This window comes from Equus asinus, chromosome 3 (genome assembly GCF_041296235.1).
Source record: "Equus asinus isolate D_3611 breed Donkey chromosome 3, EquAss-T2T_v2, whole genome shotgun sequence".
NCBI classification, from domain to species: Eukaryota; Metazoa; Chordata; class Mammalia; order Perissodactyla; family Equidae; genus Equus; species Equus asinus.
This window is the reverse complement of record NC_091792.1, coordinates 71,161,588-71,222,535: the sequence shown is the minus strand read 5'-3', so window position 1 is coordinate 71,222,535 and position 60,948 is coordinate 71,161,588. Positions and strand designations below refer to the sequence as shown.

At 53.9% G+C, this 60,948-nt stretch overlaps 1 protein-coding gene and 1 long non-coding RNA gene across 4 annotated transcripts; one reads left to right on the top strand and one right to left on the bottom strand.

Moving 5' to 3' along the window:
* Positions 1–3,882: 3,882 nt before the first annotated feature.
* Positions 3,883–12,648, bottom strand: LZTS1 (leucine zipper tumor suppressor 1). Of its 2 annotated transcripts, XR_006525353.2 has the most exons (4): positions 12,304–12,648; positions 10,049–10,831; positions 6,224–7,584; positions 3,883–4,733 (listed from the first exon to the last, which is right to left on the bottom strand). XR_006525353.2 is itself a non-coding variant. In XM_014841279.3 (3 exons), the coding sequence occupies exons 1-3, from the start codon at positions 12,646–12,648 to the stop codon at positions 6,910–6,912; spliced, it is 1,803 nt and encodes a 600-aa protein (XP_014696765.3). In that variant the 3' UTR covers positions 3,883–6,909. The 2 variants fall into 2 exon arrangements, 1 of the variants encoding a protein (XP_014696765.3); XM_014841279.3 differs by having other exon boundaries at positions 3,883–7,584.
* Positions 4,602–40,009, top strand: LOC123284431 (uncharacterized). Of its 2 annotated transcripts, XR_011502068.1 has the most exons (5): positions 4,602–4,719; positions 7,396–7,623; positions 8,893–9,350; positions 9,552–22,937; positions 35,088–40,009. It is a non-coding gene; the product is annotated as an uncharacterized lncRNA (long non-coding RNA). The 2 variants fall into 2 exon arrangements; XR_011502067.1 differs by lacking the exons at positions 4,602–4,719; positions 35,088–40,009 and having other exon boundaries at positions 7,484–7,623; positions 8,893–9,687.
* The last annotated feature ends 20,939 nt before the right edge of the window (positions 40,010–60,948 follow it).

The following is a 60,948-nucleotide window of genomic DNA, read 5'->3' as shown; positions in this document are numbered from 1 at the left end:
CCAGCCAGATGCAGCCGGAGCCAGAGTTTCCCTGGAAAGCATTTGCTTTCGGGGCAGAGTCCGGGGAGCTGGAGCCCCAGGCCAGTGGGAGGCCCCTGCCACAGAGGTGCTGAGTCCCTCCTCCTTTCTTCTGGCTGTGGGGCAGGCCTGCTTCCCTCAGCTCCCTGCCGGCACAGGAAGAGCTTGATGGCTGGTCCTGAGGCTCCTCCCAGGCTGACCTCTGGGGGGGGGCGGCACTGTCCCTCCAGTCTGGTGCTGGCAAAGGTTGGGACCAGAGCTCCAAGCTGCTCAGACTGGCATTTTCAGGGGCTGTAGGACAGAGGGCCCTGGAGAGCTTGGGCCACTCTGATGGGCAGTGGGGGAGAAAAGCAAGGTGACCCTGAGCCAGCTGACATTCCTCTGCTCACCCCTGTTCCCTGACTGTGCCCATACCCAGCCCCCTCCCACCTAGAGCCCAGCATTCTCATGTGACCCGGATTTTCTCCAGTTTGGGAAATGCTTCAGAAAGCATTCACTTACTGGGGATCACCTATTCAGGGATATTCACACTCCTGAAAGCTCAGCCCAAAGACATGCATATCTAAGGGTGGAATTTCAGGACTGTGATGGAAAGGGCTTGCTTTGAGGGGAGGGTGGGGCCTCTCTCAGTCTGCGGGAAGGTGGGGGAGAGGAGCTCAGAACACAACCTTTTATGGCTAGTCAGGGACAGCGGAGGGGGCTGTAAGAAGGGCGGAAAGAAGGCAGCCCGGTGTCGGAGCGCGAGCTCGAGCTGTGGCCGCGGCAGGCCCCGCGCGGCTGCGTCTGCACAGCGCAGGGCTCTAGGAGCGCCGCCCTCCAGCCCAGGACACGTGGACTCCTCGCGGCGGCCCGCCCAGGCCCGCTCTGCTGTGCCCACAGCCTCCCGCCTGGAAGAACCGGCGGTCACACGGAGGGAACCCGGCCTCGGATCCTCGGGCCGCCCCCGCTCAGGCCCCGCACCCAGGAGCGGGCCGCAGGCGCCGCATCCCGGCGGGCAAATCGTCCTGTTGTTCTGCTGTGAGGAATTTAATTTGCCTCACCTGTCACTGATTAAAACGCCGTCGTGAGCCTACTTACTGCTCGATCAGCCGTAATTGAGGCAGTAGCCTCAATTAAGGGGGAGTGGTGGGCAGGAGAGCAGCGGGGACTGCGTGTGCACGTGCGTCTGTGAGCTCGGCTGGCACTGGGGGCGGCGCTGAAGGAGGCGGGGCTGGGAGAGCGGAGGCTGCTCTGGGGGCGGTGGGAGCAGGGCTCTAAGTGCCCCTTGCGCCATGGGGTTTGGGTCGTGTCACAGGCTGGCTCCGGCCCAGGCCTGCTCCACCACACCCCCGAACAAATCCCTCTTTGTTCCTTTCTTCCCCCAGCTGCGCCCTCTCTCCAGAGGCTTTCCCCCATGAGCCAGCCTTCTGGAGCTGAGAGCCGGGAGAAAAAGCAGTATGTGCTGGGGTGACAGCTGACGGGGTGAAGTCAGCTGTTCCCGGCGCTGGAGCTTTGCTGAGGCCGCTGGAGCCTGGAACACCACTGCAATTCATTGCATCTTGCAGCAGTGACATTATATTAACAAATAATAGTAATTATAGTAACAACGAATTGTGATAGGAGTAATCAAATAACAGCGACACTAGAGCTAACTTTTATTGGGCATTTTCTCATTTAATTGTCAAAACAACCGTCCGAAGCACAGGGACATGAAGTAACTTACCCAGCGTCACACGCTCGGCAGCGCGGGAGACGGGAGGTGAACCCAGCGGCTCTGCTGGTGCAGCTGGAGCGCTTGACCCCTCACCTCGCTGCCTCCCGCTGAGGAGTCGGCGCAGGCCTCAGGGGAGAACCCAGGGCTGGGCTGCAGAGCAGGGATTGTCATAAGGATTGTGACCCACGGTGTTTACTGAGCTTACCTGAATGGTAGGTGAGCTGTCTTAGGGACTGTGCTTTGACCTGTGGTTAGATTCAGCTTTTCCCAGGTAGGTATTGGAACCATAAAGTGCAGAGACCTGCAGGTTGGGGAGAAACCTGGGGGCAGCCTGACCTCGGGGCTGAGCGCAGGCCCCGCCCCTCCGCCGGCGAGCCTGCCCTGCAGCAGCACGTGGAGACAGCGTCCGCCCGGGATCTGTCTAGGCCCACGCTCTGCGGCTTGTTCTCGGGGAAGGAGGAGCCCCCCTCTCTCATTTCCCTTTTGTTCCCCTTTTTCCTAGAATCATAAGCAGGTCTGGGGGCTCCAGGAAGGCTGTGTCCTGGCCAGCCCTGCAGAGGAAGAGCGGTGGAGGAGGCCTCCCCCAACCCCACCCAGGCTGCGCTCCTGCCGCTGGAGCCGAGGGAGCGTCTGTCCCACGCCGCGCTCTCCCGGGGCTCCGCTTTCCTGGTGTTCCTAGATCTTTGGATCTAGGCAAAGTAAGGGGGCTGGATTTGGCAAGTATTCGGGCTGCTGGTGGTCATCTATTTCTGTGCCACGTAAGAAATCACCCTGGAGTTAGTGCTTGAAAACACTGCCGCTTAATGTGCTCCTGGTTCTGAGGTCAGGACTCTGGAAGGGCAGAATGGGGGAACAAGTCTCTGCTCCCCTGGGTCAGCTGAGTCCTGGGCCACTCGCTCTGCTGCACTCGGCTGGAGCCTAGCTACAACCACTGCACCCCTCCTGTTCCAGGGGGTCTCCAGCAGAGTAGGGGGGCTTCCTACAGGGCAGCTCAGGGCTACCAAGAGCACAAAAGTGCAATCTGCCCAGGCTTCTAAAGTCGGGCTGGACCTGGCGAGCAGCCCTCTGCTGACTTGATTGGCGAGTCCTGGGCCTGCTGAACTGAAGGCGGCTGCACAGGTGTGCGACTCGAGGGGTGCGTATCTCAGGGCAGCACCAGTGCCACAGCCTGCCAGCCTGGGCAGGCCAAGGAGGAAGAGCGGGACGTTACCCCAGGCCGGACACAACCCCTGTGCTCCAGAGCTGGACCTTGGAGCTGGACGGACGTGGGCTCCTGTCCTGGCTCGGGCATTCCCAGCTGCCTGACCATCCTCAGCCTTGGAGGTCCTGGTGCCGTGCCTTCCCGCCTCTCCAACCCCCTGGCTGCGCCTGTCCCTGTGCAGACAGGCAGGGGGCCCTCCGCTGGTGTAGACGCCTACCCTGGATGGATTTCTGGTCTTTCCCTTCCTCTCGACTCATCTCCCACCCTTGCCCCCAAGGTCTCCTCCTGCCTGCCGCCCTGGCCCAGACCCCCCAGCCCATGCTGATCTTTCCCACCGGAGGCATTGTCCTCTGCCCCGCTTGTGCTTCAGAGGCTGCCTCGTGATTTTAATTCCTTCTTTACACATCCCTTCTGTCTCTGGCCACCTGAAGAGCAGCCCTTTGAGCCCAGGCTCTGAGCCCAGAGTGGGAGGGAACACTTGTCGAAGCAAGCGAGGCAGGCTGGCATCAAGCGGGCTGGACAGAGGGCCACTGTGGTGGCAGCACCCTCCCAGCTGGGAGGCCCTGAGGGAGTGGCAACAGCAGCCACTCTGGTCTCCTGCCCAGGAGGCCATATGCAACAGGCCAAGGTGCAGCTGGAGGAGGCGGCAGGGGGCCTGAGGTCGGCCAGGAGGGGCTCTCTTTAGAGAGGACCCTCTGCCTTTGCAGAGGACTCTGCCCCCCGGTCTCCTTTCCCCCTCTTCAGGGTCAGCCCAGGGCCCATTCACAGATACAGGGGTGGCAAGGGGCAGGGACCAGCTTGAAGTCCATCTGATACGGAGGCCCATGCTCTCCTGCCAGCCGACCCCGCCCTCATCAAGGCTGCCCCCTCTGCCACTGGTGGGGAGAGACGCTGTCTTTCTTGTTCCAGGTGGAGTGGCCCCAAGGAGCTGCCACAGCCAGGGGAAGGGTAGATAAAAGTGGTATGGAGGGCATGAGAAATGGCATTCTTTATTCATAAATAAAAACATAAAATTACCAGAAATAGTTTACATGGCCAAAAAGGGGCGTCAAAAATAAAATAAAACAAGGTTGTCAAAAGCAAAGCAAACCAAACAACAAGAAACAACCAAGAGAAGACTATGTACACATTCTTCTAAATGCCAGTCCCTCCAAAGCCTCGACTCGGGGTTCCAGCTCTGCCTGCAGACGCTGACCAACCACCCGAGAGGTGAAGGGAGCATCCAGATGCACAGGGTGTATGTCTCCTGCCATAGCAGCTCAGGCTCAGAACTCAGGACCCACAGCCCAGCCTGGCTTACCCCCGGGCATCCCTCTCATCCAAGAGAAGGTGCAGGACCCAGACGAGCAGGGGCGGGGAGCAGAGGCTCAGGGAGTGCTTCTGGGGAGAGGTGGCTCCCAGTCCCCACATTGCTAGTGCACCTGTGGGGGCGAGCGTGACCAGCAGGAATGACCCGAACAACACAGTGGCCAGAGATCTCCATGGCGGCGCCCTGTGACAGTCTGGTCATTGCAAGGCCCCAAGGCAGAGTCCCATCTGTGGTGAGGTGGTGCTGAGTCCTGCTCTCTCTGTGCGGACAGCTGGACCATTTTCAGGCAAGCATCGTTCAGGGAGCAGAGCAGGTTGGTCTGACTGAGCAAGCAAGCGTGCCAGCAGGCATGTGCAGAGGGCAGGACAGAGAGGTCACGCTGGCGCTGGGCCAGGCCGCCTGCTCTGAGGCCCGTGCCGGCTGATCTCCCGGGTTCCTGCTCAGCTCCTGCTGTTCCGAGCCTGCTGAAGCAGCTGGATTTGGCACAGTCCAGGAACAGTAAGCATATTTTTCTACAGGGAAGGGAAGAAAAACCCCACGGTGGAGAGGTCGCTATGTTCCAGGACAGTGTTGCACTCTGGGGACACCATGGGTCACCCTGGGACCTTGGGCTGGTGGCAGGGAGGACCATCGTGGGTTGGCCTGGGGAGGGCTGCGGGTGCGGGGCACGGTCCCGTGGCAGGGAGCGCAGGCTGTGCCACTCAGCACCTCCTCTCAGGGAGACCTGGAGGCCAGCATGGGGTTTGGGCTGCTCTCGGGAGGCAGAGGGACGGTGTCTCCAGCCTGGGAAGGGGCAGCAGCCCTCTCTCTCTCCTGTGGGGCAGTCTCACTGGGAAGAAGACCTCAAACAAAGGCACAGGCTGGTGGGAGTGGAGGGACTGAGGGCCATGGCACAGGGAGTGGGGCGTCTTTGACTTGGGAGCTGCACTGTGCCCTGCGAGGGCACTGCCAAGGGCAGGGAGGGGCTCTTGGCCTGTTGAGCTCAGGTTTAAATCTAGCCTATGACTAAGAGCAATGGCTTAAAGTTTCAGAAAAGCTCCTGCGTCATGTGAAGGCAGCAGGATTGGCGGCTTAACCCCAGGGACGGAAAGCCTGAGCCAGCCACAGGGAAGGTGGCCCTGCCCTCCGCCCAGACTCAGGGAGGAATGTGCTGGGCCCTGGAGGGGAGAGCCAGGGGCAAGAAGAGAAGCAGCTCCCCTCCCCACCCTGGGGCCTGCAGGGCCCACGGTCTGGGAGGCGGCAGGGGTGTCGGGGTCCGACTGCTGAGGGCTCAGGCCTCCCCGCCCCTCTGTCTCTGGGAGCCCTCAGCAGGCAGGCATGAGGCCCAGGAATCCAGCAAGGGCTGGCTGTCCGACCAGCAGCAGCTGTGGCTAGAGTCAAAAATAGAACATGAAACAGACTGGCTGCCTGCTAGATCTGGCTTGCTTCTGAAAAGACAAGAAAGAAAAAAAAGAAGAAAGAAAGAAAATTCCCTGCAGCAAGCAACAGAGAAAGTGCCCCTTCCGTCTGTCTCTTGCCCCAGCGCTGCCGTCTTCAGAGGAGCCCCGCTCCCGACCGTCAGTCGGGCTCCTGGGGGCTGGAGGCCGACTGCGCCATGGACTCTCCCTGGGGCTCTTGCCTGCAGTCAGGGGCCCCTCCTGACCCCGAGGACTCTGGTCTGAAGCAGCACGGCAGACACCAAGGGGTGGGTGTGCCGCTGAACTGAGGGCAGGCAGAGCCGGGAAGGGCCCGCACCATCTCAGTGGACAGAACTTGTTCTGGATCTGACAAAGCCTTGATTCTTGGGAAGAAAAAGTTCAGAGTTGTTGCTGGCCAGCCTGGACCAGACAGGGAAACCCGGACCTCTAGCCCCATGAGGAAAGATCCAGAGGCGCTTCCTGGGACAACTGGAAAGCCACACCCTCCCTGTGTCACCAGCACCCACCCCAGGGCCTCAGTGTCTATGGCTTTAAGAAAGTGGTCACCGAGGTCAAAGGCCACCAGCCCTCCAGAAGCTGCTCACCTCCAGGCAGTGGGGCCCAGCAGCGTCTGGGCATTACTACCTCGCTTCTCGCTCTGACTCCCATGTGTCCTTGCTGAGTCTAGATGCTCCTGGGCTGCCCCAGCTTTCCCCTCTTCTCTGTGGCTTGCCGGGGTCAGGTCGGCTCTGACGATGCTAAGCCAGCTTCTCTACAGCCCACTCCAGCTCCTACACCCCGCAGCCAGAGGAAGAGCTCCGGTTAGGACCTGGTCTGGTTCCAAGGCTTCTGGTCACAAATGGTTTCTTTCTATCTCCAAGGCATCCCAACGTGTCCGGGGTAGAAAAGAGGTTGTGGGAAGAGAAGCGGAAGGGAACTTCTGTCCTGGGGTGGCCACTGCCTTCACGGCAGTCGCCACCATCCCTGGGTGAGAGTATCTCTAAGTATTTTGAACAAAGGCCAAGGTTTAGGGAGCCCTTAACCAAATGACAGAGATCCCCAGGCCCATCTCTTGGGAAAGCTAGAGGTCTGGCAGGCTGCAGGATGTAGGGGCGGGCAGGTGAGAAAGGGAGGGGAGGCCACATAGCAGCCCTACCCCTCCCGTCCCCTTGAGGGTCTCAGGTCTGTGCCTGGGGAGGCTTCTCTCAGAGAGGCCTGAGTGACTGTGCAGGGGAGATGGGGAGGGGAGCCCTCCTTGGCGGACTCAGCACCCTTGCCTCCAGGAGGCCCCTCAGATCTCGGTGGCTATGATGTCCTCATAGGGGATGTCAGCCCCTTCAAGATCTATCTCAAAAGGCTCGCCTGCGCCGTCGCCGCGGGCCAGCTGCTGCAGGGCCTTCTCCAGGCGCTGGTTCCGCTGGTACATCGCTAGGTAGCTCTGCTGCAGCTGCTTCTGGTACTGGATCACTTTCTCCTTCTCCTCCTTCCACACCAGCCGCTCGTGCTGGAAGCCTGAGGACATCTGGTCGTGGCCGTGCCGCTCCTCCTGCAGCTCTGCCCGCAGCCTTTCCAACTCGCGCTGCAGGGCGGGGATGTCCTCGCAGCAGGCGGGCCCAGCCCCCAGGCCTGGCCCCAGGGGCACACCGTCCCGCTGCAGGGCCTCCCGGGCCCTGAGCGCCCGCAGTGCCCGGAGCTCCTGCTCCAGCAGATTCACCTTCTCCCGCAGGAGCTCGGCCTCGCTCTTCCTGCGCTGAAGCTCATTCTCACACACCTCCAGCTCCAGGCCCTTGGTGCGCAGGGCGCCCTCCAGATCCTGCGTCTTCAGCTCCACGGCCTCCAGCTTGCCCCGGGTATCCTTCAGCTGCGCCTTCAGACTGAGGATCTCACTGGCCTTGGCGTTGACCTCTGTCTGGGACTCCTTCAGCTGCTGCTTCAGGAGAGAGATTTCGCCTGACTTCTGGCACACCTGCCGAGGGTTAGGGTGGGGAGAAGAGAGTGCCAAGAGGTGAGAGGCCTTCACATCTTAACTGCCTAAAAGAGTCAAGCTGGTCCTGACACGGTCCCTGGAGAGAGCCCCCAAGCAGGGTGGTCTGGGTGACCCATGAAGGCCGAGCCCCTCTTTCAAGCTCCTTTTGTTCTGTAGTTGGCTTGGTCTGTCCACATGCCTGCCTCACCCCCAGTTCAGAGTCTGAATCTCCATCTGGGCTCTGTGTAAATCAATGATCAGTGGTTTAACTGCCTACTGCCGGTAGCTCCAGCATCCCACAGTTCACATCAATGATATCGATTTCCATGCTGCCAGATTTCTATCTTCTGTGTTCATGCCCATAGCCTCTGACAGCCGCCATGCACACACCCAGCTCTCCTGTCCTCGCCACAGGGGTAGGGGCCGTATTCACACACTCACTGCTGCACCCCAGTGACTAGCACCAGGCCTGGCTCAGACACAGGCTCTGTCTGCCAAATGAGGAGCTGCTGTCCCCCTGCCACTCCTCCACCATTTCTACTCCTATTCCCCATATAAAAGAAAATACCAAAAGTGCTGAATCAGATCCATGTGTCTCTGGGGTCTTCGCCATTTGGGGTGATCAGAGGCTCGAAAGAAGACCAGGGCCAGTCTGGCTGGCTGTGCCACAAGAGTGTTTCCTGCTGGCCTGTGGGAGGCTGGCCAGACTGAAGGCCAGGCCTGGGCCTCCACAGAACGGACCCTTAGAACAGGCGTGGAGCCACCTTAGTATCTTCTCACTTTCCCTCTCACGGTGGAACCCGCCATGCTCTCACGAACAACCTAGCGAGCATTGCACAGCCCCACCTCGATGCCTGGCTGGGACCAAGAAGGCCTTCCCGAGGCCAAGCCTGCATCTGTTTCATGGAAGGAACAGCACAGTCATGGCTGAGGGCTGGGCCTGGCTTTCAGTCCTGGCCTGACCACTCAGGACCCAGGGGACTTGGGTACAAGGTGGCAAGATGGTGGAGTAAGAATGTGGACTCGGAGACCAAATGGTCAGGATCAAATCCCAGCTCTCACACTTACTATGTGGTGACCTTGGGCAAGTCCTCTAACCAGCTGTTTGCCCTCATAGTCGCCCTGTGCCTCAGGTTTCTTAACTGTAAATGAGGATTAGTAGCCTACATCATAGGGTTGTTATAACCATCAGATGAGAGAAAGTAGGGCCTGGCACTTAAGACACTCTATAAATGATTATAGATATGTTTCTAATATATTTATGTGTTATCATAAGTATTTAATTCAACTTATTGTTTTCCTACATAGCCTGACTGGACAACCTGGGACGAGGTCACAGCAACGTGCAGCTTAGTTCCAGACCAGACACACAAGGACGGATGCCTGGCGCCAGCACTAGCTTATGTCTCTGAGATGGCTGAGTGTCCCCGAGCCCTGGTGGAGAGGCAATTATGGGGGAGGCTCTGCTGTGCCAGCGTCCATGAGGAGGAGGAAAGATCTTCCTCCACAGTGAACATTCTGGGAACCTGGCAAACAGAGTGACTCTCCCTTCTCACCTGTCCAGCCCCACCCTCGCCCCTTCCATACAAAGGATCCTTCTCCTCTACTCCTACTGTCGCTGTCACTCTAATTTCCCGGTCAGGTACGGGAAGCCCCAGAGCAAATGGTGGCTGTGCTGCTGAGGGGTGTCCCGCCACCTGGGTGGTGCTGGTCTAACCGGACTCAGCGAGCCCTCATGCCCTTCCCAGGTCGGAGTCTCTGCCAGGGTGAGTGTCAGAGCTGCCCGCGTGTGCCCTCCCTGCCCCGCACCACCGCCCGGGGCCCCGCAGGGGAGGAAAGCTACTTCCACTGAGCAGGATGTGGGGGTGAAGCAGGTTCTCCAGCAAGGCCAGGTCCAGAAGCCTCCTGTCCACGTGTGTCTGAGTGTGTGTGTGAGCCCTTTTCTTCCTCTTCTGTTTCCATCTCAGCCTACCAAAGAGCCTCATTTACACTTCCGTGAGGAGCCGCCAATTCTGCACTGAGACCCGCCACAAATGGGATCATTCTTACTGGTGGGTGGGTCCCTTTCCTTAAGAGCAACAAATAAATCCTGCACTCTCTTGAGGGCTCTGGGACCAGCATGAACTCCTCGGGCGTGGCTTGCACTTCCTTTGAGCCTCCTGGAAGCAGAGGAAGTGAGTCAGCCCTCACATAGCCCGGGGAGGCCCCGGTGCTCTTGGTTCCAGCTTCCCGGTCAACCATGTGGCTGGTAAATTCAATTCTGGAAGTGAATTCCACTAGGCACAAGGTGGGGAGAGTAGGAAGCTCAGACTGAGGCACCCCAACATGCTCTCCCAGGAGCCCCTTCCCAGCTGGCGCTGTAGCCCAGTCTGCTGGGCAGTTTGGGTTCACACCCCCTTGGCCAGAACGCGGAGGAGAGGAGGGGACCAGCACACCACCTCACCACCCCAGCCCATGCCCTCACCTCCCACTGCGTCTCTTCCAGCGTGGGGGCGAAGCTGGTCTTCTCCTTCTCGTAGGACCTGAGCTTGGTCTCCAGCAGGTCCTGCTCCTTCATGAGGCTCTCAAGCTCCTGCCGAAGCTGCCGCTTCTCCTGCTGGAGCTGGAGCACCTGCAGCTGCAGCACCTGCTGTGTGCGCTGGCTCTTCTGCGAGGCCCGCTTTGCCCTGCTGCCGCCCCTCTGCTCCAGGCCCTCCAGCCGGTCCTCGGAGGTCTGGCTGCAGGCCAGCTCCTTCTCCCCGAAGCTGTGCTGCAGCTTCTGGAGCTCACCCTCCCTCTCCAGCAGCTTCTGCTCGAGCTCCTGGATGGTGCACTCGTCTGTGGCGATGGGGGAGCGGACACACGAGGAGCCCTTGTCCACCTTGCTCGAGTGGGCCAGCTTACTTCCCCCATCGGAGAAAGACAGTGTCTTCAGGCTCACCATGTTGCTGTCCTGGAGGATGACGCCCTGGGTGATGTTGTGGGCTGAGCCCCCAAAACGGCTGGTGGGCCCCATGGGTGTGACCAGCGGGTCCAGCTGGTAACTGCTGCTGGTGCTGTGTGTGGGCAGGCTGGACATGGAGTTCCGGCCGGAGTCAGAGAGCGCCCCAGAGCACAGGCCAGGCTTCAGCTCCTGCTCCTTGGGCTTATCTGGAGGGGTGGGGTGCAGCTGGTGGCTGGCTCCCTCAGGGGAGGAGTGGAGGATGGCTCCTGACCGCGGCAGCACTGGCTTGAATGCCGTGGGCCTTGTCGCACCCTTCTCTGAGCCCTGGGGAGGAAAAGAACCACACTGACCCCGTGTCTCCCCCCACACTCCTCCCGTCTCTCCCTCCCCCACCAGGTAGTAGGTGTGCCTCCACGCGGCACCCTTCTTGGTCAGGGCCACAGGAGAATCTCTCTCTATGCCTGGGGCTGCCCTACTGGTCACCAGGGCACTCTGTTCATGAAACACTGGCCTGTCGCCAGCACGTCCCAGCCCTCACGAGACAGGAGCAGCATGTTTAGGTTCGCTAGCTAAGATCTCAGGCCAGGGCTCTGGCTCTGAGTCTCTGTGTGGGGCAGGCACAGGCAGTAGGCTGGACGAGCGTGGTGTCCTTGTACTTTTTTTTTTGAGGAAGATTAGCCCTGAGCTAACTACTGCCAATCCTCCCCTTTCTGCTGAGGAAGACTGGCCCTGAGCTAACATCCATGCCCATCTTCCTCTATTTTATACGTAGGACGCCTACCACAGCATGGCTTTTGCCAAGCAGTGCCATGTCCATACCCGGGATTTGAACCGGTGAACCCCGGGACACCAAAGCAGAATGTGCACTTAACCGCTGTGCCACCGGGCTGGCCCCATGGTGTCCTTGTAGAAGTCAGTCCCTTCTCCATCTTCACTGCCCCTTCCAGTAGGCCTGACCGTGGCCTCCTCGAAGGGTTGGGCGGATCACTTAAAGTAACAATCCTTTTCTGAAAATTGTTATTTTCATTGGTAGGGCACTTTGCAGTGTACAAGCCCTTACGTTTGAAAAGCCCCAGGCAGACGCCCAGGACCGTTTCCTCATGCACCAAAGCCATGGCTTCATTCCCCGGGGGTGGGCGCAGGGCACTCAACAGGAACATTGTTTTTAGCGTGCGCTGGTGGGACCCATGGGGGCCTGAACGGCATGAGGGCTGGGTTTCTGGCTACGTAGGAATCTTTTCCCTCATTCCTACTACAGTGACAATGATAACAAACTCATAGCCCGCATCCAGCCAAAGACACTTCCAGGCCCAGCTTGAGCGAGGAGTGCGGCACCAGCAGAGCAAGTGAGGGAAGGTGCGCCTCCATGAGTCCACGGCGGGAGGGGCTGTGGCCCGCCCCCAGCAGACTCCACTGCTCTCCCAGACAAGGACGGAGCTGCCTCTTCTTCCCACGGGGCACCATGCGCTTGGAAGTGTGCTGCTGGCCCTGCCACAACCATCCAGAGTCACACCCAGTGAGCTCAGACAGGCTGTCGCTTCCCTTTGCTCCTGGCTGAAGGGCTCACCCAGACTTCTGGGTTAGGGGGCCCACCACGGCTTCAGTCTCCTCCTCCAGCCTTTGGTCTCTTGGTGTGGCTGGGCACCTCTGCCCTCACGCGCCCCTCTGGCCTCTTGGAGATCTAAACATTTAGATCACTGCCACCACAGCCCCAACCCGCCACCCCACTCTCCACTCCCATTTTGCTCTCTCCTGCCTTTCCAACCCACCCACCCTGACCAGAGACCCCCACTTACCATTTCTAGCTGATTGCAGAAGGGCATGAGCTTGGGTGGGGTGGATGGGCCAAAGTCCACCCCAGCCTGGCCCCCTGTGTCCCCACTGGACAGTGCGGTGTAATCTGGGCGGTGTGAGCCCCGGGCCTTCTGGCTGACCTTGATGTAGAAGAAGTCCTCACTCTTCCCCATCTTGGAGCTGGACTTGCCACGACCCGAGTCCTGAGAGAAGCCAAATCTCAGCAGCCCGTCTGAACACCGGTTGAGTTTCTTGAGGTGGGACGACTTACGCAGCTTATACTGTGAAGCCCGGCAGTGCTTGCTGTGGAAGCTGTGCCCGGAGATGAGGCTACTGACGCTGCCCATGGTGACTCAGGGCCAAGGACGGGCAGGGCAGGGCGGGCACCTGGTGTGGCTGTGGCAGCAAGGGGCAGTCCTGGCCCACAAGGAGACTGCAGTCATAGCAAAAGCCTCTCGGAGCCGGGAGGGCCGCAGACCTGGAGGGAGACATGAGGCAGAGGGAGCCGGGGTCGGGGCCAGCCACACACAGCCCTCGGTGGCGACTCCAGCAGGAGTCATTCTGAGGGTTAGGTCTGGGCAGGAGGGAACTAGGTGCTTCTCTCACCGGAAGCTCAGCCGTGTCTTTGTCAGTGGGCTCTCCACATGGTTCCTTCATCTGCCAGTTCAAACCAACACTCCCTGAGCGCCTACTTCGTTCGGGCAAGGCTCTGCTCCGCGCACTGGGAGACAGCCGTGACTACAGCAGGCACAGTCCCCACTTTCACGGGGCTGGTGTTTAGTGTGGTGTGGACAGGCCATACACAGATCGGGGTATACCACCTCAAGTGACACGTGTGCAGTAGGCACAGACAAGGCAGAGTGAGTAGGACAGAATTCTGGAAGGTGGCTATTTTAGACAGAGAGTCCAAGGGAGGCCTCTCTGTGGTGGTATCATTTGAACAGACCCCAGGAAAACGAGGGAGCAAGCCAAGTGGAAATCTGGGGGGAGAGAAGCAGCTCAAAGTGCAAAAGCTCTGAGTCCCTGCTGTGGAGTGTGCTTGGCATGCAGGAGACCGGCAAGCAGACAAGTCTGGCTGGAGAACAGTGAGCAGTGAGGGTGCAGGAGAGACAGGCGCTGGGCAACGCAGAGCCTGGCCAGCCATAAAGGGTTTTGACTTTTACTCTGATTGCGATGAGGAGCCCCCGATGGGTTTAAGCAGCCAACAGCTTGGTCTGACTTAGGCTGTGGAGGGTCACTCTGGCTGTAGGACAGAAGTGGTGGGCCAGTTACGTTAGGTGAATGGCCAGCGTGGCTGGGCCAAGGTAGTAGCTATGGGCGACAGTGTAGATGTAATTTGAAGGTCAAGTTAATAAGACTCATTAAAAGATTGGATGCAGGGAGTGAGAGAAAGAGAGGAGTCAAGGAGGACTCCGATGTTTTTGTCCAAGCAACTAGAAGAAGAAAGTTGTCATCTATTGAGATGCAAAAGACCGCAAAAGGAGGCAGTTTAGGATGAGGGGCTGGAAAATAGGAGTTTGGTTTAAGACATTAAGTCTGCAAAGCCTATTAGACAGTCAATGAGTGATGTGGAGTTGGCAGTTGGAGGCGCAGGGGCTGTAGGAGCCGCAGACCCCAAGTGAAAGTCATCTGTGCAGAGAGACAGCTCTGAGACTGGATGAGGCCACCAGGCAGCAAAAGCAGGAAGACAGAGAATCCTGAAGACTGGCTCCTGGAGGTCAGGAGGGGGAGGAATGAGGAGGGGAAGCTGAGAAGGCTCCGCCAGTGATGTGAGGGACCCGAGAAAGGCACGTTAAGAGACTGCTTCATAAGGATGGTGTCAAGTGCTGCTGAAGTAATATGATGCCTGAGAACTGGCCAACGGATTTGGCCAAGTGGAGGACATCAGTGACCTCGACAAGAGCAGTTTTGGTGGAGTGGTGGGAAGAAAGGCCTGATTGGAGAGGGTTCAAGAGAGAAAGAGGGAGGAAATAACTGTACCCTTGAATGCCAAGAAGTCCATGATAGACTTGGCCTGGATTCCCAGTCACGCCACCTGCCAGCTGTGACATGTGAGGTAAACTCTCACATCTTTAATCTTCAGTTTCACAAACTAATTCTAGGACACACTTAAAATTGTTTTAAAAAGTAATTGGAATGCATCTTATAAGTGACGCTGAAAACACTAATGGCCTTGCCAGTCCCCAGCAAGAGGCATACACAGGATGTCAATGCCCGCACACTCGCAGACACACACAAATCTCTAAGCACAGAGCACATGATGTCCAAAAGCAGGAAGGCTGTGTGCTCATCATGCGCTGTGAAGGAGTGTTTCTCAGTTAGTCAAAAGACAGAGGACCCAATCAAGGATGAAAGAACAAGTTTAATAATGAAAGAGAAAATGCAGAAGGAACCTCGCATTCTTTATTCTGCTTTAAATTACACTGTTGATCCTACAGGGGCCAAAGCAGTTCCAGGTGGGTTATGAAGAGCCGGACGCACACAATGAAGGGAGCCAGAGACTTCAGACTGAACGTTAAGGCTTGGCTTCAAACTGGCATTGTTATCCTGAAGAATATTCTATATTCCATTAATAAAAGCACAATACAACAAAACATCATTGTGCAAGTTTAGTGTATGTTTTTCTATGAAAAGCTGTTTATTAAACTAACTGTTATTTTAGCTGTTTATTTTAACAATTTATTCAACTGATGACCTCTTAGAATCAAGGATGGATATGAGAAGTTCATTAGACACACTGTAAGCTGACAGGGCTGGTACATTTACTGACTGCCTCGTACAAAGGAGGCACTCCGTAAGTGGCAAGGGTTTTTGCTGGTATCTGTATGTTATTGTCACTGTGCTCTCCAGCACTCGTCATCCCTGCTGGCTTCAGTGGTGACGTCTCATGGTCCAGGACTAGCTCTCTCCCCTCCACACGTGCCTTCCCGCCCCCAGCCCTGACAGCACTGCTTCCGAGAGTGGAGCTCCTCTGCTGAGTTGACAGCTGACAATGACAAATGTAGTTTTCATCCCCCAGGTCATCCATCTTTTGCTTAGCTGAGGCCTCCAGGTCCTCTGAGGCAAAATTCTACTCTTGTCCATATGTAGGGAAGCTATTTTTGGCCAAAAGATTCTCCTGCACTCTGCACATTACACCAGTTGGACAAGTGGCAACTTACCTTTTGCCCATCCAGTATAGACAGTGTTGTAGAGACAAGACCATTGGCTATGGCATCAGACAGATTTGGATTTGAACATTAACCTCTCTGGGGTTTCTTTGCTCACAAAATGGAAATAATAACTATTTCTGAGGACCAATGTGAGGATGCAGCAAACTAAAAGAAGTGCAATGCCTGGCACATGCTAGGTGCCCTCCTGACGCGTCGCTGATCAGCAGAAGGACATGAGGAGGGCGGTGCCCTCAAGAAGCGCATCACAGGGTTGGAGTGTAGCTATAATCCAGGGCAGACATGCTAAATGCATCTGTGTGCAGCTCTCCTGCTCAACCACCACCTCCTCTCGCCTGGACCTCGAAACAGCCTCCAAATTTGTTTTTTCCCAATCTGTTCATCCTAAGCATCTGCAGTGCCACACTGGTCATACTGTCTGGCGAAAACCCTTCAAGGCTTCTCACTGTTCTAAAAGCAAAGCAGACTCCTGACCAAGTCCTGCAGGCCCCAGGCAGGCCCTGGCTTTGCCCACTGCTCCAGTCTCCTCTCACCCCATTCTGTCTTTGCTCATAGCCACAATCATAGCCACACTCATTTCTTTTCTGTTGGGTGAACACACCAAGCCTTTCCCACTGAGGAGCCTGGCAGCTGCTGTTGCCTCTGCCCTTAGCCATTCCGCAGATGGCTCCTTCTCACCTCTGAGTTCCCACCTCCACAGCGGCTTTCTCTGGTTCCCCTGGAAAAGTCCACCTCTCCGTCATTCTGTTATTCCAACCTGTTTATTTCCTTCAGAACACTTGCTTTAACCTGTAATAATCTTTTTTAAAACTTTGTCTGTTGTGTGTATCTCCACCAGAATATAAGCTCTTTGAGAGCACAAACTTGGATCTATAGCTCCTAGAACAGAAAGGAAAATGAGGCCTAGACTCAGAGAGGGCAGATGACTTGACCGTTGTCTCTCAACTGGCCAGTGACCAAGGTGGGATCGGAATCCAGACCCAAATGCCATGCTCTCCACGCTGCAGAACGCTGCTGGGGACTGTGCGTGAGGCTCCGAGACGTTACGGGTCCTGTCCCGGATGGCCATGTGAGCTTCCAGGACTGGCAGAGAGAAAGCCTGGAAGAGAGACACAGGGCCAGGGTCTCCAGCCATAGCTTCATTGCCCTTCCCGGAGATGACGACAAGGTTTCAGGAACAGCGGAGCTCCTTTGTTCACCCGAGCAGAGGCTTGGATGACTTGTGATGCACAAAGAAGAGGAGAAATGATACCAGGGAGCAAAGGAAAAGCTGAAGGATGAAGGCTCGGGTCCTCTGAGTGCATTCCTGTCCCCAGGCCCCAGATCCCCTGCTTTCCACTCCCCAGGTCTTGACACAGAGGAGCTCTCAAGTTTGAGATTATCCCCAGATCCACTTGAAGCTACACGAATTACCTGTAAGTGTCTACACTTGTTCCATTTTCAACTTGGAGAGAGCATCACAGAAAACGTGGCTGTGATCCATCCTAGGTCCTAACCCTAGTCTTCCCAGCCACCCCTGAGAGACCTGCGGTCTCTGCCCTCAGGATGGACAAGGGGAAACAAATCCCCACTGGCCCGAGTGCGCACTTAGGGTGGAAATAAGCAGTCACATAGATCTTGGAGATCCTTGGAGGGGGAAAGGAGGATTGGAGAGGAGACAGTAAAGGAACCCTAGGACCTCCGCCGAGTATGTCATAGTAACCTTCTTCTGCATGACCTTTCCCACCAGCTGTCTTCTCTTTCTTCTAGGCTGTTCTTCTCTTTTCCTCTCTTCTCATAGGACCTCCAGTCTAATTCTTGCTGGATTTCTTCTGTAAAGTCAGTAGGAGGTCACGGAGCCCCAAGACAAATAATTCTCTCCCCCAAACTGTCAATAGGGCCGAGGCTGAGAAACCTGGTTTTAGAGGAACAGAAGAGAGTATGAATTTAGGACCTCAGTTCTGCCACTGACTCAGTATGTCTTTGAGCAAATAACTTAAGCTCTCTGTGCCTCAGTTTCCTCACTTGTAAAATGGAGGTGCCCAGGCCTGTCCTGGCACAAGACTCCACTACAAACACGAAAGGAAGTGAGAGTGTAGAAAGTCTGCAGAGAAGCCCGGTGCTGGTTGTCATTAGTGCGTTCCTCATGATTCTCCAGAACCTTCTCTGAGATGCTCAGTCACGCAGCAGATGCTCTATCTGAGAAGCGCCCCAGGCTGCACTCCCAGAACAGAACCCAGCCTCCGAAACGCCGCTCACCCCACAACTCCCCTGAGCCTGGGAGCAGACAGAGACTGGGTGCCAGTCGGAATTCTCCCCTCTGTCGGTGCAGAGCCTCAAGCCCTCTCTGAGCTCAGTTTCCAACCACCACATGAGGGGCTGGACTCATTTCAGTTCTTCTTGAGACCTCTTGAAAATTTAATGAGAGCTATCAACCCCCTCCTCACAAAACTGTCCCATTTTGGCTATGACTTCTCAGGGTTCCTGGACCCTCAGTGCCCCTCTACGGCCCAGTGCACAAAGATTAACATATCCTGCTCTGGAGGATCAAGTGTGAGCTTTGGAGCTCCAGGGAGGAACAAATAATGGTCTTAGATTATTGACAACTAATGACTCCCTACTTCCCTTCAGGGACTGAGGAGGTGGAGCAAGGAGAGGAAGAGAAACTAAAGAAAAGGGATGTGTCACCTCAGTGCAGCCCCTGCCCCTCCCACACTCCGACTCCAGGGTCCTGCAGCCTAATTTCCTAAGACTCAATGGGCTTCAGACCTACTTCAAGAGGTCCTAAGGTAAAAGGAGGGGTCGGGCTCCGAGGGGGCGGCTGCCCTAATCTTGATGAGCAAGGCTCCAGGCAAGGCAGCTCACCAGCGCCCCCGCCCCACACGGCCGCCACTTTTAGGCTTTCTTCTTCTACTTAATTCTAATCCATTTTTAAAATACTGAAATACCAGCAAAATAACCTAAGTAACTCATACAGAATTGACAATTGTTAACACATTGTCCTATTTGTTTCAGAAGTGAAACATCTCAGAGTTGAAATCGCTCTCTCCTCTTCCTTTCTCCTCTCCCCGATCCCTCTCTCCCCAGAGGGTATCCCTATCGTGAACTTTGTGGGTACATTTTTTGATCATTAAATGTCTTTAACACGTATGATACTGTATGCATCGCTTTGTGTTTTCACTTTATCTACATGGTGTGTTGCATTATCACTCTGCAACCTGCATTGTTTTACACATTTCAGATGTTGGGATCCACTCGTGTCCTTCTTGTCCCTGCTGCGTGGTAAGTAGTGTTCCTCCACATGTCCCGCACGTACCAGTCTCTGCTCAGGCGATTCCATTTTGTTGCTAAAAATCTCTTGTATATGATTATTGCTTCCCATGTATGAGATTTTCCTAAGATTTTCTTTTGAGTCTTGGAAGAAGTCTAGTTTGTAAATTCCCATTCCTTAAATTGAAACCCCTGAGAAGTGGCATCTGAGACCCTTATTGGCCAATACATCACAGAGGGCAGCAAGAGTGGGACAGAGCCCCCACTCATACTTCACCAGATCACCCGGGAAGGGGAAGGGTACGCTTCACCAGATCACTCAGCAAGGGGGAGGGGCATGGCACTGTTGTTACTAATAAGAGGGTGCCTTTGGCAGAGCAGAGGTGGGAGCAGGAACCCTGGGACTGGGTGGAGCTTTGGCCAAACAGACAGCTCATCCGGCTGGCAGAGAGGTGACAGAGGACCTTCCTGCTCTTCTGTGGTGAAAATTCCCTAACATTGGAGCTAGGTAGGACCTCAGAGATCCTTTACCCCAACTCCTCCACTACACAGAGGCCCAGAGCAGGGAAGGGTCACATCGCAAGTTCTGGACTCGAAACCAGTATCCTTCCCATTTTACCAACAGGACAGGGCCAACCAGGTTCCATTTTCCAAGACCTGGGGTGTGGGGGCACAGCTCCCTGCTCTCCATGGGCCACATGTGTAAGGGAGAGGATGTGGGGAGTGTGCGTGTGTATGTGTAAGGCTGCCTGGTACCTGATACAAATGGGATTCCATTCTGTGAGCTCTCAGTGCTGCTCCATTCAGAGATGATCCCCGTGGGTGGGTGCCTGAGAAGGCAGAGGAACCCCCGCAGCCTCTGTGTGGGCCCCAGGCACGGATGGGAGAGCTGATCCGCCTCCAGGAATTGCTGGTGGCTGCTGGGTTGAGACCAGAGCTCTGCCTTCAGCTCTCTTGCTCCCTCTGAGGGGACATCAGCAGTCCATGATAACTTCCAATCTCAGATGGGAACCACCCTTTGCAGTCCCATGTTCAGTCCCATCTGTGGAACCTGGAGAACTTCACATTCACTATGAGTCATTCACATGTCCCTCAGGTTAGACCACGTGCAAGCATCACGTTGGGTGCCGAGAAGAGCGGCGAGGTCTCTCACAAAGAACTTGAATCCAGTAGTGGATCCTCAGTTTCCTCTCAGAGGAAGAATGTGGCCCTCCTCCAGGCCTGGCCTGCGCCTCCCGCTGTGGGAAGCCCTGCAGACCACAGGAAGCCCCTCCTCCAGGCCCGCAGCTGCTCCTCAGTGCTCAGCTGGCTTGGCACTCAGCCTGCACAGCCTAGGGACAGCTCTCGCATTATTTACTTTTTCAGGAGTGAAGGGTTCTTTCTCCAATTATCTTTAGCCCTCCTTCAGGGCGGAGACAGAGTGGAAGCTTCTCTGTACCCACAGAGCGCTAAGCCCAGTGCCAAGAACACAGCAGGCGCTCAATGCATGTTGTTAATAAAAGCAGCTCACAGGGAGCACAGAGGCGACTCTCCGAGCTTGCAGAGGGACGGGGAGGCAGAGGGTGGCCACAGGACGTAGGCTGGGGTCCCACAACATGGAGATGGGAAGCTAAGTCGACACAACTAGAATCCAAATCTGGTTTCAACCCAAACTTTTTTGTCTCTTAGACTGAGTCAACTGGTCACCTTGGGGCAAAACGGTGACCATCTCCTTCACCTCCCAGTCCTGTGCAAAGCTGTGGACCAAGACAAAGAAATAGGAAGCAGAGTCGCTGTTTTCAAGGAGATGACTGAGAGACTAGACAGGTGCAGCTAAATACGAAGAGTACAAGACAGCAGTGTAAGGGGAGGCAGGAGCGACTGGCAGGAGTTTGCTGGGTTAGAGCTGACTGGCTCCGTGCCCAGCGCAGGGGCCTTTTTAACTTCTTCTTTCATATAGAAATGAGGTGAAGACTCTCACTCGACTGTCTGTCTGTTGTGGACTGAATGTTTGTGTCCTCTAAAATGTTATGTGGAAGCCCTAACCCACAATGTGATGGCATTAAGAAGTGGGGTCTGGGAGGCATTTAGGGTTCGATGAGCGCGAGGGTGGGGTCCTCAAGACGGGATTAGTGCCCTTATAAGAAGAGCCCAGAGAGCCCTCTCCCGTTCTCTCCCTGCCTCTCCTCCTGCCTTGGGAGGACACAGCAAGAAGGCAGCCAGGAAGAGAAGCCTCACCGGACACCAAAACTGCCAGCACCTTGATCCTGCACTTCCAGCCTCCAGCACCCTGAGAAGTAAAGACGTGTTTAAGCCCTCAGTCTGAGGGATTTTGCTTTAGCAGCCTGAGCAGACTAAGACACTGGCCCCCCAGACGCCCTGGTGAAGATGCTGCCAGGCGGTCAGGCCCCTGTTTCTGGCATTGTCTCTTTTCTTCCCTCCTGGTCTCTGCCCACGCGATGCTGAGCCCCGGAGCGTGCAGCCCCCCTCCACACACTGTTCCTGTGGGGCGCCATCTAATGGAGAGGCCCTGTGGGAAGACAGGGAGGCCTGGCCCCGCCTCTGGGACAAGCAGCCAGCTCCCTGTCTGGCCTGCCTGCCTGCTATGACTTGTTTGCCCCTTCAGGCAGACTCCCTGAGGACAGGTCCTGTGGCCTGCACAGGTGTGGGTCCCCAGATCGGACCACCAGGTGACATTCGTCAGGACCACACACGGTGCGGCTCTGCCTGTGTTATGGCATCAGGCCCTCAAGGAAGGGTCACAGGTGGACGGACATGTTCTGTCACCTGGCTAAGATTTAACCATCCCATGCATCTATTTCCTTACGTGCTGGCCAAGCATAGCTGACACAGACCTCACAGAGCAACTGTCAGGATGGAAGGTCATACAGATGAAAATGCTTGACCACAGCAAAAGAATGATACACACTGGATGAATTTAAAACCGAAGGACTTGTGAAATCAGAGCAGTGAGGAAAGATACTAGAATAAGATCCCCACATGTCCTGCGGTTAAAAGAGCAGATCTTCGGGAATGATTGCCACTGCCGCCCCACCGCCACCTCCCTGTGGCGGGAGGGCTGGGTTCACAAGCACTTGCAGGGCCAGACCCACCTTTGTGCCTTCAGGAGAGCAGCGGGGTCTGCAAAGAAGTGAGGGCAGTCCAGGGGCATCTGCCAGGTGGGGCTGGGGGCCCTGGTTGCATGAGGCTGGTGGATGGCCCCCAGCCAGCTCCCCAGCAGAGGTCTCTCTGGGACTCATTGAGTGTGTGCCCAGGGTTCACTGACCCCACTGTCAACCTGACTCTCCCCCGAGCCTCTGTCCCTCCCCCCAGTACATTGCCTGATTCAGCTCTCCTTATCTGCAACTGCAGGGCTTGTATTCCTGTCCTTGGCCTCTCCTCCCATTTGCTGCTCTAGATGTGGGTTGGGGCCCAGGGCTGGGGCAGGGTGAGCCTGTGAGCTAGTCAATCATCGCAGCCTATCTGCAAACCTCCCAGTGCTCAGTTGGTTGGCCAATGTCTGGAAGGCTCCATGTGCAAAGCTCAGTACATAGTTTCTGAGTGAATGGAGGAGGAGGGGTGAGGGTGAGGGCAGCATGAGGAGAGCTGAGGTGCTGATGGGGAGCAGGGGCCCACGCAGCTCTCAATTAAGTGCACTTGGATCTGTAGAAAGGGAAATGGCCGGCAGGCTGAGTCACTCCACGGGGTGAACAATCGGGAGCAATTCCGCATCCCACCACTCTGGAGGCATCAAAACCCGTCCTGCCCAGCAGCCTTTAGTGTGTAGGTGGTCAGCACGGGGCTGCTGGCTGCACCTTCCCCGGCCGCGCTGGCGGGCAGCTTGTGTCTCAGCAGAGCTGACTGGCACGTCTCCTCAGGATCACAATTACCCACCAGTCCATCCCAACCTGCCCTTCCCTCTCCCCAAAATAAGGCCAGGGTTCCAGGCAAAGCTCATGCAAATTTAACCCCGCTGCTGTTCACACAGGCGCTGCTCCCACCAAGAGAGCAGAAGGCAGGTGAGCCTCATCACCATTCCTGACTGGTGCCCGCAGGGGGCCCACGTGAGCAGGGGCAGACGGGGGAGGGAGCCACTTCTCCTCCCACAAACGGGGCAGCACCTGAAGAACCATAACTCAGATCTGAAACAGGGTGTGGGTGAGACGGCTGGGGAGGGCTGAGGATCTGCGACACTCCCTCCCACCTCAGCAGGCCAGAGATAAGGAGCCCCGGACCAGGTAGGCCCTTGGCGGCAGGGCAGATGGGCCCCCCTACCTGCCTAATGGTTACTGCCCCAGAGCAGAGGTTAAGCGGGTGACTCCGGAAGGGCGAATGTGAAGCTGTCAGGTCTGCGTGGAGTGAGTGATGGTCAGATTAACAGGGTCTCAGGGACTGAAACATTGGTTTTACCTGTTCCTCATCTTTGTGGCTGCCTACAGTATTCTGAGGTCAGGCTCAGGTTCAGTAGGGTTAGTCTGTGTTAAATGAGTAATGCGGGCCGTGGGCTTGGGAAAGGGAAGTCCAACAAAGCTGACTACCCACCATCTTGACTTGGATGGGAAATGTCTCAAGTCGTCTCAGGAGCTCTGCTTCTGTGGCTCCAACTCTCCAAACCTCGCCCCCTTCCTTCGCCTGCCCCCGGCTCCACACTGAGGTCCTCTCCACTCTCCAGACCAGGTTCCTGGCTCAGAGGAAAATGCAACAGGTGAGCTGCCTGGGACTCCATTTCATCCCAGGAGCCAGGGGAGGGAAGCTGCAGGGAGCCGCACTCATGGTGAGCCATCTGAACTGAAGGAAGCTGGAGGGCCCCTTCAAAGGCATCACAGAGACACACACTTAATTATTCCACCCAGGTATGAAGCCCATCCTAAGATGGCAGGAGCCCTGGGGCAATCAGAAGATGAGAAACAGGTTGGCATCAGGTCATAGGTGGACAACAGCACGGAGAAAAGCTTTCAAAGCCCAGAGGTGTTGCTTCAATGCTCCATGATAAGAGGCCCCTGTGGCCCAAAGAGGTGGGGTGACTTGTCCAAGACCACATGCGACGCAGGAGCAGAATGCCGCTGGACGCCTGGACTCCCGCCTTGCTGGCCGGCGCTCTCGCCACTTACATCTGCTTAACCAGGAGCAAGAAGGGCTGCAGTGGAGATGTTCTATGCTGAGAGGTGCTGCTTTGAAAACACTCAAATCAAAGGAGCCAGACCAAAGATGAAATCAAGTCCCCCACCACACATCCCAGCCACTGCAACTTCACGTGTCATCACCAGCCGTAAGACAGGGACTGAGGCCAGGCAATAAGTGGTATCTTTCCACGAAAAATCAAGGGGAAATTGGAGCCCATACATTTGGTTAGTGCGAGGGTGTGACAAGTGACAGAGGTAGCAAGACAGAGTAGAAAAAAGAAGACAGAGCAAAAAGCTCTCTACCACCTACAAGACCCCTGGGATAGCTTTGTTTCAGGACTGGGAGGGAGATCTTACCACAGAAGGCACTGACCCTTCCAGAAGCCGGGCAGGCGTGGGAGAAGGATGGAGGGTGGAGAAGCTGGGGGGATGTGTGCGTGCTTGTCCTAAAGCAGCTTGCCTTCCCTCCTCGCCTCCCCTCGTCCCACCAGACCGCACCGGGAGTATCCAGGGGGTGTGCATGGTGGGGGTGCCTCATAGGTTTCAGAGCTCAGAAGGGGAATGGAATTGGGAAAGCTCAAGGGAAAAGCTCAGATTCCTGACTCTGGATGCTCGAAATGACCTGGTCCCTTAGGGGGTGTGGCTTTGGGTATTTGGAGTCGCCCATGTGCACCTGAGTGTGTTTTGAGTGCTCAAAGACATGGCCTGTCTGTTGGGATCTGTGTACACAACACGGGAACCCCGTGACTGTTCCTGATGAGTCTCTATTGTCCTGAGTTAACCCTCTCTCAGTACCATCTGATGTGTGGCTGGGGAGCGCTGACTTCTGTGTCACCTCTGCCTGGATTTCTCAAGCTCCCTGCGTCCTCCACCAGGGTATGTCCCTCTCGGTGAACTGGGAGCCTCACATCCTGCAAAGCAACCTCTGGTGAGCATCAGGAAAGCCCTGGACCCGCCCGGGGTCTGCTGCCCCACCAGCCCCGACAAGGAGATAGGCAGCCTCTCTTCAAAGTCCAAGCGTCCTGCAGGGTTGGCCCAGGGCTGTCCCTAAGTCCCTGACTACTGCCTGTCCACCTCCACGACACCTTCCTGGTAAAGACTGCAGCTGACAGAACCAGAGACACATCAGAAAGAGGCCCTGAAGCTCAGCATGGAGACGGCAGGACTTGGGGTCACTACAGCTTTGCTCCCCTCCCTCCTTGCACTTCATGCTCCATGGATGCTGCTGGCTCCTGGCTCCCCAACTTGCCATCTTTGCCTCTCAGTGCTTTTCCACATGCTCTTCCCTCTGCCAGGAACAACCCCCCTGACTGTGGCTGCGCCACGGGTAAGTGAACAAGCACCTTTCCCCCACCACGGCCTTCCTCGACTGTGTCGGAGGAAGCAATGCCAGTCCTATGCCCCACTAGGACATCAAACCCAAACCCACAAATACACACGCCCCGCACTCTGCGGGGAAAGAGGGTTAGGCACACGGCTGCTGCTACTGGAGAGCTCAGAGCAGAAGCTGAGATCTGGGCAGGAGGAGGGGACTTCCAGCTGGGGGTTCTTGAAGAACCCTCAGCAACAGTGCCTGTGCTGTGTCCCTGTCAACACTGTTTTGAGCTGGTATAGCACACTGGGTGCCCTCATCACCCAGAGCCTCTGTGGACAGTATCTACTTCGTCTGATCTCCATCAAGACTGAATGAAGAAGGCAAGGAGAACACGTAACTTAACTCAGCACGCAGCCATCCTAAGCCTCAGTAACGGTTAGCTCTCACCATGCGGTATCCCTGACTTCACTGGTCTTTCAAGGCCACTTCAAATGCTGCCTCCTCTGTGGGGCTTCCCAGACGAATTCAAGGCACGTCAATCTCTAGATCCTCTTTGGAAGTGGTTTTCAAAGTGTGGCCCCCCAGACCAGCAGCGGCAGCAGCTTCACCAGGGACCTTGTTAGAAATGCAGATTCTCAGGCCCACCCCACCCAGACTGCTGGGGCCCAAAGATCAGTGTTTGAACGGTCCTCCAGAGGGTCCTGACACAGGCTAAAGTTTGAGAACCACTGTTCTGGTATTTTCTTTATATTCTATCATTGTACTGATCATAGCCTGGCTTGAATTATCATTATAAGCTCCATGAGGGTAGAGACCTTGTCTTATATTTTAAGGAAATGGTGGGTTAATCCTTGTGAATTTGAGTTGAATGAGCATCTTAATTAGATTTCATTGAATAATTCCTAACCTCTAATTCCTCCCCGCCTTCCCATCCTCTCAACCTTCCCATCCATCCTGGGGATGGGCCTTACCTGTCCTCAGTAAGAGAAGAAGACTACCTACCTCCCCCAAACCCCCACCCCACCCGAGGCAGCCACTTAGGCCTCACGAAATTGACAGTGAGGGTGAAGAAAGGGGAGAGGGCACCTGTGGAGTGTCAGGAAGCTCCAGATATTTAAGAGTTTGGATCAGCAGTATAAAATACTGTCCCTGACCAAGTAATGTTGCAAAGACTTCACAAACCTTCTAGGTGCTTCTTGGGCTGAGCTGTCCTCTCAAAATGCACAATCAGGGCAAGGGAGTCTGGCACTAACCCCCCACCCACAGATTCTTTCACGACACCCCTGAGCAGCCTGCTTATGGGAACCCATGGCACTGCATCCAGGTGCAAGAGAGCAGGAGGGGTGCAGGCTCCCCCCGCTGTGCTGGTGGCAGGGCTCCCTCCCAGGCCTCTGGCCAGTCTAACTGGAATGTGGCTGACTGTGGCCAAGGAGACAGACATACAGCATAAACATGCTATTTAGCCAACCTGCCAGCCAGATTTGGTGCTCGCTGTGTCCAACCAAAGCCACCGATCTGCAAACATCAGCTTTCCCAGAAACACGGACGCTGCGAGCACAGCACGGGCCATCAGGAGGGTGACCATATTATCTGGACACTTTTAAGAGTGGGAAGGGCACTGGTATTAGTTACAGCAGGACAACAGACATAACGCAGGGAGTACGCTCACCTTAGGTATCAACCACGTGGGCCAGGCCAGGGGCGAGGATGTCATGATGGGAGGCTGGGTGTCTCTTGGCCCCCTGCCCCTCCCCTCAGCCACTTAGTGTTCTACTGACCACAGGGACACACATAGGGAAGGAATAGGGAGCGGTGAGTCCCAGCTCAATGGGCCACTTACTAGGTTCTTTGCCTACACTGACACTTACGGCGTGGCACCTTATATTTCAAGCACCTTCACGTCGGGTCCTTATCTCTTCTGTCCTCACTACAACCCTGGACAGGTAGTGTAAGCCAGGTTCCAGGGGGCACAGGTAGAAGAGCTGATTCTAGAACCCAGGACTTCTGGCTCACAGGCCAGAGCTTATCCAACACCTCACACAGCCTAGTCACAGGGCAGGCAAGGTGATAGCAGGACTGACATGCCTGGTAGGGCAGACCCAGCTCGTGTCACCTCCCAGTACATGTGTCAGTGGTTGCTTTGACAGGTGGAGAGATCTACCCCTGGAGGGGTGAGCTGCTGGGAGCGCCCGTGCCTTTGGTCAACATTCACAAGCCATGTTTGGTGAGCATTTACTACGGGCACTCATGATCAGGGCTCCACAGATACAGCAGTGACCAGAGCAGAGTCTGCCCTTATCGACATGTAAAATCGCATCAGAAAATGATCAACTGGGCTGGCATTCAAGGCCCTGTACAATCTGACCCAACCTCTCTTCTCACCTCGCCCCCCATTATCACAAGCTACGCCACCTAAGTGCGCTTCCCAACTGATCCGGGTACGCAGGGTCAACTCAGGGCTCACTGGGCATCTGCTGTGCCCTTCTTGTCAGCATCCTTGACCATCCTCCAGGGCCTGTCCAGCCCTCTCCCTTCTCCACACCTTTGTCATGTCGCTTCCTCCCATCTGAGGCACAGCCCTCTCCTCTCAGATCCAGCCCTCCCAGGTTTCTCCTGCTTCAGAGACTTGGTGTTGCTGAGGAGTGCTTTTGTCAACTAGACAGTAAACTCCCTTTGAGTCCAGATGCTGAGGGGCACACCAAAGACTTAAGATCTCCTAGCAAGCCTGGCCGTTACTGCTGCCTTTTGTATTTCTCAAGTCATATCTATTAAAGCTTCTTCACGCTGTAACCATGTACCCACCTCCGCACCTTACTCCCTGCAGGCCACTTCATCTCTTCATACAGAGACACCTAGAAGCACTGGGAGGAAACTCCCTCAGCTCCCTGAACTCATAACTTACCTGCAGTTGAAGTGGTTCCTGCCTCCTTTGTGCCTGTCACAATGGAATGTCCTCACACCAGGTAGTCCTTTCAGCCGTGGTATGAGTCCATCAACTCCAACCTTCTCAGGGGTCTTGCTCCAAGAATTATGTTCTCTTCCTTCTATTTCTTCATGTTCCTGCTTTCTATTATTCTCTCCCTTGAGCATTTAAACATGCACAAGTCTGCCAACTCAAAAGCAACCACTAGCTCCTGAACTCCATTTTCTCTCCAGGAGCCAGTCTTTCCTCCTGTTCACAGCCCAGCTCTTTGAAAGAGAAGGCCATGCTCACATTGCCACTCGCTCATTTCCCACTTGTCCTCAGTCCACAAAACCCTGGCTTCTGTCCCCACCAGTCCACTAGAACTCCTCTCCACGGATGTTGCTAAGTCCAGCTGATACTCTTCCACAGTTATCATACTAAATCTCTTAGGTGCTCCATATTTTTTTTCCACTCCATCCTTTTTGAGACACTTTCCTGGGCTTACATGATACTATGATCTCTTGGCTTCCTCCATAACCCCCGGCCTCTCCTTCTCTGTCACTTTTGCATCTTTCATCCTGAAAAGAGGGTTCTCTTCAGGGTTCCATCCTGGACCCTGTCTTCTGCTCCTGGTTGGACCATCCTTTCCCATGGCTTCAGCTGCACCCACATGGTGATGATTTTTGGATCCATGTCTGCAGCTCAAATCTCTCTCCTGAGCTCCTAAGCTGGACACCCAACTGCCTGCTGGCCATCTTCCCTTGGTTGGGCCACCACATCTCAAACTCAACATGTTCAAAATGGAATTCACCATCTCTCTTCCCTGCCATCACCCATTTTCTCCCAACATGTCCCTCCTTCTGGATTCCTAGTCTTGGAGAATGGCACAACCAAGCTAGAAATCAGATTCCAAGAAACCTGACCAAGCCAGGAACCCTTGATTCCTCCCTCTCCCGCAGCCCTATATCTGACCAATCACTAGATCCTGTCTCATCGGTTTTCCTCAAAACCAGCATTTCCCTCCAACTTCACTACCACTGTCTTAGTCTAAGTTTCCATCATGTTTCTCTTGGGATATTAACAGGCCATTATTTGCTATTTTCCAAGTTCTCCCAAGGATTCCCTATCGCCCAAAAAATAAAGTCCAAATTTGCTAACATGGCAGAGAAGGTCTTCATGAGTAGGACTGTCTGTCCCTGCATCTCCGTGTTGTAAGCCACTATTGCCCTCCCTCCCCTCATTCTGCCCTCCATCCATTTGGACTGACCTGAGTTCTATAAATGTGTAGTCTTCTTCGCTGACCCTCACCCAGCTTTCCCACGCTGCTCCCTATGCCGAAGTCCCTGGACTTTGCTGCAACAGGGCTTCCACTGTGAGCTCTTCCTATATGTCTTCAAGGCACCCTCTGCTTGTTCTTATAACAGCACTAATCACACCACACTGCAGGCCCTCTTTATTCATATCTCTTTCTCAACAGACTATAAGACTATAAGACTATGTGTTTTTTCAACTCTGTATTCCTAACTTCTAGCATAGTACCTGGCCTGGAGCTCAATAAATGTTTGTTGAATGAATGGACAAGCATGCATTTAAATATCATATTCTATTTTATGGTGCATGGGTTCCATAAGCTATCCTTTCCTAGCTGCAACACCATAAACCACCACAACTGGGTGTTTAGAAACTTCTTCATCTCTAACCCCAACCCCAGGAGGCTCCTTAGAACGCACGTAGCCTGGAACACAGCTATAACAATCTCTGTCCCCTCACCATGCTCTAGACAAGGTGTCTTTGTGTGGCACTTGTGCCTCAGTGGCACCCTAGTCTGAGCATCTAGTCAGGGGCTGTGGGTGTGTTGGAGTTTGTGGGCCTGTGTGCTAGACTTTCCTCACGCAGTAGAGTCCGGCTGAACGACATAACTTGCTGGGGCGTAAGCGTGTGCACTGGATGCAACATCCCTGTTGGTGCTGAGTTCCTCTAAGTCATCTGCACTCTGAGCTCCATTCGGTGAAGAGAATCCAGGACTCACAGAATGACCCACTGTCCCAGTTTGCCTGGGCCTGTGGGAATGCCCGGGATGTGAGCCTTCAGTACTAAAATGGGGAAAGTCCTAGGAAAACTGGGATGAGTTGGTGGCCTTATCTAGCCAAGAAGTTGGAATTAGTACAAAAGAAGGCTGAATTAGCCCTGGTGACATCCTGACCTTTCCCTTGGCCCCCTCACTGAGCTGCTCCCTGGGGTGACCCGAAAGAAAACAGAAATATAGTGGCTGCATATGTGTGTCTCAAACGGGTTCCCTATCAGGGGTGTGATCTTGGGCTCCTGGAGGGAAGTGCCTATAGGGCCATGGTGGGGGCAAAGAAGAAGGTGTGTGGAGGGGATGGGTGAATCCTTAAGTTGGAGGTAGACAGAAAAGGAAGAAGTGAGCACATCTCAGTTAGCCCCCATCCCCACTCCTCCCTGACCCAGAAGCTTTCCTGAAGACCCTGAGAGAGGTGGGCAAGGAGTAGGGGGAGGGTCTAAGCAGGAGGAGGAGGTCTAAGAGAATGTGGGAGGGAGGGATCCAAAAGCATAGGTGGACTCTAGGGGGAGGGGAGGAGAATGGAAAGGAGAGGAGGAGGGAAGAGGATAGGAAGAGCGGGTTGGTCCAGTCTGATGGCAGCAGAGGGCAGGCAGGGTCTGACAGGGACCCTCCGGGGAAGGCCTTCATTGTGAGTAAGTGGAGGGACTGAGTTGCAGGGGAGAGGGTGCAGAGATTCTACCATAGCTGCTGGTTATGGAGATCCGATTTCTTTTGTGCAGATGTCACAGGCCAGGTGAGCTGTTATTAACTAAACCAAGTCAGGGCTTGGTAGCAAGGAGGCATGTCGTTGAGCGCCTCTCAGCACGGTGAAGAATCATGGAGCCCATCCAAGTGGAGGCAGCTCCAGGGACCACAACGCGCGTCAACAGGGAGAGGCGTCGGGGAAGTGAGTCCCTCCACATAGACGGCAAGCAGGAGGCCTGTAGGGTACCAAGAGCAACATAATCCTGGGGTAGACTTGTCTGTTTTATTCATTTCAAGATGCAATGGCTTGAAGAGTGGTGGCTATTATAGGCGGTTCTGATACCAGACTGGAGGTGAGCACACACAGCTGGTGTTAACTTTGACAGGACAACACCCAGAAAAAGAGGGTTTAAGAACTGGGCTTTTAATTGTGGATTCTCACTCTGTGAGCTGACAGGAGGGGAGCAGAACACTAGGACACCCCAGCAACCCCAGGGGGGCAAACTGTCCTGGAAGCACTGTTTTCTCTACTTCTACCCACCGCGGAGCCAAGAATCTCCTGCACGACCCCCTGAACAGGATCTGTCGGCATTGTGAAATTTCCCAGAGGGCTGTCTGTGTCTACGCCATTTCTGGCTTGGGGCAGAGGGTGGGAATGCTGGACTGGAGGGAGGTTGGCAGTAGGAGAATGTGAGTGAGAGCCCCTCCATGCCGCTGGGGGGCCACGTAGAAACAGCCCCATCAACCACCAGCCCCCTGCAACGTGTCACTCCCCACCGCTTCGTGCAGTACAGTGCCTGGCACTCAGGTAGAGCTCAGTACATGTTCACTGAGTGAATGAACGTCCTGCCTTAGGCTTCTCCTAGCTCAAACAGGCCTTCCACAACGCAGCAGCTGGAGGCTTTCTCTAAAACACAGACCTCACAGCTTCAGGTTGAGGTCCTTTTCAGCCTCTCCCCTTTGGATAATTGTCCCAATTTCCCCTCAGAACCTGCACTCCCGCGGCATTCGCGACTCTCCATGACCCAGGTCTCAGTCCCCCTTCTCAGTCTGTTCCACCCTTCACCATTTCCTCCAAACCCCACTCAGCGCACAATACCCTCACAGCCTGGCTCAGGCTGTTGGCTCAACTGAGAATCTCTTTCGCAACGTGACCCTAAGACCCTAGCCTTCAGCCTGTGATAACCCACTCTTCAAGGTCCCACTCAAAGGTCACTTCCTCCATGAAGACTTCCTACGTCTCCCTTGCTTCTTTGTCTGCCGTTTCACAACAGGGGGCCCAAGGCTACTGGGCACTGCTTTCATCCTGTCTCCCCATCCCTATCACCCTGCACTAGTCTTTGGGCTTCTTGAAGACGAACACTTCTATTTGTCTCCACGTACTCAGCCTAACTCAGACTCTTAAAGGAAGGAGGGAGAGAAGCCAGAGAGGCTCAAAGAGGTTGGAAGAAGGGCTGTAGGGGTTGGTGTTAGGAAAATGAAAAATGGCAGACACCTAGCTATCTGCCTCAGAAATAGCTATAAGCAGCACTGACTTTCCTTTTCCCAGTCCAGCTTCCATCCCAAGAAGAACTGCTAGTGAAAGAGGAGAGCTGAAGCAGCCCTCCAGCGTCCTGTAAAAGGGGCAGTGGGGGCCCTCGCTCCCTGGGCACTCACCCCCAAGTTTCATCAGGGAGACAAGGTTGCATGTCGCTCCTTTCCGCGGTTCTTTCTTTCCAGGAATTGGCCCTGATCTTCTTCGAGCCTCCCACAAGAAGGGAGCACCCTTCCTTGGCTTGCGTCGGTCCAGCAATAATGCTAATTGGAGGGGCTGCAGCTCCTTCTGCAGCCTTGTTTTGCCAGGCATGAAAGCCCCCCCTCTCGCTTTCTGGATGTGGGTACTGTTCCCGCTGGCACCTTCCTCGGGAGTGCAATTGTCATTCAGGCCTCATAAAAGGCCCCTTACAACTCACTCAGTCACTGGACCTCATTATCCCTGTCCATTCACCACATTCATTGGGATAATTCCTCCTGCTGCCACATGCACAGAGGCGCGTGCACATGTGTTCAGACCTCAAGTCCCATTAGCAGTGAGGACACTTGAAATAAAGGGCAGCCCCACCTGAATGCAGAACTGCCCGCCCTCTCTCCTAGCTGGGGAGTCGTCGACTGCGCTCGTGTTATTTCAAGAGGTGCGGGGAGAAAGGCGGCCTCCACAGAGCAGGCAGGGAGAAGGGGCGGGTGTTCCCTGGCAGCTCCCTTCTCTAAAACACTGTCAGCCACATCACTCCACAGACTGCTTCCCCCTCCCACTCCTCCCAGAACCAGCTCGTCCTGGACAGCCAATCTCCGCCTTCCTCTTCCTTGCTAGCCTGGCCTTCAAGGCTCTCCAAAAGGGGCTCTCAAGTACCTTCCAGGCTTATCTGCTACCTCTTCGCTCCACTGGACTCCACGCCCACAGCCAGGTCTGCTCCTGCTATCCGGAGCTCATGCTGTGCTCATGTATTCTCTCCAATTACTGCTAGGGGCCCGGCAACTGCAATGGCAGAACAGCTGTTCTACCTCAGGCACCCAGCAAAAACAGGGTCCTTTCAACATTTCTTAAAGTAATGGTTAGCAAGACGGTTGTTAAGACCATGAAAAAAGTCATCAGAGGAAGCAGAGCAAAGGTGAGTCTGTGAAATAGGAGACAGGACGACGATGGAAGAGGGAAAAGAAGCCTAGCATGGAGGGAGCTGTTTTCTCTAGGGCCCACTCTATCACCTGCCACCAACCACACTCCCCCGCGCCTCGCCCAGCCACAGATTCAGGTTCCTTTCTCCTGATTTAGGACCCCAAGTCTCCTGAGTACTGAAATGCCATGACCAGGCATCCGGGGACATCCTCTAGTCCCACCGTTCCATGTGGGAGACCCTCCCTGATCCCCACCAGGGCCCACAGTCCTCCTGCTGTCCACGGGCTTCTTGGAGGACTTCACTGGCACTTAGAAGGTCCTGCACGTACAAATATCATAACTACTCAGATGAGCTCCCAAATTTCAGAGGGCAGAGGGAGGGGCTCTCACCTCCATAACCTCCTATTGCACCCGGGGCACAAGTTTGCACTTCAGCGGCTGCTCCCCGAGCTGGCTGGGCTTCCGGGCAGCAGGTACAGATCGGCATCTGCTTGCCTAGTGAGAAATAATGTTTGCTCTTTCCCAGGACAGATAGGACCTGGTGGGCAGTTGGTCTTGAATGTGGGCATTTTTTAACCCAAAGAGCACAAGATTTGGGTCAGAGAGATGTGGACTGCACCGTAACTCAGCCGTTAACTAGCTCTGAGGCCTTGGCGAAGCTACTGGACTGCTTGACCCCCAGTTTTCCTTTTTGCATTTGCAAATCACAGTTGGGCTTCTCGGCCTTGGCGTTATTGAGAAATTGGACTAGATAATTCTTTATTGTATGGGGCTGTGCTTTGTACTGTAGGAAGTTTAGCAGCATCCCTGCCTCTACATACTAGATGCCAATTGCACTCAGTTGTACAATGAAAAATGTCTTAGACATTGCTAGGCACAATTGTTCCCAGTTGAAAATCACTGATATATACACACCTTGGGGTTGTTCTAAAGATTACATTATGTGACAGCATGTGTAAAGTATCTGACACAGCACCTAGCACATAACAGGTGCTCAATAAATATTAGTCCCATTTGCGATTTTAAGTAGAATCCGGCAGTTTCCCTTCCACCACCATCGAGTGTCCCTGGGGCCTCGGAAGTGGGTGGAGTGAGGAGGGCTCTAGACAAGAGAAGCCATGCAGCCCAGTGATCTTGTCCGCGGCTGCACTGGTCTCAGAGGCGGCAGTTCACGGACGCTCAGGTGTGTCTTGGAAGTGTCTGATGGGAAAGGGCAGCGCAGCTGGAGGCCCAGAGAGGGATGCCAGCTCAGCACTGCCCTGGAGAGACCTTTCCAAGCAGGCTGCCCATTTCTGCTTCAGGTCTTCCTCCTGCCCTGCCCCAGACCTCTCCTCTGGGGCGAGAAGATGGAGAGAGGAGGGAAATCCCCAGAGGTTGTGCTTCCTTCAGGCCTAGGACCCATGGGATCTTCCAAGTCCACAACCAGGCTTCCGTGAGAGCAAAATGGATCCAGTATAGGCAATCTCAGAGCTGCCTAAGTGAGAGATACCCCAACTCCTCGGGGACTTTTTCGTTTTTGTTTTTTTTTTTAGCAGTGGAGCAGATATGACAATGGGCTGGGGCCTGGAATGTGCTCCTCTGGGTGTGGATTAGCTGTGTGGTCCAGAGTGTGTCATTCTTTCCAGGGCCCCTCATCATCCGCTCGTGGGCAGCAGCGGGACTGCTCCCTCCAATACAGTCGCTTGGAGAGGCTCTGGTGAGATCCGCAACCACACGTGCTTTGCGAAGAGAGAAAGCATTGTTGGTGGACACCCCCGCGGGGTCAGCCTCACACTGAGGGGGCGCAGCCTCACCAGAGCCACTTAGGAGGGAGTCACCGGATGGAAGGACTGAGCTAACAGGATGAGCACAGACCACGGTGCGCCATCTCTCGGAGGCCAAAGTGGAGCTGCCCTCTGAAGGTCAATGAGGTCAGTGTATTCAGGAGCTGGGAGCCCACAGCTCTGGGCTGGGAGCAGGGTCCAGCAGAGCAGATGAGGCAGGGGAAGAGTTGATTATTTTGGTTTGGTTTTGGTCTTAATCAGGAGATTAGCTGAGAAAGGGTAAAAGACATGCCAATTTCAGTTTTTTAAAATGGGGAGCTGAGATCCCAAAGCCCGAAAGGAGCATTCTTCACTTGCATGTGGGGTACCGTGGACGTGACCCAGTGGACACCTGGCCCATTCTGCACTTCCTTCCTCTGCACATGCGCTCTCCTTCCCACGCCCCCAGGGCCTGCATCATCTCAGGCCCAGCATGTGGCAACAACCTGCAAGACGGCCTGTCGTCTCCTCCCACTGGCCCGGCCTGCACAAAGGTCTTCTCAACACAGACTTCACCACCTGCATCACTCATCTTCCTGGTCCCCCTTCCTGCTCCCATGGCCCGCCTCATTGAGATCAACGCTACCACCTGACAGCGCTAGAAAACCTGTGCATTAAGAGGGGAGATCAGGGGCTGGTCTGGTGGCGCAGCAGTTAAGTTTGCACATTCTGCTTCGGCGGGCCGGGGTTCGCTGGTTCGGATCCTGGGTGCGGAGGTGGCACCGCTTGGCACGCCATGCTGTGGTAGGCATCCCACGTATAAAGGAGAGGAAGATGGGCACAGATGTTAGCTCAGGGCCAGTCTTCCTCAGCAAAAAGAGGAGGATTGGAAGCAGATGTTAACTCAGGGCTGATCTTCCTTAAAAAAAAAAGGCGAGATCAAAAGTCTTGTGTTTGAATCCTATCTTAACACTTACTCCCTCATGGAGAGAACTTGGCCAAGCCTCTGAGCTCTCTGAGCTCCTCCCCTGATCTCTGAAAATGGCATAAAGATCTTACATGTGACCTCATCGTTGTGCCGTGAGGATCAAGGACACGGTGGACGTGAAAGGGCTTTCTGAACTGCCACCTGCAGTGCCAGCCCCACAATCCACGCAGGGCTCTGCAGCCTCTCTCAAGGTCCATTCAGGAGGGTTTGCTTACGGTTCTCATGTTGTTTCTCTCCATAGCCATCCTCCCTCCTTTAACGGGCCAGGTCAACCCTTCCCGCGAGCGCTCACTGACGTCCCATCCCGACGTCCTCTTTCACTACCCGCACCCTGAGTGCCGAGACCCTGACCTCTCTCAGTTCTTCTGCGCAGGTAAGTGTTAGGATCCCCCAACGAAGTGCCTGGGGTTTACCCAGGACCTCACTTAATCCTCTCAATAATCTTAGCAAAGTCTCTGGATACAAGGCCAGTATACCAAAACCAACTGCACTTCTATATACTAGCAACAAATACATAGAAAAATAAATTTTTAAAACATACCATTTAAAAAATGTACATACCTGGGAATAACTGAGTTACACGTGGCGTCTACACTGAAAACTGTGAAGCATTATTGTGATAAATTAAAGAAAATCTAAACATGTCAGGTTCATGGATTAGAAGACTCAATATTCTAAAGATTTTAATTCTCTCCAAACTATCTATAGAGTCAATATAATCCCAATTAAAATCCCACAGCTTATCTACTAAAACACAAAGGGCCAAGAATAACCAAGACCATCTTGAAAAAGAACAAAGCTGGAGGGTGTATGTTACCAGATTCCGAGAGTGATAAAGTAACAGTCATTAAGATAATGTGGTGTTGACATAAAGGTCGATAAATTGACCAATGGAACAGAACGAGTCCAGAAACAGTCCTGCATGTGTCTGGCCACTTATTTCTGACAAAGAGGACAGGGCAGAGCAGTGGGAATATAAAGTTTTTATTAATTGCTGCTGGGTCAATGGTAATTCATTTACAAAAAGTGAATCTTGATTCCTACTTCACGCTACATATGAACAACTTCACATGAATTATAAATATAAACTCAAAAGGTATAACACTAAAGCTTCCAGAAGAAAACGCAGAAGAACAACTTTTTGGCCTTTGGATAGGAAAAAATTTCTTAACCAAAACATGAACACCACTAATCACAAAGCAAAAATATTGATAAATGAAGAATTTCTCTTCATCAAAGGTCTCCATTGAGAGTGAAAAGGCCAGGGTGGAAGATGTTTACAACACACGTCTGACACAGGGGTCCCATCAGACTACAAAAATACTTCTCGTAAACCTCTAAGACAGAAACCAAATAAAAAATGAACCAAAGATTTGAATTATGTGTTTCATAAAATAGAATATGCAAATCACCAAAAATGTATAAACAGGTGCTCCCCATGTTGGTCCTCAGGAAAATGCAAGTTAAAACCATAATTAAATACCACTAAACAACCAGTACAATAGCAAACTGGAAAAGCCTGACCACACCCAGTGTTGGTGAGGACGTGAAGCGAGTGCAGCTCTCATGCACCACTGGTGGCAGTGCCGGTACGTCAGCCACGCCAGCAAACGGGCAGGAGGGATTCAAGCTGCACAGATGAACGCCCTCTGACCCGGCAACTCCCCCTCTAGACGTACACCCAGTAGAAACTTTCACACGCCTTTACTAACAACCCAGCAGCATCACGTGTAAGGGGCCCCAACTGGAAATGCCTGGAAACCTAAACCCTACCTCCAGTAGAATTAATGAGCGGGGTACACTCAGACAGCAGAATTACGGAGCAACAGGCATGGTGGAACTGCTGCCACCACCACCACACGGATCTTCTCACACAGCACGCCTACTACGTGACTCTAGAAACAAGACACTACGAAGAGGTGAACAGTATGGAGTCAGGAGGAGGGATGGACATGATTGGTAGGGGGACCGGGGGGCTTCTGGGGTACTTTTAATGCTCTATCTTTTGCCTCAGGTTCTATTTATATGAAAACTGTGAAAATTTACCTGTTTGGTCATCCACAATTTGTGCACATTTCTGTATGTTTATTATACTTCAATAAAGTTTTCACTTAAAAAATTCTCACAACAACCCCATGAGGTGATTCTTTCTTTCCAGTTTACCAACGAGGAAACGCTCAGAGGGAACGGGAACTGGTCGGATGTCACACAGGGACGAGAGGCAGAGAACGGTCCCCACCTGCCCTGTGGGCACGCCTCGACCCGGCCTCCTGACTCCACAGACAGTGCTCTCTCTCTCCAGGAGCTCAGTCCTCACTGGGGCTCACAGAGGCCCTGCGTGCTGCTGCCTGGTGCTCCCGTTGCTGTCAGCAAGGGGATGGCCGCTGCAGCCCTGCAGACCCTCAGTGCTATGGGTGCATCTTTCTGTCCCTCCAAATTCTTCTGTGGAAGCCCAACCCTCAGTGTGGACGGTGTCTGGAGATGGGACCTTGGGGAGGTGATTACGGCTAGACGAGGCCATGAGGGTGGGATCCCATGGTGGGAGTAGTGCTCTTGTAAGAAGAGGAAGAGACTAGAACCCTCTTTCTCCACCACACGAGGACACATCAAGAAGGCACCATCTGCAAATCAGGAAGTGGGCACCAGACACGACATATGCCAGCGCCTTGAGCTTGGACTTCAGCTGCGGAACTGTGAGAAATGAATGTTTACTGTTTACGCCACCCAGTCTACGGTATTTTGTCACAGCAGCCTCAGCTGACCGAGACACTCAATGAAGGGACAAGGCGGCCAGAGCGAAATCTATACACTTGCTCACCTACCCTTGTCTCTCTCTTCCTCCCTCCTACTGTCCTTTCCTTCCTGCTCTAAAGAGTGTCCCTGAGCTTGCCTGGTTCCTGACTCTGCCTCCTTACCTGGCAGAGTGGTGCCATCTTTAGGACCAGGCTAGTAGGGTGGCCTCAGCCGTGCTCCCAGAATGTGGCCCCGAGATGCAGTGGAGAGTGAGTGTGGGGGAGAAAGAATGCTGTCCTGGCTCCTTCCTCTTCCCCAGGCCACCTGCAGCCGTGCCACCACCAGGCAGGGTGGGGTCTCCTGCCCTGGCTGCCCCTGGTGAGAAGCTCACAGGCGAGGAGGAGCTGGACTGTGCTGTCTGCTCAGCTCTACCTCTCCCTCCGCCAGGGCTTCGTCCTGACTCCTCCCCATGTCTCAGCCTCACAGCTCTTTTCTCCTTCCCCAAGAGAAGAAGGAGTGAAGCTGTCTCTGTTGGCAGACCACTGGGAAGGGGTTCCTTCCCTCTGTCTCTCTCCCTCCCCCACACAGCTGGGAGATGCTTAAGTCTCCGCCTTGCTGAAGAACCAGGCCCAGGAGCCTGTCAGAAGCTTCCTCTGAAAAAGCTGACTGCCAGCCTCCCAGGGCTCAGGAAGAGGGTCACCGCTGCCCAGGAAAGGCTGTGGGGAGAAGCTGACCTCCCCTCCCATCACCTCAAGCTGAAACTGCAGAGTACGGTCCCTTGGGCGTCAAGCAGGGAAGAGAGATTTTTCAGCTCCCATCTGCTGAGTATTTCCTCCAGTATTGGACGAAGCACCATGGACACATGATCTGGTGCAAGCAGCACCCCAACCCCAAGAGGGGCCTCTGTTATTATCCCCATCTGACAGATGCACAAAATGAGGCCTCAGGGCTTATATCTGGCAAGTGGCAGTGCCTGGATTTGAACCCAGGCTGTGGTTCACAGCCTCCAGCAACGCACACACTTCTTTAGCTCCAGTGGCATCAGGCACACGGCACTCTGCTCAGCACAGACCTCACCAGTAGCAAGTAATCCCCACCCCACACCCCCACCCCCCACCCCGCCCCTGGCCCTCTCCCTCCCAGGCTGCCCTGCGCTCTGGGTTCTGTCCGGAGGCCCTCTGAGCCCCTTCCACCCCTAGCCATGGGCCACCGCTGGGCCTGTCCAGCTTCCGTTTCCTTATCTGTAGACTGGGGCTAACAGGAGGACCTACCTCCTGGGTTTCTGTATGTGCTGAGTGAAATTTTATTTGTAAAGGAAGTAGGATATAATTAAGAGCTTAATAAATAGCAGTTTTTTGTTTTGTTTTGTTTTTAAATGTCAAATAAAAATGGCAAGTAATAGGATATATTGGAATATATGAGGAAGCCATTTGGTGTAAACCTAATTCGGCCTGACCTTGTCTTTCCAAAAGGGCCTGACCAGAGGCCGTTGAGCATGCATTGTATATCTGCTTTAGACATTCCCTATGGCAAGAGCAAAAGGCCCTTGAGATAAAGGTGCAACTTCCCTCCCCCTCCCAATGTTGGAGTCTCCTTAAGGATTAAGTATCTTTCCTTAGGCTAGAAACTGATTGCTGCGCTCACCTGTGACCCGCCCAGCTCCAGACAATAGACTTGCCTCCTGCTACGCCCACCAAGATAGCAGACCCACTACCTGCTGTGTCCATCAAGTGCTGTGCCAACAGGGCAATCTTGTGACTATTGTGGGAGGGACATTTCAATCATATGTGAAACACCCTCTTTGAGGGTATATAACCGCCCTGTGTACCCCCACTTCTTTGGAGTGCTCTGTTCCTTTGTGGAAAGACTCTCCCGGGTTATAATCCTAAGATTTAAGCTCAGAATAAACTCACCCAAATTTTCATTTATAGATTGGTTATGGGTTATTTTTGTCGACATAAAGATCGGCACCTGAGCTAACAACTGTTGTTAATCTTCTTTTTCTTTTTTTTTTTCTGCTTTTTCTCCCCAAATCCCCCCAGTACACAGTTGCATATTTTTTTAGTTGTGGGTCCTTCTAGTTGTGGCACGTGGGACGCTGCCTCAGCATGGCCTGGCAAGCAGTGCCACGTCCGCGCCCAGGATCCAAACCGGCGAAACCCTGGGGCACCGAGCCAAGCTTGCGAACTCAACCACTAGGCCACGGGCAGCCCTGTTTTGTTTTTTAAACATATGGGGCTTGGTGACTCAAGATATTGCAAGGCTCTCACCCTAGGCTCAAACTCTTGGTAGTTTTCTCTAATGTTGCAGACTCCTAGGCTCTCTTTTCTTTCATTATCTAAAGAACTGTGGACATTTCCATTTGGGGCCTTTAAAGATTAGATTAAGAAAAAGATCATTTCCATTTGGGGCCTTTAGAGATTAGATTAAGAAAAAGATCATCTATCAATCCTTGGTAGGACTTGCTGTTGAAGTGCCAAGAACTCAGTGATCTGACGGAGTGAACTCCCTGAGGACAGGGTGCTCCCTGGGGAGCAGCACGGAGCCTTCTCCAGAAGAGCCCAGTACCTTTAAGGAATGGAGCAGACAGGCAGAAGCACGGCCTCTACAGGAGGGAGCAGTCCTGGCCTCTGCCTGCTGATACAGAGGGTTGGAGGCTGGAGTGCCTTTAGGGGAAGTGTCTCTTTGATCCTCCTGCATGAGCTCTGAGTCCCAACCAGCTGACAGCAGCCCAGCCCAGGTGTGATGACATCAGCCTGCCTCTGTCCTCCCCTGAGGCATTTCTGTGGGTCTCTGGCCCTAATTCCCACGTTGGCCTCCACCTGTCTCTTGCCTATACTGTTCAGTCCACAGTTTCTGCCACCAATCCCTGGAGGAAGACTGAAGAGGAGCACCTGAGTCCAGGGAGGGGAGAGAGGAGCACAGAGCTGGGGAGTCCGGGGTTTCATCTCCACTGGGAGGCACGGGGCAGGAAGAGTGAAGGTGGAGCAGTGCAGAGGCAGTGTGCATAGACCACACCCAGTCCTGCACCAGGTCTGGCGCATACTGCACACCCCGTGTTTTTCTGGCAAAAGAAACTTTCACAGTCACCCCTCTTAGAAACCAGACTCTACCTTCTGCTGGGCATCCTTCTATCTTTCGATGTGGAAACATAGTTGCCTGCAAAGACTGAGATCCTGAAAGGCCTTTCTGGTCCTCAGGAGAAGTGGCTGATCACTGGGGTCTCCGCCACTCGGCGCCTGCAGACTCGTGTCCTGGCTGCCTCAGAAGCACTGTGCAGCCGGCACAGGTCCGGGCAAGGCAGACAGACAGCGCTGCAGTTGGACGGATCTGCAATTGGCTGCTCCCAGAAACCCCCACGTGCCTCGCTGTCTCTGTCCCTCAGGTACTCCAGCTTCAGGCAATGGAGCACAGTCCTCAGCTGCTGGTGGAAAGATGTGGGGGAGGGGAGACGGGCACTGGGTCTGTGTTGCCGTCATCCTGTTCTCCTGGCCTGGGATGCATTCCCTGGGGCGCACCTGGGTGGAGACATCTTAAGCAGGGACTTCAACATTCACCATCATTTTTGCCTCTTGGCAGACTCCCCTAAAATCACTGCGTGTCAATGAGAGCAAGGCTTAATTCCAGGCTGCCTTGTGCTTCTTGAAAAAATTCCACATCCCTTGTCAGCTTCTGAGTCCACGAAGCTGCCGTCCCCGGGACTGGGCAGAGGGCAGTCCTTTGAACTCTGTGTCAGTCCCGCCTGTGGGAGGTTCCCACCGCCGCCTAATTTCAGGGGGAGGGGAGACTGCCCAGAGGCAAGTCCCATGGCTTCCTTTGTTCCTGGGTGGCTCTTTGAGATCTCTTCAAGCTGGCCTAGTCCCTGATCGCATCAGAAGGCGCTGCAGCTGAGCCGGCACCCCCTCTCCCAGCTGCTCCTAAAAGCCGTGTGAGCCTGCATTGATGGAGGCACTGCCTTCTCCCCAACAGACACCAACATGCTAGAACAGAGAGGTCGCTGGACGCTGACGACTCAGGTTCTAACATCAGATCAGAGACCTAAGAGCTGTGTGCCTGGGAAGACAGAACCTCAACCCTCCGCGCCACACCATTAGCATGAAAAAGTTTCCTCCACCAAAAACAAAGACACAGAGGAAAAGAGAAGTCAGGTGGCCAGTGCATTAAACGCCTGCCTGTTTCACGTGGTAGGATGCCAGTATGTGTCCCTGGTAGGGGATGCCTGTCCCCAACAGGAACAGCTTCTGCTGGGTCCAGCCAGGCTGCCTGCCCGCTTCTTGTATAATGCCAAGTAGGCAGAATAAATGTTCCCCTAATTTTCCCACACAGAACAAGACTCTAAAGCCTTATGCATTTCTCCCATGTGAGAGTCTGCCAGACCTGGGCCCTCCCACCTCCGTGCATCTCCCATAAACTGAATGCGGAGGGAAATTTCATCTTGTTTGTTTTTCTTTCTCCCCCTTTCCTGACCTTATGTGTAACGTAATCCAGAAAATGATCCAGATGGCAAAGACATTGGCTTCAAAGTGGGAGGCAGGATGGAGGAAGAAAGAGGTGCAGTGTGAACCCCTAGAACGCAGCCACTCCCCCTGGGGAGAAGCCTTCCCTGAACTTGGGTGCACCACGCGCTGTGGGTGGCGCTGCGGGTCCCTCGCTGATCTGCAGAGGCCTGGAGCCTCCCTCTCATGTCCTCCTCTCCTTCACACACAAGTGGCACGAGCCAGTGTGAGCAAGAGCTCCACCTTCAGCGCTGTCTAGACCTCAGCACACTCAAGGATGCTGCAGGGATCTGTTCTACAGAATTTTGTAAGCTAATCTTAATTTGGTCACATTGACAATGTCGATGGAGATCCAGAGTGATAAAGGGGGACACAGCCCCTCACAGTGTTTTCATTTACTACTGTCTCCCTTTGCCAAAGTGAGCGGATAAGAGAGGAGTTGTCCCAGGCAGCACCACCTGACCCCAAAGTTGTCCCTCCCTGAGCCCTCTGACATGTGCCTGCTCTAAGGGCTCCCAACCCCCCTGCACAGACAGCTCAGCCTCATGCGGGGTTTCCTTTCACTGGAGCTGACGGCAAGCGGCTGAGGCGATCAGACACGGAGCTCTGGCTGGGCTTCACGTGCCTTTACTTTTACTGGCCCATGTCATTTTCATAACAATTCAATATGGGACCAGGTACATTTTAGAGATGAGAAAACGGAGGCTCAGAGAGGCTAAGGGCTTGCCCAATGCCGCACAGTTAATGGCTGGGATCCAAACACTGGCCTGATCCCGAGACCCAGTTCTCTCTGCCGCCCACTCCCAAACTCGCCCACAGGCCTGATGGGCAGGAAGAAGCGCACGGCTCACCTGTGGGACTCAGCGGCCCTTGCCACCAGGGCTGCGGGCCTCCATCCAGGTGAGGACGAGCCGGCCGGGAGAGGAAGGGAGCGTGCCTCGCTCCAGTGCTTCCCGAGGAGCACCTGCCTCCAGGGCCGCCTGCCGGAGACCCCGCAGGACGCTGACTCGGCTGGCAAGAGGGAAGTTCTGGGGCAGGTCCCAGGAGGAGGAACCTTCCAGAGGAGATGGGGGTGGCGTTCTGAGAGCTCCCCGCTGCGGGGGAGCCTGCTCTCTGAGACTGACAGAGGCCCTGCTTGAGGAGAACCGGCTCCTGCACCGGGAAGCTCCCTGCCTGTCCGCGGTCTCTCCCGGTCTGGTCCGGGCCAATGCACTGGCAGCTCATGCGGCTGAGCGGCTCCCGCCCTGCCCGACTTGTTCAAATTTGGTTTTAGCTGAGCACACTGGAGGCAGAGGCCGAGAACTTCTTCTCATTTTTGAAAGGTGCCAACTGGTAGCTGCTGTGACTGGCATAGTAAGCCTTTACTGTCGTGTTAGCTGGGAGCTTTGCAGAACCTTTAGAACAGGGGAAAAGGAGGAGGAAAAGAAGTAAAACGCGCCAAGCACCCAGACAAGAAAGAAGACAGGAGAGAAAAACGGAGGCCTTGGGTATCAGCTGTCACTGAAGTCCAGGGACTCCTTTGACTTGGGTGGGGGAAGTCCATAAAGACTGAGGACATCCCACCCTTGACAAGGTCATGTATGTCCCCTGGGGCAAGCCTAACACTCAGGGCTTGAGGATCTGATGAATTCTGCTCCCCTCAGTCCTCATCCACAATTAGCAGTGGGTTCGTGGAAAGGGTCTGGAGTGAGAGCAGCTGTCCTGGCTCTGCCTCTAACCGTGGGACCCTGAGCAAGTCCCTCCCAGTCTGCTCTGCATCTTCATCCATTTAAAAAAACTCCCCCGTGATTCCTTCTAGGTCCAAAGCTAAGAGGTGTTACCCATCGATCCTGTTATAAATAAGTCCTTGACCCAGCACACTGACCCCTGACCTTTGATCTTGGACTAGGAACTTCCCTCTCCTTGAAACCTCAGCTACCCCACACTTCCAGGCTGTGTGAGATCTCTGGGAACATGTGCTATCAACCAGGAGACAGGGAGGAGGACAGAAAGGTGTTCTAAAAAATAACGTGATTTCTGGAAAGAAGGTGCTGACCCTCAAGTCCATTCCCCACTGCCCTGCTAGGTAAAGGTCCCAAACTAAGGTCGGCTAATGCCACTCCCCTGCCTGCCACTTAACGGCCCCCACTGCCTCCCAAATAATACACAGACTCCCAGCCAGGTCGCAAAGCGCTCCTCAACCTGACCCAGTTTGCCTGTTTCCCACCACTTACTGTCTGTTATCTTTGCTACCCCTCCTCCATCTCTTAAAATCACACCCCGCCCACAGGTCATCCATGAGGAGTCTTTAGACTGACTGGGCTCTCTTCACACTGACATTTTTTTAATGTATCTGTCTCCTCCCCCATCCCAGGCCAGGGACGCCTCGTGGCAGGTCTCCGTCTTGCTCATCTGTGCTTCTCCCAGGATCTGGCAGAGTACTTGCCATAAACCTAGCAGTCCATGACTTTAAAAGAATGAAATTCAAACAGAAAGAACAGGTTCCTGGGCCAGAACAGCAGTTCTCAGAGGTGAGTAGAGAAAAGACAACACCTTGGGGGAGAAAGTGTTTCTTGTGGGAGAGTGGACAGAATGGCATTTAAGGGTCTTTTCAACCCTGAGAGTTGTGTTTCTGTGCAGAGGACCGGACATTTCTTGAACGCAAGCTCTTTAGTTTCCTGGTAAATCTTGGAACCCTAGACTTAGAGGTCCTGCGTAGCTCTAAGACAGAAGTCACTCCATCATCAGAGAAGGTTTCTAACAGATGGCGGAAGCAGGCTGGGAGGCCCAGGCTTTGAAAGCCGGGTGCACCTCGTCACCCTGGTGGATGAGGAAACGTGGTCTCAGGAAAGGCTGAGCGTCCCGCCCACACCCGCCGGCAGCGCAGAGCCTCTGAGCAGGGGAGCACAGGCAGCTGGGACCCTTCCTGGGCCCTCAGCAGGCGCTCCCTTTCTCCCTTTATAGTGCAGGTGGAGGCTGCGGGCTCCGCCTGGCCTGGCGGCTCTTGTTTTCCCACCTGCCGGCAGTGCGGTTTGTCTGCTGGCGCCACTGAGGCGTTGGGCTGGGGGAATTTGATCGGCAGGAGGGAAGGTTGTCTCCCTAAGACTTGAGCACAGTCTAAGCCTTCCCTCCCTCCTCCGCGTGCCCTGCTGAGATGCCCTTCCTGAGGAGGGGAGGGGCAGGAGGAGCCGAAGCGGGAGTGTCTGAGGCTTGCAATAAATAAGGGAGGTGCCGGGAGTCTGAAGTGTCCTGAAACCCTGCCGCCTGACCTCGCTGTGAAGGTGGCAGGGCAGACCACGCACAGGCATCCTCTGCAGGACACACTCAGACAGAGCTGCCTCTTAGCACCTGGCAGAAGGGCCAGAGAAGCCTCAGGGCTCACTCCCCCAGACTTCTGACCCTCAACATTCTCAGCATGGCTCCCTAGCTGTGTGGAGGCTTCTGGGCCCAGGGTTTTCCCATTATCTCCCTTGAGAAGAGGGCGGTAGAGAAGGACCTGCACTGGGAGGCCCACCAGGTTCCCAAGCCAGCTTGGGTTGGCGCTGCCTTCCCCTTCCAACCTCTCTCTGGGAAACCAAACACGCCATCGGGCACTCAGAGGACCTCCTATCTAGGTCATTCTGCTCTGCCTGATGGGTCTCTGCTGTCTGACATGAGAGCCGACTCTGTTCTCCACCTCCTGCCAGCCCAGTGCAAGGCTTGGGTGCTGGATGAACTCTCCAAGGGAGCCACCTCTGTTGGCTGGAGATCCCTCAAGCCTTCTGCACCAGGACAGGAGGCCTTGAAGCCTCTGCTTCCCTAGCTGGTGTGTTCTTCTGTGGGGTAACCCTTGCCCTCGCTGAAGCGTCCTCAAGGAGACAGGAGACCAAGCGCTGGAAAGCTCCCTGGTTACTCCTCCTCCTCTTGCCTGCCTGGGTTTTTGGACCCTGTGGCAGCAGAGGGAGAGACGAAATGTCTAGGTGGGAAGGGCCACCGTAGGCCTCGTCATCATCAATCAGCCATCTGGGGCTGAGCCCTGACTCTGTCCAGGGCCTGGTGTGACACACCTGAAGCACAACACACTTTCTCTTTCAAGGCGTTTATAACCTAGGCTGGGAGGAAGGATAGAGAAGGAGCTGAATACTAACACATGGGAACATATGCTCAACAGGCATGACAGTCCCTACTGGAGAACGGAAGGAACAGGGAGTTGATGAGGTTGGAGTTTTCTCTCCCCACAGCTACATCCTTTCCTCCCTCCAGACCAGGCAAGGGCAGCCCCAAGTAGTGCAGGGACCCCTGTCATCCTAGAATGCCTGCATCTCCTCCCACTGAGCCAGGATCCACACTCCCCATTGCCCACTGCCCCACGTTACTGGAGTCACCGGGGAAGGTGCCAGTGAACCCGAGCTTTGCTTCCCTGCCTCCTCCGCTCTGACCTCCTTCCCTCTCCCCCTTCCCCACATGCCTATGCTCAACTCTCTCTCTTTCCAGCAGGAATATAATGTTCAGCTGCTCTACACCCACTCTCTGAATGCTGCCAGCAAATAATGACTAAGGTGGTGGGTGGAAGTACAGCAAGTTGAGACCAATTTAGCGGCCCAGGCTGCCAGGAGGAGGGCAATTTAGCAGCAAAGAGCTTTGCAACAGCAAGGAGGGTGAAGATGCCCCCAAAGCCAGGGAGCCAAGTGCATAGCCCTGCCCTGGCAACCCGGGCAGGGACCCCTCAGCCACCTAGCAGTCTATGCATTGAGGTTAGATTTATGCAAGGGGCAGTGTTTGTCCTTAGATACCACTTGCTTTTCAGAGCAATGCCCACCTCCACTGTTGACACCTTTGAGGGGTCCACGTCCCTGCACACCCCTTGGGCTGGGCATTTCACCTAGACTGGTCCCTCTTTTTCTGGTGGATGCTGTGGTCTAGGGGCATCTGCAGCTCTGAGGGGCTGACGGCACCCGAAATACTGCTTGTGGGTATGGCAGAAACTGAATTTCTATGGTATCAGGGAGGTGGCCGCTGAAGCACACTTCAGATCAGGCCACAGAGAGGCCAGCCCAGGTAGACACAGGTGTGGATCTTCCAGGTCCTGCCATCTGGGAATCTTACGACTCACGTTATGGGATGTGCCTTGAGTGTGGGGAGCAGAGGAGAGCACATCTCCAAGGGAGAGATGATGGGAATGGAAGAACGAGTGTCGGGTATGTGTATCTGCTGGCAGCATCCTGAAGGCAGATTAACTGACGTGGAAGCAAATCTATGAGTGATCTGGACAGGGAGGCCCTGCACTGCCTGTGTGCCAGGTCCTGGGGAAAACCCACATCACATCTGTTCAGACACCAATTTGGCCTGTCACTTAGTAAGGAAAACCCCCTCTCTGCTGGACTGATTGGAACAATTAGTTTTAGCTGTTAGCTAATGCATACGCGTGCGCGCACACACAGGCACACACACACGCACACACACACATATACACACACACACAGTTTGTCCGCTGTATCTTCCACCCTCTCTTCTCTACCCGTCGCACACTCTTGCCCACTGACACTCCATGCAATTCTCTCCTTGTCTGGGGGGCCGTATCCATGTGTTACGACCTCGAAGCCTGGTTTCCACACACGGCTTACACACCAGCGAGGAGACTGCTGTCCTGTTTTAGTTTGGAACTTATTTGTTTATGAATAAGGTGGAAACACTGAAATAGATTATGGAATAGAGTTTGATATTCCAATGAAATGTCATTAGTTCAGATTCTGTGAAAGCAAAATTAGCCATAATTTCAAAGTGGTGTGGACTAAACCTTATGAATTGATTAGCTATAGAAAAGAACCCACATAAGATAAATTTCATTCCTTAAGGTAAGTCCCAACTAGACATGCTGTTATTCTAGATACTTCCTGGTTTATTGCTTATTGAACTTAACATATATGCATAACAAGTGCTTAGGGATAATGGGGGGGGCACAGAAAAAGCAAAGAAAACTCTTAAGACTGCTATCATGTTTGAATTACAATAATTACGAAGTAATCAAGTTCTTACAATTTTAAAAACCTTTTTCTTTACATTAAACACCTGTCAACAATTTAGTGAACCTAAATCTGTTTAATGAATGAGGCCCAGTAGCTGAGTGGTTACAGCCCTGGATGGGGAGTCAGGATAGCTGGGTTCAGATCCCAGCATTCCACCGAAAATGTTGGGTGAACTCCTTCATTCAGTTTTCACTCAGTTTTCTCATCCGTCAAATTGTGAAAGAACTCTTCTCACACAGTTGTAAATAATAATGATGCCCCTTTTTAAAGTGTGAAGTCCTGTACAAATAAAAGGGGCTATTGAAGTCATTATTGTCGGAAGCCTAGGGATGGTGCTAGGCCATCGGTGGAGGTTGGTGTCTGGCAGGAAGCAGGAGAGAGAAGCAGGATGGAGGCCGCAGATGTAGAGGAGCTCTCCAAGCGGCAGCTGGCCTGCGCCCGGCCCACTGCTTCTCCAACCCTCAGAGGATGGCCCCCAAGGCCAGTCTGCCCACTTGCTCGCCTGGAAGCAGTGGTGAGAGGTGAGTGACCTCCCATTCTCCACTCCCCAGCTCTGTCTGGTCTGAGTGGCTGGCTAAGCCAGGCAGAAGGAGGTGACAGACTCTCACCAGGGTTCCACTTGGAGGAGAAAGCCCCATCTCCTCAGCTGTCGGCTTTCATCTTAGGGCGATGACCTTGGCTACTGCTATGGTCACTCTCTTTATACCTTCCTGAGGTTCAGCTTCAGCATTCAGTTCCTGACCACATCCTCCCTGGTGTCTTCCAGCTCACCTCCTGCCTGCTGAGCAGTTCCCGTGTTCAAAGTAAGTACAGTCCAATTTTCTCTGTAGTTATTGATTCTTGTGTGCTGGTTCCTCTTCCCAAATCTCATCATAAATTTTAGTCTCAAACTATTATTTAGCCATTTTTTAAATCCTCATCTCCCTGGCACCTTGCATGGATAAGACCTTTAACAGCAAAATGCAGTTTTCAAACTCAATCAATGATCTTTGAAAGGAAAACTAAAATCATTACAGACCCTTGGGAAGGCATGTGGCAACCTGTCACCTCCTTCTGCCTGGCTTAGCCAGCCACCCAGACCAGACGGCGCTGGGGAGTGAAGGGTGGAGGTCACTCACCTCTCACCACTGCCTCCAGCCAAGCGAGCCCGCAGATCGGCCTTGAAGGCCCAACAGGAGAAAAAAACAGGTGGTAAAGGACATAGGAAGGGAGTCACTGGACCCTGACCGTGTGACCTCGGGCCAATCTTGGCCAGATTACCTCCTCAAACATGGTAGCAATTCACACTCTCAACAGCAGCGGGAGAGTATCCATTTCAGACCAGTGGTTTTCAAACTGTAGCAGAGCAAAGATCTCTTCAAAAGCAAACTCAAAGACCCACCATGTAAATTGCCTAGATTCCCCAAGCATTGGGATACTTCTCTACAGGCAAAACCCCAGAAACACCTCATCATTGCCCTGGAACCACCGCCCCCTGGGGTTCCAAGTGCACAATTTTAAAACCCCAAGTCTAGATCACGCCTGGCACCTCCCACCTATATAATTGTACTTGTCTGTTGATCGACCTGTAGATAGAGCGCTTGGGTGGCAGGGTGGGTGGGGCTAGGTTTTCCTCAGGCTCCTGAACTGCTGGAGGCAGCAACTGGGACGGCACAGCCTTTCAGGCCAAGGCCGAGAAGGAGCTGGCCCAATAACAGAGGCAGGAAAGTCAGAGGCCATGCAGAAATCCGCTGCTGGGAACAGTGCTCCCCGCCAAGGGTCTCTGACAGCTCTTTTCTTGCCCATTACCTTATTAAACCAGTATTTACTGAGGGCTTTTCACTGGAGCCGGACACTGTACTCTGGGCGGGGGATTTACGACACAATCTCCGCCTCTGAAATCGCTGCGGGTTCTTCAGGCGCCGACAGGTAAACGCCAGGCTAGCACGGAGTGACCATGGAAACTCAGGAAGGCAGGCAACCGGGTCTGAGGGTGAGGCGGGAGGAGGTTTCTGGGAGGTGCTGATCCTTATGATTAAAACCAGAAGTGGAAGCGGGAGCTAGTTAGATGGAGGTAGAGGGACAGGGCAAGAACCTTTTACAGAGAAGAAAGATGCATTTCTACATTCAAAGGTAGCAGAAGAAAGAGAGCGAGCCAGGGGCTGAGCTGAGTTCGAATCCCAGCTCCGTTTTCGATCCCAGCTACATTATTGGACTCTCCTCGTCTGAGAGGCCTCCACAGCCTGCAGGGCCGTGGAGAGGCCTAAACGAGATAATGAACACAGCACTGGGCACACAGCTGCCTAGGGAATGTATTAAGTGGTGTTCAATCCTACCCGGGACACGAGTCTGTCAGCTGCTTAACCACAGGTTTGCCACCAGCACCTCTCTCCCGGTTGTCGCCTCGCTGCCTGGCCCAGAGCCTTGCATTCTGAAGGCACCCAATGAATACCTATCAAATGAACGCTGAATAAGTACAAAGGCATATAAATAATTTTTCGGGATTAGGAAGCCGTTGTCATAAGGCTGGAGCCCATCTACCTCTCCGCCCATACGGGCGGACCCACGGCTCCTCAAACTTCGCGGCTGACGTTTCCCTCACACACGGCCACCTCACCAGCTCTCCTGGCACACACCACACAGCAGCACACTGCCCACGGCAGCACCCTCACACACATCAGTGGGGCACACACAGGGACACGGGGCTCCTCCTTCAGACACAAATGCGCAAGCTGAATGGTCACAACAGGTTTTACCTTGTGAAGTGCACAGAGGCTGCCCAAAATGTTAAATAGAACTACCTCAAATGTCTCGTCCTCCCTCTTGCTCACACACAGACACCTTCAAGAGACACCTTCTTTCTCCACCTGAGTTTCTTCTTACCTCAAGCAGAGTCAGTGTCCCACACTCACATCTACCCAGTTGAGACCTTGTACCTGGACTCCCAGTTGCTCCCATTAGCTGTGACCCCAGGGAAAGCCCTGCCCCTCTGGTGCCTCAGTTTCCTCACTGATGGAACACAGAGAGTTAACTGTGCTTCAAGCCAACTTGGTAGTTATGTTGTGAGGATAAGGGAGATAACAAATGAGATAATGTCTGTGATATGCAGAAAGCACCTCAGAAGAAAGGCGCTGGATAAATACAAGGTGTGAACCCCACACCTGATTAGTGGGTATGCCTCTGCCCACAGAGTTCCACCCACAGACTCTGCTCACCTCCATCCTTGAACACGAACACTCTTCCTGCCCGTAAATGCTGTCTCTAATAACCATTTTCATGTATGTGCATACGCATACATACTTCCAACACCTGTATTTTCCCCATCATGCCCACAGAAAATTGTTTTTGAACTCAGAGTAAGCTCAGGTTACAAGCACTCTCTTGGCCCTGCCCACAGACTCTTCTCAAGGGTCTCTGCTACAGGAAGAATTGCCAAGCGGACAGCTCATCTCTGTGGCTGGGCTCCTTGGCTCCCACAGTTACAATTAGACTGCACTTACAGCAAAGCAGGAGACCCTTATCTGGCACAGCCTCTGCCAAGAGCTCTCCAGAACTCTGTACTCAAGCACCCGAGACCAGAGCAGAAGGGCTGACGGCCAGCAGGAGGGTGTGGATGGAAGAGAAAGGACCCAGAAACTTTAGTTGCTCAGATCCCTAAGCACTCCTTGTTCCTGGGAAATTGAGGGCTCTGAAGCTAACAGGTCCGGAACATTTTTCCAGGCCTGACACACTCGTGGGCGAGCAGAATACTCACTTGCTCCCAGTTTAATCCTTTCCACTTGGAGCAGGAAAGAGAAAGACCACCTGGCCGTTAGTGTTTTGGTGCCTGTTGCTGCTGAACTTTGTGCTCTGAAGGTTGGAGTTAAGCATGTAAAATGGTGTGTGTGAGTGTCTGTGTGTGTTTAGGGATGGACAGGCAGCTGGAGGCTGGCTGCTTGTGCTGGATGAGAGAAAGAAGTAAATGTGGCCCGTGCATAGGTGTGAGACTGTGTGTGTGTGTCTGTCTGTGTGTCTGTGTTGCTCTGGCCGACCTTCATGTCCAGGACTGACTGCGGTAACCTGCAGCTCCAGGGGCCCACTTCAACATCCAGGTTCATCACTCCCCTCTCTATCCACCCCAGTCAGTGTGACATATCCTTCAGGGAAGTATTCCTAACCTCTAACCGCACCTGAGTCCCCGCCACCAGCGCGGACACAGCCCATCTCCTAAGTTCCAGACGGAAAGTTCAGTGTCCGGTCCCAGCTGTCAGACCCTCCGCCCGGGGCCAGGCCCCTCCGGCCTCACGCACACCTCCGGCTTCCTCACCTCCCACATCACTGTCACCCATACTGACGTCCATCAAGATCAGACTCGGGCGGGGAGTCGATAAACCCGGTCTGCAAGAGAGGAGACAAAGACAGAAGGACGGACGCACCACCCTTTCCCGGGGCTGGGACCGGACCGGCAGCACCCACCCCGGCAGAGGGCAGACCCTGACAGCTGCGTGGAGAGACAAAGACAGTTGGAGATCCGACAGACAGACGGCCGGACGGACGCGCCGGCACGCCGCGGGGAGCGCGGTTTCCCCGGAGTGGGGCGCCGGGCCGGCCGCAGACGCTTCTCGGAGGGACGGGAGCCTCTCCGCGCACCCTACCTGCCTCCTGCGCGGGGGCTGGCTCCAGAATCGTTGCCGCGCGTGTCCGCGCTGCGTTCCCGTCTCTCCTCTCCCAAGCGGCCGGGCCGGGCGTGTCCCACGGCGCCCGGTACCTCGCGGAGCTGGCGGCTGGAGCAGGCGGAGGAGGACTCCGGGACCCGCGCCCGCCCGCGCGTCTGCTCCCGGCGCCCGCCCGCTCCCGGCGCGCCGGCCTCTGCGCGGGTCTAGGGGCCGGGCGGGGCGGGGCCGGCGCCGCTCATTGGCCGGGGTGGGGTGGGCGGGGCCTGCAGGGCGGGGCGGGGCCTGAGGGGTGGGGCCAGCGCCGCTCGTTGGCCATGAAGGGGCTGGCGGGGCGGGGCCGGCGGGGTGGGGCGGGGCCGGCAGGGCCGGGGCCGCTGACTGGCCGGGGCGGGGCGGGGTCGACGCCGATGATTGGCCAGAGTCGGGCGGGGCGGGGCTGGCGCCGCTCATTGGCCTGGGCGCCACCCAGCCTGGTCCCCGCCGGGCCGCCTTTGTTCCCGCTAACAGCTGGGCTGCTAGACCTCCCGGTTCGTCCGCGTCCGCCTTGCGAGGACCGGCCCCATCTCTCCGCTCTCACTTCACCAGACCCCGCCCTGTCCGCCCAGTCTTTCCCTTTCTCCAACTGTTCCCGTCTGCCCCCATCCCCTGCTTTTATCACCTGCGCTCAGGTTTTACTCCTTCGGATTTCCTTTATCCATCCTTCTCTTTATCCTTTTCTACATTTTCCCCTCCTCTATCACCCCTTCCTCATCAGTTTCCTTTTCCCAGCACCCTCTCCCCATTCCAACCCCCAAACCCCACGGAAAGCCTGGATTTCTAGCTTCCCAGACCGGACCAGCAGCCTCACAAGGGGCGCTGCTTCTCAGGCCAGCATACAGCCGGGAGCCCTGGCACTCCCTCCCAAGACATTGCAAAGGCAAACTTGCCCAGCTCCCTGCCAGGGACTGAATTTCAGGCTAACGCTGAGGCCTGTTTCAAGTTTATAGCTAGTAATCTCACCCAGTATGGTTCTAACGCTATCATTTTCTCTACCACTCTCACTTTCATCTTCTAGCCGTTGACCTGGGAGGGGAACCAAGCTTACACACTACGGTTGGATAAAGGGTCAGTTAAGTGGGGTGCCAGGTGGTGCACGAGGCTGTGGTCCTGAGGGTGCTCAGAAGCGAATCTGATAAAACCAGGCGTAGCTCCGCCCAGAGAGTGTCGGCCTCAGCCTAAAGAGGTGTGTATGTGTGGAGGGGGGAGATTGAGGTGGCTGGCCTCTGAGTGTAGGTGGAACGAGCAAGCCAGCCAGAAGGGAAGCCACACCGTTTTGTCCCTTACTCAAAACCCTGAAAGGGATCCTCACTGCCTCCAGATCTTGACCCTGAAGAGGCCAGCTCTCAATTGCAGCATCCGGGGAGGCAGCACAGTGCTGGGTTAAGAGGGCAGACAGGCTCTGCCCCTTCTCGTCTGTGTGGCCTGAGCCAGTCCTCCAGCTCCCCAGGTCTCAGCTTCTTCATTTGTGGACAGGGGGATAATTCCAAGCAGGTGAACTCCCTGAGAGCAGGGACGGCTCTCTGGTTCATGGCTGAGAGACTTGGTCTCTTTGGCCATCCCCAACACCTGGAACTTGCCTGGCACAGAGTAGGCACTCCATGAATATCTGTTAAATGAGTGAATTCCTAGTTCATAGGCTTGTTGTGAGGATTAAATAAGAATCCCTGGCATGTGGTAAGTACATACACATGGCAGTTATTACAAGGAATGCTGCGCCTTCTATGTGTAAACCACAAAGGCTACTCAGCCTTCTCTGAACCTCACCTCTTCTTCCTCACCTTTGTACACACTCATCCCTCAGTGTAAAAGCCTTTTTCCTGCTCCTCTTAACTCTCCCTCTCAAAATCTGAGTCCTAAGGTGCAGTCCTCCTGCCTTCTCTGATCGCCCCCGGCGGAGCCGCGGCTCCTTTCTCTAAGCCCCATGCTTCTTGGGGCCCATTCATTGGCACAACACAGGTCTGCTTGCTTGCATGGTGGCCGTGACTGCAAGTCTGTCTTTCCCTAGGGTGTGTGCTGTCTGGGGCCAGGGGCTAGACTCGACCTCTATTTCCAAAGGCAGATGTGGTGCCTCACAGGTGGGAGTTTCTCAGGAATATTTGCTGAATGGGTTAATGTAGATCAAACATTCCAGCCACTTAAAGAAAGGGCTGACTCTTGGAAGGCAGAGGAAGGGATCTGGTGGGCTCCTGACTTCATCATCATTTTTTCGTCTTCAGATGTGAAATTCCATGTGGAGAGCAAAAGGATCCTGGAGGCCTGCTCCTTGTTTTGGCCCTTCACCTGGCTATTTAAATGCTCTTGGACAAAACCATGTTCTTGGCTAGGCCTCAGTTTCCCCATCTGCAGAGTGAGTAATTTGGATGAGATATGCTTTAAGGGCCCTCCTCCAGCACTGACGCACTGTGTGTCTCTGTCAGGGGCATTCTGGGTAGAAGATGAGCTTGACATGGAAGCCTCTTCTTCTTTTTTTTTTTGTGAGGAAGATCAGCCCTGAGCTCACATCTGTGCTAATCTTCTTCTATTTTATGTGGGATGCTGCCACAGCATGGCTTGATGAGCAGTGTGTAGGTCCATGCCCAGGATCCGAAACTGCGAACCCTGGGCCACAGAAGCAGAGCACACAAACTTAACAACCACACCACAAGGCCGGCCCTGCAGCCCTCTTCTAATGTGTGGGTTAGGTGTGAGCAGTGGCTGCGGGGTGTGTGAGGGGTGAAAGCTGGATACAGCATGGAACAATAGAAACACCTTGTGCAAGGGACGCTTCATAGATGAAGCCGGGGACTTTGAGAGTGCAGTGAAAGTAAGGAAGCAGGATGAGGGGAGGAGAACTGTGATGGTGCAGCATGTATGCGTGTGTGTGTGTCTGTGTGTGTTCACAAAGGCCTTGAGAATGTGGTCTCCAGAAGTACAAAGCCATAGTTAGCTCCCTGATTCAGCTGTTGGCTATGGCCGTGCAACGGCTGGGTATGTCTGCCCCTAACTCCCTTGGTGAGACCTTCGCTGTGGCTCCTCTCTCCTTTGTCTAGTAGGAGTGCTGCCCTTCTGGGCTCTGGGTATCCCATCTGAACCTCTGCATCCCTCAGGTTCTTCTTTGCCTGGGCTGAGTCTAGAAAGCTGGGTCACAAGGCATGTTCTTATAAAAAAAAATTCCCTGCCATTCTCATCTACTCATCACCTGAGATTCAAGTAGCTTAGTATTCTGGCTTATCATTCTGTTCTTCATCTCTAGGACCTAAGATTGGCCACACAGGACCAGACCCATGGACCAGTTAAGCCAGCAGGTTGTCTGGATTAGAAATACCTCTGCCTTTCTCAATCACAATTTAAAAACTTTCCCAGTTTCTTGTTTGTCTCTTCAACTCTTCTGTAAGTTTCTCATTCAAAGACCAACAGTTTTCTTATTCAACATTAAGACTTGGACTTGTCACAACCTTATTGGTAAAATGGACCTAATAACATTTGCCTTATCCATCTTGTGACAATCATGCAAAGGTAAAAAGAATTAATGAAGTAGAAGGTGGTAGGAAAAGTGAAAAATGTCAAATAATTTTTAATATTATTTCAAGTCTAAAAATCCAGGGCCTTATCTTCGGAGATAAGAATGGCTGACTATATTTAACTGAGGTTGGGTAATCTCCAAAAGCAGATGAGAGAATATTATAATGCTAGATCTCTGAGTGAAGCTCTAAGGGCTCAACAGGCTGCTGCTGCTCCACCCATCTCCCAGCTACCCCAGGAGAGTACAGGAAGGCTGGGTTTCCTGCAGGCTGAGCCAATGCCTCCTGACCTTAGAGGATGCGCCCCCAGTACCTTGTCTCTCTCCAGGGTAGAAAACAGTTCCCCTGGATGTGCAGCAATTACAACCAGAATTTACATTCCTTACCTGCGTGTCCCTGGGCACCTCTTATCTCTAGGCTTCAGTAAACTCCCCTTTGCATTGGGAGGAACGTCGCCTCCTTGACTTCTTAGGGTGTTAGGAAGACAAGTGAGACAAAATGCAACTAGTGCTTCTCTTTCCTAGAAACTGCTATGTGACTTCAAGAACTCTTTAGCATCCACCTCATCGTCATCGGTGGTGTTATTATCTGTATCTTCGTTCTGAGTGCTTAACCTGTATTCAGGTTCAGGAGACCAGGCAAGTTGTCGAGGGAACAAACACTCTTCGGAGAGAAGTTTCTGGCCTCGGAATCCCTATTCAGGAATGACTCGTCCCCAGTAACATGCTAGAGTTCCCTTAGGAAATATGTCCATCCTGCTCTTTCACTGAAAAGGAAAACTGAGTCAAAGAGCAAGATGAGAAATTGGCCCAGCTTCGCTGGAGTTGGGAGCCCAGGGTTTTAAGGCACGCGTCTGATAGCTGCCTCAGAAACTGCGTGACTGATACCGTGCCTGAATGTGGTTTGGTTTGAACACAGTAGATCACAGGCAGGCAGCCTTCCCCTGAGCAAAGAATAGTGAACCCGCCACCTTGACTAACATAAAACTGTGCTCAAACGGCACTAACTAGCTTCCAGGGTGAGTAAGCTTTGTTCAGCCACGAGCTGACGAGACTCATGTGATAATCATTTAGCAAACCCTTCGATGTAAATACTGGGTTGATCTAGATTGCAGAGAAATGAGAGGGAAGTATTCTGATTTTACCGCCCCCCGCCTCCCCCCCCATGTCTTTTTCATAGGATTTAATAGGCTGTTTCTAATTCGGCATCCTAGCTCTGACAAGTCCTGGCCCATCCATCACCTGTTCTGGAATCTATCTCTTCCATGGTTTTGACTAATTTGTCTAAAACTGTAACAGAAATTGTCTAAAACTGAATCAAACTAGCTTAAACAATAGGAAAAAATCTCATCAATTAATAAATTTAGAGATTAGGGTTAGTTCATATCTCACTTCCCAATGGCATCAGGTCAGGTTTCCATCGCTCTCTTCTTCTGTCCTCAGAGCATGGGCTTTGCTCTCAGGACAGTTGCTCCATGACTGCAGGTTGGATCTACCACTGTAGTTGTTACACCCAGAACCCAGCAATGGGCTGAGGAATAAATGACCTTTGCTCTTGCCGCTCTTTCCTAGGATCAAGAAATCTTTCCTGGAAGGCTGTCAGCTGACTCTGGATAGGCTTGGCCCCATCATCCAGCAATCATAGCAACCTCAATGAGACTACTGTGATTGGCTTTGATCAGTTGATTGGGGATGGAATAGATACTGGGACATATGTATACATCTCACCTTCATCTTCAAGGGGAAAGTAGGAAGCTGTGGAGAGAACTAACAATCATTGCTTGCCTATTATGTATCTCATCTTTGCTGGACATTTTATCAACAGTATCTTTAATAATTGCAGAAATCATTACCTCTTCATCTTCCAAATGAAGAAATTTCAGCTCAGTGGTTAAATAATTTGACCCAAATCCCACCACTAGTAAGTGGAGGAAAGAATACTGGAATGCAAGTCCATCCAAAGCCTGTGCTTTCTCTGCTTTTCTAGGCTGTCTCTCTAGAGTCGACTCTTCTCGGCTCTACCCAAGGCTAGAGACCCCCAAAGTGAATTGGAGCCTCGCAGAACCGCTGTAAGCATAAGGGATAAAATAGCTTCCCCCTCGACCAGCAAGTTTCAGCTCCTTTGCTTAGTTCTCAGAGACCTCTACAATGTGCCCCATCCCTACCGGCTCATCCCTTTTTCTCCTCTTCCCAACATGTACATCTCTGCAGTTCCACACTGCTTCCTCACCTTCGCCAAGCCACTTCCACCTCCTGTGCCCTGGCCTTCATTCAAGCTGGAATGGTGAGTCTTTTGAGGCCCTCCCCAAACCCTGACCCAGCCCTCTTGGCTCCCCTCACCGACCCCACTGAAGTCCTGTCGAATACGCATCTGGGTCCCACTGTTCTTTCCTTCCTTGTGCACCTTGTAATTTGTGTTCTGTTGTTTCTGGTGAATGAATCGCATTTTCCTATAGGATTTTTAAGTGCTCAACTCAATGCTCGGCACATGATAGATGCTCAAAAAATATTTAACGACTAAATGAGGGCAGGGACCACCTCGTAGTTTTCTGTCTCCCTAATAACACGCAGCCCGCTGCTGAGCACATGGGTGAAGACTAATGGACAAATCGACTTTGAGCTAATTTCTCCCCAGGGCTGAGGAACATCATACAGACAAAGAAGTTGGCATGACCTTTGTCAGTTTTGAGGGAGACCTTTGGCAAGCGGTCTCTGTCAAGCTCACATTTGCTTGTAGCCCTAAACTCGTTTAAACGAATAGAGCAGGTAAGACCATGACTTCCGGGGCATCGGTTGGTCGCCTGTGGGAAATGTTGGCATGCTCATTTACTCCCGCTGGGGGCAGGGAGAAATGGCAGAGGGGCATTTGAGACCCTGTTTGCTGACATTTAATGTACACATTTACTCAGGAATCTGCTCCAGGAATCTGAGACAAAAGGAAGGTCTGATGCTGTCTCCCTAAGAGCTGGTGAGGTCCAAGACTGGTCCTCTGGGACGAGGGGCTGCCCTCAGCTGGGGCTCCTGGGGCCAGCTGGCCTCCTGATTGAGTCCTCCAGGTCAGTGTGCCTCTCAACCTGCATCACCCTTCTCCCCGTGTCTTCTGGGTTAGCTTAACACCCTTCACTTTGTGTATCGAATTCTCTAGGCGTCGACCGTATATTTTGCTTTGATTCCCAGACTGACTACAGTCTCCATCGAGAAGACCTCAATCTTACCTCCTGCAAAAATAGAGGAGAAGGGGAAGAGGGCAGAGGAGTGGAGAGGGTGGGGGTCGTACAAGGTAATCTCCGTGGTCCTGTCCAGCATCTTCTGACTCTCTTTTACCTGAGGTCACCGGGAACGACAGCGAAGAAGGACTGTTGCAGCAGCCT

Coding starts and splice junctions, on each gene's coding strand:
- LZTS1 (XM_014841279.3), bottom strand. CDS start 12,648: ATGGGCAGCGTCAGTAGCCTCATCTCCGGGCACAGCTTCCACAGCAAG. Junction 10,832..12,303: donor TCTGCAATCAGCTAGAAATG/GTAAGTGGGGGT, acceptor TTTCCTCCCCAG/GGCTCAGAGAAGGGTGCGAC. Junction 7,585..10,048: donor TGGAAGAGACGCAGTGGGAG/GTGAGGGCATGG, acceptor AACCCTCGGCAG/GTGTGCCAGAAGTCAGGCGA.